The sequence below is a fragment of the Talpa occidentalis genome, unplaced genomic scaffold (genome assembly GCF_014898055.3).
Source record: "Talpa occidentalis isolate TD23 unplaced genomic scaffold, MPIMG_talOcc4v2.1 talOcc4.3, whole genome shotgun sequence".
NCBI classification, from domain to species: domain Eukaryota; kingdom Metazoa; phylum Chordata; class Mammalia; order Eulipotyphla; family Talpidae; genus Talpa; species Talpa occidentalis.
In genome coordinates this window covers 31839039-31908154 of record NW_023603184.1, presented here as the reverse complement: position 1 = coordinate 31908154, position 69116 = coordinate 31839039, and the positions used below count along the sequence as shown (strand labels likewise).

The following is a 69116-nucleotide window of genomic DNA, read 5'->3' as shown; positions in this document are numbered from 1 at the left end:
GCGTGCACATCACAGTCCCTGCAATTCTGTTTGAACAAGCATATTGATTGGGTCTGACCCTGTTACATTTTTTCCCTATTATTTGAAAAGGTGCATCTAAGTGTGGTGAATTGAACCAGCAGAGCTGAACTTTCCATGAAAACTTCTCGAGGTATTTCTTTAGTTCAAAGCTTTTGAATTTTAAAGGGCATTTTTAATATGAGTCTGTTGAGTATTCTGTGCCACAGCCCAACAAGAGATGTTAAATGCAGATGAGGCTGGAGGGAGGGCACACGTGGGGGTGGACAGGCCGGCAGAGTGGAGGAGCGAACCCGCCCAGGAAGGGCTGTGCTTTGGGGAGAGAGGCAGAGGCACACAGAGACCCTCAAGGGGACCCCTCTGAGCACAATGGGAGCATCTTAGGGGAAAAGGAAGAGGCTTCTCAGCTGAGCTTCTCAAAGACATAGTGAGCCGAAGGTACTTGCTAGGGCTTCCTTCTGCTGCATGAGGGTTGCCTCATGAACAAGGATCTCCTTACTGCTCAGCCACCTGCTTTCCCTCACACTCTGCTTTAGAACTGAGAAGAAATGAGAGACAGTCTCTTGGTTGAGGTTACAGAGTCAGGAAACTGCCAACGTCCTTAGCCCTGGGTTGACATCACAAATCAGTCCCAGATGCTGCCAGACCTTTTGAGGAGTAGGTGTGGAATTGGCACAGGGTCACTTCCTGCACATTCTTGACCAAGGCAAGACACAGGGCCAGCCAGATTTATAGAGTTGCAGCAGGATGCATGCACAGGAAGGCAAGAAATGGGCAGTGGACATCTTCAGAGATTATTTACCACAAGACTCCTTCCTCATTCTCATGAAGCAGCTAAGAGCCAGGGCATGTCTTCCAGCTTTCTCTTCCTCTGCAGCGGCCACCTGCAAGTCACGAATTTTGGATAGTGTAACCACAGGATGCAAGCTGACAGCCCTCAGTCTTTGCCGAGGAGAGGCCCCAAGACCATAGCTAATTACATGAGGGAATTACTTTGATGTATCCATCTCCTGTGATTTTAGCCTCAATTTTCTACTAGTATAACCTAACCTACCAGGTCATCACCATTCCCATGCTCTAGCTGTCAAAGTGAGGGCGTGATGGTTCCAAGACTAATAAGTGACTGAGTTGAAGTTTGAAGGTGTATCTGACTCCAGAAAGCTTTTAACCACTACATGGACTGCTGTAACTTTGGAAAGAGGAAACGGAGGGCTTAAACAGTCTTTGGGCCTGGATTCTGGGTCAGGTGAGATAGGATCACCTTTAGTGGGAACAGTGAGCTCACAGCCTGAAGGCAGACCCCCACACAGTACCCCTCCTCACAGTACCTAGTGAGGAGGAGGTGCTCAGGGATTGCAAGCTGATTTGATTTGCACACCTGAGCATCACTTGGACATCCCATGGACAGGTATTACTTGTATACTTGACCTTGTCATTGGCCTCTGGGCTTTGGAGGTCAGAAACAAGATTTATCAGCACCAACTGGTGTTGAGTTGGTCAGGTTACTGGTGTTCACTGACACACCCAGTTCTGCCCCAGGGGGGAGCCAAATCCTTCTTGGAAGGTTGTGCAGCAGCCTTTGGATCAAAGCAATCTTTGAGAGTCCTGGGGTCATTGAGTAGCATCCACTTGGGGTCCTATCTCAAAGACACTGCAGAGGACCCCAGCATCTACTTGGGGTTCTATCTTGAAGGCACAGACCTGGTGCCCAAGTTTCTAGACCTCTCTGGGGTCAGAATAAGATGGCACTGCCCTCTTCTGTGTGACCATGACTGGTCATCCCTTTTCAGTAGGTTGATACTGTGGGAAGGAGCTGGGCTACCTGGAATCAAATCCTGGTTGGATCATTCTGCAGGCCCTGTGACCTTAGTGGCGTTATTTACCTCTGGTGCCCTAGGGCTCATGGCCCTGTAGAAAGCACTGGGAAAAAATACACATGTAGCTTATCACGTACTTGCATCAAAGTTACAATCATTTAGCATGTCGCACACTAGGATTCCCTTATTTACTTGTTTATTGCCTGTCTCCCACACAAGACATAAACTTCATGAGAGCAAGCACATTGTCTTCTCTATATTATTCCTAGTGTTCAGAACAATGAGCCACAAATAAGATACTAAGAAATAATTTGTTGAATAAATGAAACAATGACTAGAAGAAATCAGGGACTGTTGGCCAGAGTCTTCTTCTTGTCAGATGACCCTGCCCATCTCTGTGCTGTTGAGTGTTTTGTACTCTGCCCCTCAGAGGTCACCCCTAGGTCCCTATTTTTAAGTTGCTTTAATAGTCAGGTAAGAACAGGATTGTGGAATTCAAATCTACCGCTGTTAACTCTGACTTTAGACAAACCTTTGAATCTCCAAAAGCTTTAGTTTCCTCCTCTGAAAAAAATGGGGACAAGGGCACTTGCCTTGCGTGGGTGATGGTGTGGCTGAAACAAGCTTCCTTAAGCAGAGCCCCTGACATGGGAGAGCCAATTAATGGTCGCCGCGTTGGTTTGCCCTCGTGTGTGATCCTTGTTTTGAGCAGTGGACCTCCGGGTGATGGTCTCACATTTAAATCCCATCTCTTTCCCCTGCTTTGGAAGGATAAATAGGTTTGGGGTCATTTGCCCTCACTGTCTGTGTGCTATTTTAGACAGTTGCCTGAAGCAAGTAAAGCAATGGTCCAGGGCTTTTGAAGCTGGGGTTCGAAGGCTGTGCCACTGCCTAGCTGTCTCCCTGAACTCTCCGGGGAATGAGGACAGGCCAATCCTCTGAGGCTTCCCCTGCAGCCCCGCGGCTGTCCACCCTGACATCAGATCAACCTGTGCACGCCCCTTTGATGTCAATTCCCAAACTGGAGTCTTGTGCCCTGCTTTGGGACCGGGGCTTTGAAGTTGGCCTATAAACTGAGCTTTCAGGAAGAAAGTTGTCTGTTGTGCCTCAGAGCACGGCTGGGCCTGTAAAGGCACGTGGAGCGCAGTGAACGCCTGATAAATAATTCTTTCTGGGCCCAAGAAAGATTCATTCCATTTAAAGAAGAGGAAAATTCCCTTGACCTTTTCACTGAAGTTGGAGCAGGGGGCCGGGATGTGGCTAGAGAGGGTTTTTGCATCTTTTCATGGAAATCACATGGGACAAGCAGGTGGTCTGAGAGCTGAACTCGTGACTGCTCCGAAAGGACTCCCTACCCTTGACTCCTAAGCCAGGGTCGCCTCAGCCAGCCCTGCTCCTTCTCACACTCACTGCCCCCCTGCCATGCATGTGGGAGAAGGTTGGGTCATCTCACAGGAAGAGACGCCTCAACCCCTTCCAGGCCAAGTACTGCTGGAAATGGCAGGGCCTCTGGGAAGAAGAGCCTGGTTGCCTTCCTTTCCTTCCAGTGCTGACATCCAGACAGGAATACGTCCCAGATTTCCCAATGAAAGGATCTGGAAAATGGATACTGGTTTATATACACCAGGTACTTAGCTCAGGCTGACCCCTCGGCTATACCTGCTTTGTGCATGACTTGATAATCGGATGTGGATTTGTGTGTAGTTTTGTCAAATATTTCTTTATGGCAAAATATAACATACATGGAAGGTTCACAAAGTAACGAATACAGCTCAGGAAACAAACCTGTGTGGTCCTTTAGATAAGAAATTTAAGTTTGCCAGGGTGCCAGGAGCCCTGTTGATGCCCCTTCCTACTTAGCAGCCCACCTCTCCCGTGAAGGCTAACCACCCTCCTGATTCTGTAGGAATGACTCACTTGCTTTGTCTTTATAGTTTTACTGTCTACACAGGCATTGCTGAAAACTATAGGTAGTTTTCTGCAGTGTGTATGGATGGAATAGGCAAGAATGCATTCCTTGGTGTCTGAATTTTTTCACTAAACATATGCACTCACTTTGTTATTGCATAGTATTCAGTGGGACTATTTGACATCAGTTTATCCATTCTACTGTTGAAAGACATTGGGTATTTCTAATCTGAAGCCACAAATTACAAATAATGCTGCCGTAAGTCTTTCTATACATGTTTCCTGGTGCACATGCACTTTTCTTTCTTTATGTACCGAGGTGTAGAGTTACTAGGTTAAAGGAACAGCATTCCTTCAACTTGGGTAGAAAATGCCAGTGTCTTCCAAAGCAGCACTATTAATTTTCACTACCACCGTCTGTATGGGAAGCGCTATCCATCCTCTCTGGTGGCAGCCTCTGAGCTGCTGGGAATGCTCTCCTGGTCACTCCCTCCTCTGGGTAGCCCCTCCCCCAGCATGGAGGTATTTGCATCCAATGTCTAGGATATGGCAGAACAGGGTATCATTTCCAAAATTACAGAGACTGAGTTCTTGAGCACATTCCCTGGCTTTCTCACTTGCCTGCTGTGAGGGAACCCCAGTTGTGAGCTAAGCTCAGGAGAGGCCCCCGCAGTGCAAGGAACTGGTATTTCTGACCAGTAGCCAGCGAGGACCTGAGAACTGCCTTATGAGCTTGGAAGTGGGCCTCCCAAGGCAGGCCTTGAGATGATTACAGCCCAGACTAACACTATGATTAAAACCTAGTGAGGTACCCTTGCCTGAAGCACCCACCTAAGTATAGGTTCCTATGAGATAAATGTGTGTTGTTTCAAGCTGGTGAATTTTGGGGTAATTTGTTAACAGCAGTAGATAATATACTCAATAAAACTTTTAATTTTAGCCATTTTGGAAGTATGAAGTAGGTTTGATAAGCATCTCCTCAATCATTAATGATACTGAATTCTTTCTAAAGGTTCATTAGCCATTTGGGTTTCCTTTTTTGGTGAAGTACCTGCCAGGTCTGTTGTCATTACCCTATTGGGTTGTGTATCTTCTTGATTTGTACAGATTCTGGATATAAATCTATTTTAGCCCGGATTACTTCTTGAAAACATGGCCTGAGGAAAGGGCTTGCTGGCAGTTTATTTGGGAAATGATCCTATGAATGGAAGTGCAAAGAAAGGAGGGAAAAACAGAAGAGCCCCTACAGGTTGGTCACCGTTTTGAGAAACTTGGGTTCAATCTCACTGGGACCTTAAGAGCCATGTGAAATGTACCTCAAAATTATCCACCTGAAGTAAGAAAGAGCATTCATTCTCTAGCTCAGAACCCCTGCTGACCAAGCCTTCTCTATCTGGTGTTAAGTTCCTCACATCTCTAGATCCCACACATGTGATACTCTTACGAATCCCACAGTGGGACAGCTAAGCAGCACTGGAGCATCAAATGACAGCTGTCGCTGAGATGCTGCAGTAGTAACAGTAAAATGGGAACCAAGATGTGCAGTGGAGCGCAGGAGTATCTGACAGCCTTTTTGGCTATGTGTACTACTACAGTGATCTCCCATTTCTTTCTTGGCATCTTTTGACAGGTATTACTAATTTTAAGGTAATTTGAGTTCATAAATCTTTCCCTTTGTAGTTTATGGTTTTCTGCATCTTTAAAAAGTCTTCCTGCATTTTAGCCATTAAAAATGTTCTCTAGAGTTTGATGTTTTGGGCTGATATCCTAAGCCTTGCAGGATGTTTAGCAACATCCATAGCCTCCATCCAATGGATACCAGTAGTGCCTCCAAGTCATGACAAAAATACCTGGAGACATTGTCAAATGAACCTGGGGGCCAAAATCTCCCTTGGTTGAGAATACTGATTTAAGGATAATACTCCAGACAACAAAGGCCCACCTGGTAAGTTTCATTTGGAACTTAGTTTATGAAAGCAAGTACTGCACCCACCCGGTTTAACTAGATACAGCTATGTTCTCCTTTGACTGTCTGCAAGCTCAAAACTAAATTTCATGTTTATTACATTAAATATGTCTCAATTTTCAAGACCCATCTTTTATTCTAACAGTCCTTCAGGAAATAGTTAAAAGTATTACCTTTCTTCCCTTTAATGGGAGAAAGTTTTCAGGGAGTTCAATTTAGAGACAACTATGTATGGATGTTCAGGGTTGGAATACTGTTGAACCCCTTCATGTACCAAGGACTGTGTATTCATTCAAAGACTAGTGGTTAACGACGCCAAGCAATAGTAACAGGTCATAAAGGAACAATTAACAGGTCATAAAGTTGAAAAATAACCTTCAGGATAATGAGAATCAATTCTGATGAAAGTTTTCCAGATAGTTGTGTCAACATCATGTGGAAACCATATTGGAGTGAACTGAAGAGCAGACGGTAGTTAGTAAATAGTAACATAAACAAGTTATTAAAGGTGGATGTAGGTGTAGAGACAGGATTATAGTTAAAATATATGGTCTCAAGGAACAAGTTTTTATAAGAGGAGAAGTATTTGGGAGCTTAGGAGACAAATGCTGACAGAAAAGGGTCAATAGACTGAGAACTTTAAGACTCAAAAGAAAAGCACTAGGTTCACAAGAAGATGCAAAGGATTAATAGTTGCTAGCATTTATTGAACACATTACCTATCAGTGTGCTAAATTCTACCTAATGCTCACAATAACCATACAAGGTGGTTGACATTGCTATCCTCTTTATAGACGAGGAAAAGAGGCCCAGAGAGATCTAGTTATGCCCATGGTCCCTTGGCTTATCATTAAGGTGATGGAGCTGGGATGTTACAGCAGTGGAACACTTCTTGGTTGTGGATTTAGGTGTCTCTTATATAAGCTAGAAGGCAAGGACATGTTAAGTCAAGTAGAAAAGTATGTCACGTTAAGAACTGAGGTTTTAAACAGTTAAGAATGGGAAAACTTGAGATCAAGCATGAAGGTAATTTAGTGTTGTCATCAGAAAACACTTTTAGTAACAGCTATGTATGCGGCGCTTGATGGTATCTCCAGAAATATTTTGTACAGGTTTGGCATATTCCAGGAAGGTTTGGCACTGGAGAGAGGTTTATTTGGAATACTGACAAAAGTGATATTGAAAAGACTGAAAACTTATTTCAATGTGTGTAAAGGAATGGAGCTGTTCTGGCCAGGTGATATTTCCAAACTAGTGATTTCAGGGGTACACTTGTTTTTGGATATTCAGTGTCCAGATGTGTTTACCATGGAGATGATGTAACTAAAACTGTTTAAGAAGTGATCAACCATGTAGTTGAAATTTCCTTAAAATTTACTCAAAAAATGTGTGACCTATCTTTCTGCTTTCAAACTATTGTCTAAAATCAAATCTCTTCACACTTCCCTTTGTACCACAAATTCTCCCAGGTTTAAAAAAGTTAGATTTAAGAGGACTTTTGTCTACCAATACAAGCAAAATTCGAATCTCTCCCTGAAAATATTTTTAGTAAAGACACATTAGATCATTGTTCTAGGTAAACACTTGGGATAAGTGTATTTCAAGTAAGAAATTATCAATTTCTTACCCAAAAGTTACCATTAAACTTTCCACTGAAGTGTTTCTGTGCACAAAAATTTTTAATTTTTCCAGATAGTACTTTCTATAGTAGGGATATCAAGATGACACGGCATCTCTCTTCCTTTAATCTCCCCAATCTGGTAAAAGAAAACACCCTTATGTTTATGCTTAAAAGACAGCCATAATGTTTAATGTGGCACTGGGACATTAGACCTCTTACAAGTCTATAATCTACCTGTCAGATCTAAATTTATTCCAGTCCTAAATTATGTGAATTTCCAATGTATGAATTTAAATGAGAATTTCTCTATTGGAAATAAAAAGGTCACCCAGTGCAATCATTTTATAAGGTATCTCTTCTGTTTATACGTAAGAAACCAAGATTCATGAACAACCCAAAATATTCGAACAACTGATGAAAATACGTATTAATACTGATCTTTTTCCTCTTCCATTCTTATAAGTCAGTGTTCACTTTCTACTTAAATTAGTAGTAAGAACGCTGCACACTAAATATTTGAAAAATCTTTGGCCAAACTGAAATTTGTTCAGGCCAAACTTGTTTGAACCAAGATTCTGTTAAATGTCATATATCGTGTCTACTATGCACTGACTCAATTTTTTTTTTACTGTAAGGATATTATAGAACAACATTAGATTTTTTTTTTTTAAATCTAGAAACAAAATTGGGCATCTGGTATGAAAATATTTCAGGATGCATTGCATAAACCAAAAATTACCTAGCTGCTACAGTCCTCTAACATATTCTAAATTTCAAAATGACACAAATAATTTTTAAAAATCCAACACATCAAACACATACTTATCTCTAGATGTATAATAGTTCAACAAACAAACAGGTTTGACTTCCAGCCTTTGAACACATTACTTAGAAACATTAAGATTTTGGACCCAAGTATTTGAAGATCATAGACTAGACTATAATGCAACTTGTGTTAATGTGCTGTATAAATCAACCAAAACATAACAGCAGTCAGAGAGATGATCTAATCTCACCCTAACAGAAGCAGCAATAAAATCAGAAAGCAAGACTATATTTTAGTAATCAGATAGCAAACAGAATGGGATAAAATGAAAAAATTGTTTTAGCTTCTTATTTTAATAAGCCTGTTCCTCATTTGTATAGAATGAGGATAAAGGTATCACAAGCAAATATGAGAAACTGCTTTTTCTTTATTTAGGCCTTAAAAAGAAAATTAACTTTGGTCACATAATACCTTTAAAAAAAAAATCCAGTTTTACATAGTTCTAAATAGATAGGACCAAATGACCAGAGAAATAATTTCTTCTGTAAAAATTGGCCAAATTTTATCAAAAATCTAACATACAATGTAATTCAAATTATATAAAGACTGCTTGGGAACATAATATTCCAAATATTTGACAATTGCAACTTCATCCCAACAGGTGTGAAAATATTTGCTCCTGCTGCTTTGGTCCAAAAGAGTAGAGCTGAATCAGTAAGAGTAAAGTACCTAATCTTTCGCCAACATTTAGACTGCTACTAGGAAGCAGAAATATCCATGATGATAGTTCTATAACAAAATAAAATGAATATTTTTCATGAACACATCACAGTATCAGATAAACTTTTTATAAGAGAAAAATATGAATGAACAAAAAAGATGAAACAGCTATCAAACAAAAAATGTCTCCCCCATAACTGTATTTGAAGGGGTAAAAAGGTGAGATTAGAGGTTTGATACTAATATGAAAGGAAATTGAGTACTGTATTTATTTCTTATTTTATACAACTCTTACTCTTTACAAAATTGGTTATAGTCATGCCCATAAAAGTGTAACCCATGGCATCTGAAAGCAAACACTCTTCGTAATTATTTAAAAGGGCCTTTTTAAAAATTATAATACAAAGGTCTGTGCTCTATAAGCAGTCCTCCACTGTGCATTATAACAATAAGGCTTACTTTTAATACAAAGACTAAGTGTTTGGGAGTTATGAACCACTGGATTTAACAAACATCATTTTATAATTGCTTTTTGCATCTTTTTTGTTTTTGGGATCCTCTACTTCATCAGGATGCTCAGTAGCTTGGAGTTCTTCAGCAGATTCTTCTTTCTCTGACTCTGAATCACTTTCAGAGTCATCTGGACTTTCAGGATCAGGTGAATCATCATCATCATCATCATCTCCAGCCACATCTCCTTCTCCATCATGATCTTCTACCTTAAAATACCAATCAACAGGCTCTTCTTAAAATTAATACTATCACCTAGCACAAACTGGAAAAGACCTTAACTTTTATAAGAGTATTAAAGTCTACTCCCTAGTCATTAAATCAAGTTTACAACTGTATGGTGATCAAAGGTCACCAAGTGAAGAACTAAGGATTCAGGCATTTCCATGTGTGGTTTTATTTTCAATTGAGGTAATATTGGTTTACAATACATGACTGAGAGGCATAGGATCGTACCTTAAAGATGCATGTTACCACACCACACCACACCTATACACTGAGAGTTGAGTAGGATTTTGTTTGAAAACCACTCACCTGTTCCCTCTCCCCCTAGTTTGAAAACTATCATCTTTTATCTTCTTGAAAGAAATATTTTAAAAAGTAGGTAAAGCAAGTTGACCACTGACCCATGTTAATGTAGAAAAGTTATCAATGTATTGGCATATTACATTACTTTGGAGTAATAATATGAAATGATTTAGGAAACAAATGAGAAAACCTCCCTAAACCAGTATTTACATAAAATACCACACTTGTATATTGTTCATGTCTACTAAAGATGTACTCTAATAGTTAAGCAGTATTTACATTAAGCTGGTATCAAAAAAAATTTATGAAATGCTCAAATACTCTGTTCATTATCTACAAAGGCCTAGTTGGGCATACTAGAATATATTAAGTAACTATATTAAGAATATATTAAGTAACTATATCATAGAAGTCCCGATTGCTAGAGTAATAGAACCAAAATTACACCAAACTGGAAACTGATTATCTTCCCATTTAATGAAAATATATTAATTACTACCTCACTGAAGCCAAGTCCACAATGTCGTCGGTATCTTCCTGATAATTTACTGTCCATACTTTGCTGATATTGAGATTCCAGTTCTTCATTAATTTTCTTGTCTTCTTCCCCTGCATGTCCAGTGTACTTTGGTTATGTTTCAGTCAAATTAATAAAAACATTTGATTACACAAAAAAACCCATAATACAGATGCGATTATATTCAGGGTTGATTTTTCTGTGACTAATTTTACAATGTATTTTGTGGATGGGTTTTATACCATAGGTGGTTACCTAATAATTACAGAATAATTAAAAGATATATTTGTGATAATTTCTTTAATAATCCTCTGATCTACAACAGTGTTTATAAAAGATGGAAAACATTTATGCCACATATTCTTGGTCAGTATAAAGTTAACTTATATAGGAATTTTATTAAATACTGTCTGTACTATACTACTAACATCCAAGATAAAGGTCTGTTTTAAATAGAAGATTTTACTTTTCAGCAGACCCAGTGAGCTAAAAAACAGTATACTGTGCCAACTGTATGAAAGCATGCTAATTTATAAAATTCTATACATATTGTAATTGCCAAAATGAGGCAAAAATTCTCACAATTAAAATATATTGTGAATCAGTAAAAATGAAGACAGTTATGGTCAGTTTCTTGGTTAGAATATCATTAATATATACTCTAAAATCTTTAAAAAAAATCAAAGTATAAACTATTTATATGATATATGTAAAATAGTTGCATATTCTACACACATTTCAATTATAATATTTCAACAATACAGTTACATATAGAAGTTAGACTACCCCCAATTAAGTACAAATATTTCATATTCCAAATTTAGCACTTCCACTTTTTTGTATTTTACTTTCTTACCTGTTCGGAAGTGAGATGTTGATTTGTGGTCTCCTATAACAAGACGACCAGTGTGTTCTTTCTATAGGGCAGAAAATACATCAGATTGAGACCACTAATTTAATATAACTGAGTGTCTGCTATGTGTCCAACACTATTCTAGGTTTTTAGGATGCAGTGAAGAAAAACGATCCCTGTATTTATGGAACTTACATTCTAGTAAGGCTAGGGATAGGGAGGGGAAACAATAAATATAGTGTGCTAGAAGGTATTAAGTGTCATTAAAACAAACCAGAGGCAGTAGAAATGATGTAGCAATCAGGCTGAGACTTTATAAATGGGATGGAAGGAAAACCAGAAAATCAAGATTAAAATGTATATTCTTTCCCTAGCAGGTCTATTGCATCAATTGCTTTAACTTCTCCCACTTTCTCTTTGATGCCTCCTGAGAATATCTCATGGAAAGAAAGTAAATGAGATTTAACTAGATAAAAATGAAATAACTTATAATGAACAAAATACCATATATATTATCTTTGAAATATTAAAAACAAAAACCATTACCGTTTCTATTTGACTACAATGACCACCCAATTTTAAACTGTTAAGAACAGAATTTAAAACAACTTTAAAACATAAAAATAAATCTAATTCACACTCATGAACTGATTAGGCGATACAATTACCCTCAATTTATCAGTTCCAATCTACTCTTAACATATAAGGATTTTAATGCTTTAATATGCTGCTTCTTTAGATTGCAGAAGGCACTCCATTTTAACAATGGTTAAGTATGATGGCATTAAATTATTCTAGGATAATGACAGTATTTTGTATTGATTTATTCATACTTTTTAGGTGGGTCTACATGTGACTAATGAAATACTCATGATAATTTGCTATGATTAGAAATATAATTTGTGGCTTTCAAATTATAGGGAAATATGGATTAGCAAATGCTTTATTTGTATAACTCTTAATTTTTTTTTCATGATCTCTTCTATATGGGTCTCCTCAAACCAATTTTTTTCTCTGTATACTCTCAAATAAGAATCCTAGAGTTGGCCCAGAAATTGTGTAAATTTTAAGTACTATCAGGTTGGCTATATTTCCCAAAGCCCACCAGGTAAATAGTATCCAAGTGTATTCGGTCCTCATTTAAAATACACAAAAAGGGTATTTTCATACAAAAAAAAAAAAAATGCATACTGTCTGATGCTTACCTTTCCTGCACCCATAAGTCTCAAGAACTTTTGTTTTCTTTCTTCATTACCTAAGTCTGCTGCCTCCCAATTGCTAGATCCAAGCTGGAAAAGAAAATAGCCAATTAATTTTGGGGGCATAAATTAAAAAATGTTAAGGCCTGCCAGTAACTCCCCAATTTTTCTCTGTCAATTTCAACTATAAACAGGTCTCATTCTTGCTTAGGATGGTAAGCATATGCACTATATTCAAATTAAAATATATTTCTTTTCTGTTTTCTCAACGTAGAACTCTTTCTTTTGTAGCCAGAATCTGGTTCTGAAGTCTGCATCGATCAAAACCACCTAGAGGCCTTGTTAAAACACTGAATGCTAGACTGCACCCCAAGAGTTTTAGATTTGATATGTCTGGGATGGGGGCGTGAGGATTTCATTTCTAATTTCCAATTGATACTGATGCTTTGATGTGGGGACCAGACTTTTAGGCCCACTGCCCTAGAGCCTTGCAAGGCCCTAACGCACCTAGTACTTTGAATCCAGAAGGCTGTCACAGCTGTTAGCTGAAGCTTTAGTGATATTCTAAAGGACAGAATAATCAGAATCTACTAGACCCTAAAATTTTGGTGTTTCCATTTCTGAGCAGTTCTACTTATCCAAAGAGAAATTTAGTATTTTTTTTAAAGTAAAGAATAAAATTCATTCTATCTTGTAATTATCAAATGGGTCTACTGATCCCTTTGAAAAATCTAAGAATTATGGCATCCTAGTGATCACATTTCTCCCTATATCTCGAAACAAATGTAAGAATTCTTTCATTATAATTCTTTTCTTTGGACTACCATTTCTCCGTGCTTGAGGAGATTGGAAGCAGCAGGCACCAAAGGCGTGATGCTTAGTGGGCCAGAGCCCTGTCCCCCGCCTCCACATCTTACGGGGACCAGAACCGTATGGCCTGTACCTGCCGTCAGTTAGTCCCAATTATGTTAAAGATGAATAAGAAAATAGAAAAATGGCAGAAGAGTTTTTCTCATCATGTTAGCCAAAGTATTGTATCATCTTTCAAGAGGACATCACCCCTCTGTTGTATGCTTCCAGCTTTCACTGATTCATAGCTTTTCATTTTCATTCTCACACAGTTGAGAATTCAGAATTTTTCATTTCTACACATAATAACTGGGTGAAAACCTGAAAACTGACAGAAAGCATTTCATAATTATTTGCAGAATAAGAAGGTGAATGAGTGCAAAACAATAGGTAGTGTATTCTAAACTAATGATGATGGCAAAATTAGCTGTATATGCAAAAACCTTAGACTATGGGTCTGGATAGTTCTGAAGTACTAGATGGCATTTTTCCGACCCAAGAATCAACAAGAGGCGCAAAAAAAAAAAATATATATTTTAAAAAGGAGAGAAAGGGATGAGAAACATCCCTTTGGTATGTATATAGTGTATTCTCACTTAAGAGTCATTTAACAGGAAGGTCTTCATTCAATATTTTACAATAAGTGCCTAGACCACCCTGTTTTCTAAAAATTTACTTGATATAGTTTGTAAGGGGACAAGTGGCAAAGGCAGGTGTGTATACAAAGGTGACTAGAAGGAATGCAGAAATGAAAACATTCATTGGATTGAGCATTGTAATCAAGTTTATAATCTAAAAGTAAAAATGTTTTGCAATTGTGGGATAAAAGAACCCCCTTTTCAAGTCAGAATGAGCAAAGATTTCAAAAAATGATTTTTTTTCTTCAACTATTATATTTTCATTATACAAATATAACAAGTAGAAATATATCTGATATCCGAAATTAAATATTCTAGTTTCACAAATGGCAAGTGATAAGCAGCTATTTTCAGATGCATATCCTGAAAATCAGGAAAATGTGGAATACATATTTGGGTTTGCTATGGTTAAACACATTAGAATTTTAATAAAATTTTTCACTTTATTTTACTTTTACTTCTGAAAATTCTTCATAAAAGACTAAGAATATAAAAGAAACAATGATGACCATTTCTCCTACGGAAATGAAGGTTAAATTATTTGTACCACACAGGACACCTATTTATTGTTCTTTTAAATAATGTTGGTGGGGAGCTTATATGCTCTCATGGTTTGGGTTATGTAAGTTCCCAACCTCTACTTCTTCTTTCCATGAGACAACTCATCTTGTAATATCTTTTTATAGACCAGTTAATTCTTAATTGGCTCAATATAGTTTTTTAAAAAAAGCACTAGTAAAGTGTAAGTTATGATTCTCAATCACTTGCTTTCTGTGAGCCTGAGCATGGAATTTAACTTCTTAGTTTTAATTCCTTATCTACAGAGCAAGGCTTCATTAAGACTGTCTTTTGAATAACACCAGCTAAGAATTGAATAGTCTTTTAAAGTTTACAAATCATTTTTCACTTACATTGTCTGAAAAGTCTCTAATAAATAAGGACAATGAGGCAAAGAGGTTAAGTGACTTGCTTTGATTCCTGGCCTTTAGTCCTCTGCTCCTTCCACATCATACTGTACATGATCAAATGAGATAGAATGTGTGACAGTAATTTATGAACTACAGTTATAAAAATGTACAGCATTAAGTTACAAACAAATCAAATGCCTAAAAGTCAAAGCTTCACTAAGCCCTCTATTGAAGGAGCAAATATCTTCAATGCCTTTATGTAAATAACCCTGTTGTTCATAACTTCTAATCCAGATTTTTTAAAATCATTAAGTCCTTTTGGTTCTTCCTTTCTAGAGACCTTACTATACAACGCCTAGTTCCTTGCCCAAGCAGTGCATTCTGAAAAGCACATACAAGGGTGACAGATTGTCTATCAGTTACTACGTAACTTTTCCAATTCTCTTACTCCCCTAAAAGATAGCTTTCACTTCTCCCCTCCAACCTAATTAGAGAAACCATTTTAAAATTGTCTTCATCCTCAGCACTTTATGATCTTTTAAAATGTTTTGTTACCCTCATTTAACATGAGGTCAGTGGGTAAATACTTTACAAGCAGTGGATGTTCATTAGAAACTTAACAACAGTCACCTATTGTTACCAACTCCATACTATAATTAGCTGATTTTCTGCAGCCACAATGTACATTTAAAAAATACATTTTAATTTTGAAAAGCAAGTACTCAAAGATAGCTTTCAACTGTGAGCAAAATTTTAAAAAAATTCCTATGAACAAAACGACTCAAAAAAAAAAAAATCATTATCAAGGCACAGGTGAGAATATAAAATTAGCAATATAATCATTTTTAGATGGTGTGTGAAGGTCAAGGCACTAATCCTGAATAGCAACTATAACCATCTCCTTCAAAGAGAAGCTTATAGGATTGGAAAAGGTCTTAAAGGTCATACAGTTTAAATTGATACCATCAGAAGCTGCAGAGAATCACTTAAAACCCTTTAACTTTCCGTTAAATTATCTAATATCACCAAGGGTTTTCTCTCAAACTAAAAGACTTCTCTTCATTCAAGCAATCAGGTCACCCTTAAATGCCAGCAGGAAAACAATGCATTTGCTTTGAAAACGGCACCCAGGTTATTCAAAATCCTAGATAAAACTCCTAACAAGTACTGGATCACCATAGTAACAAGAAAAAAAAAAGTAACAGTTAGTGAGCGGTAGGGAGAAACAGAGAGCATGAACAGATCTCACTTCATAACCATTCATCCCCAAATTTTTAGTGATCATTAATCTTTCTGCAGAACGATTAATTTCCTAAAATCAATTTCCCTGATGAGCCTGGCTATTCCGGTAAAAAAAATCCATCACCCACCCATACAGATGGCTCTTAACACCGTCTCATGTATTACAACTGATGGACTAGTGGTACTCAGTTGAGCCTTTTACGGTTCATAGAGTAAGACATGAAAACCACTGGACTGCACGATAAAGAGTACACACTCAAAAACTGATAGTGCTTAAAACGATAACGGAAAGAAAACTAGCTACTATCCTTCATCATCCTTAAAATAAAAGCTCTCCATGCCCCCCTCCCAAAACTACCCCACCAGCGCCCCCATGGCATTTATCCATTGTATGAAGGACGCAGTTTTAAGTTTACTGGTTACTGCAGTCTCCAGGACACTGCGCTAGGAGCTAGGACAAAAATACAAAATGGCCTAAGCACCCTAATTAATCATCTTTGAATGCCAAACAACTGGCAGGGCGATAAATACTTAACGAATTACTTTAAAGAAGAAATGGTCTGCTCTTCAAGCAAGCTTGGAGGGATGGGGGAGGAGAGTCAAGAAAGGTACTCGACATTTAAAACGAGCTTCTAGGTCTCAACGTCTTCAATCTCACCACCATGCGTCAGTAACAACTGACCCCCGGATGCAGTTTTTCGGTTCCATACCGTTCTTGGTTTAGTCTAACAGTACAGCTTAAAGTTAATTTAACTCTTAGCAGCAAATTGCAAAAATCAGGGCCTGCCGGAAATTTTGTTCGAATTCGCACGAACCTCTTGACATTGTCACAGGAGCAATTTAAACCTATAACAGGGAGGGTCTCGCCGACCCTATACTGACTGCAAAGGCCCCACAAAGCAGCTTCAACGGCCCGCAAACAGGCAGGAGGATCCTTTGACTAAGCTCTTCACTGCTCGCCCTGCCCTGGATTTCCTTCCTCGACCCCCCTCTCGCTACGCACGTCTCTGGCTCCTAGCGGGTGGGCATCACCAAACCATTCGCCCCTCACAGAAGAGAGGCAATTCCCTTACTTGTGGTTTCACCCCCTCGTCCCTGCCCCAAGCGGCCTCGGGCGCGCCCTCCGTCTTGATCCACCCTTCCCGGCCTACCCCAACATTCAGTAGGCCTCAACCCTCGCCCTCCCCGCCATTGTTATTTACATCGTCGTCTGGGGAGGCTGAACGCTTCACCCCGTGCGGGTGGGACTCCCTGGCAGCACTCATCGTCGCGGGGATCCCGACGGGAAATGCCGAACCCTCTCCCCGTTCTCCTCAGCCCCGGCGCCAGCAGCCTGCAATCTACCACCGGCCCAAGCAGCGCCACTCCAGAACGCAGAGCTCCTCCGGACCTTCTCCGCCACAGTCGTCACCGCCGCGGCCGCTCGTCACCTGAGAGCACTCTGGGGGTTGTAGTTTTCTGGCTCACTCTAGACAGGCCTGAAGAAGAGGTGGCTGTGTGGACTAAAACTACAACTCCCATGAAGCCTAGCGGCGCAACGCGCATTGTGTGGCGGGAGTGCCCTCTGAGACTCCGCCCTCCTCGGCGGGTGAAGCTTTTCTGCGGGTGGGTATGGCGTTGAGCGTTGGCATAAAGCATTGTCGCCACAGAAAGAGGCTTAGACTGGGTTTTCGCATTTCAGTGTGAGACGCGGCCCCATGGATATGTGCATCCGTCGTAGTTAAGCACCTAGGGTTGAGTGTAATGTTTGAGGCTTAGTGGACCCTCACACCCTCTTCCCAAGACAAAACCCTTTCAAAAATATGGCTTCTACTTTCCCAACCCTATTGGGTTTCCTATGGCTCGTAGGGAATTTCTGGATGGCCAGCGGCTCAGGTTTCTTGTAAGATTCTGATGAGTATTTTGCTGCTTTCTTAGACTCACGGAAATGAGTTCAATATGGTGTTAAGTGCCCGATAATTAGCTATGTTGAAACTAGGATCTACCTTAGAGAATTCAGTAAGCTTTTCACAAGGCTTTGTGTGAAATGGGAGTGACCCTCTCCCACCTCGTTGGTGGTGGAGGCATTGTACTTTGGAGGCCTTCACAAAATGAAGACTGTCTGCCAGAAAGCCCTTTATTTTTCCCGTTTTCTAAAGTATTTGTGGTGAAATTCACTTAACAATTAACTGTTAAAGTGGTGTCTAGTACATTCACTGTGTTCTGCAACTGTCACCTCTAGTTCTGAGATGTTTCCTCACTTTCTGATTGTGAAAAAAAATTTGATTTTCTTAAAGCAAACATTTGGTAAGTGGTATGACAGTAAACTAAAACAGCTTAATTAGCATCTGAACTCCCCAATTAATCTAATTTGACTACATGTGTAAAAATAGTATTGCTTTCCTAGAATTCAGAGAATCACTGAACCATTTACAGAACTAGTGAAAGACAATTCTTTAGTTTATGCAGTCGTATATTCAAATTGTCCTTTATTTTGGACAACAGAATAACTGTACTAATTAGTATAACTTGAGAAAGAAATCTCCGCTAGAATCATATTTCATAACCAACAAAGGGCACTTCGACCTATTAGTTACATGGTAAGAATAAATAATAAAAAAAGGGGAAGGGTAAAATCAGGATAAAAGTGGTTTTTTGGAAGTGGTTGCTTGCTTGTTACCATGAATTAAAATATTTGCTTAATACCTCTGTGATGGTATAAAAGTTCTATAAATACACGATCAATGGAAGTATAAGATAAGTAAGAGAATGTTTTAGGATGGACTACAGTTTACCTCCAAAAGGTTTCACAGACTATAATATCTTTAATTTAGAACTCTTAACTTTATTACCAATAAAAAATGGAATGGCTGAATAGGTAATTTAGACTGCAGGTTAGAAAGGACTATCAATGAGGTTATTAGTTACTAACTCATTCTAACTTCACTAATTGGTGAAAGTTCAGAAAAATTTAATGAGTGAACATGTCTTTTATTTCTCTACCAGGATTGTTGCAATCTGGAAGGCTAATTCTTCAAGTTAACGGAAAACATATGAGATGTTAGAGACCACATAATTTTATGAGATTTTATTCCGTTTCAGATACAGAAGATTATAGGTAAGGATTAAGTTATGTGGTGTGATAAAGGTGCATATATGACACAGAAATTTGGTAATGCTCTTACTTGTTTTATAAAAAAACAAGATATTCTACACCAGGTGGAACTCTGAAAAACCTTCTGCAGAATTAGGACTGTTCTATCTTCAGTTTTTATTTCAGCATTATCTAACAGAATGTTTATCACAAGTTAGTTATTTTTTTCTGAATTAATACAGAAAGTATGAAATTATGTAATATCACAGAGTGTTTTCTCTTGTAAGTCCATGAAATTCAAATGTCTGTCTTTCAACAGTGAAAGACAAGGAGAGAAGATTCTGACTAATAGAACTCAGAGATACTTTCTTGAGGTAGAGGCCCTGCCAGCCTCATTTTTTACATACCCAATGCTTAGCATTGAGTAGACATTCATAAGTTTCTTAAGTGCTTACATTAATGTTCCCTTAACCAAGGTTAGTCATAGCTGAGCATAGTTAAACATAAAGAAGAAATAAAACCTGATGAATTACACACACCTACATACATACACACGCACATACACACAATCTGCTTTTACCTGAGACTTGATACTTAAAAATAATTCCAGAAACCATAATTGCAACACTTTTTATTATCAATCAAGTATCATACACTTTGCTAAGTGCTTTTATAATTCTGAAATTATTTCAATAAAGTTGTTGATACGTATCTTTTAATCTGGTTATAAAGTTTATATATATATATGTATAGCAGTGATACTCTAGATATTGTCAGGGAACTTAGGAATTTAAATCAATGGATGATATCCGTTTTGGGGTGAGGGGATTTGAATGAGAAATATTTTAGTTTTTTCCTCCAAAATTGCTTTGTTTTCTTTTCAATTAGAAAAGTAATATGTCAGTATGGACTGGTTAAATAAATTATGATAAATCCATGCAATGAAATACCATTTGGCCATTAAAAAGAAACTATAGCTACTGATATGGGACGGATACATTGTTAAGTTAAAGAAGCAAGGTAGAGAACAGTGTATACATTAAACTATTTTTTAATTAAAAAGATGGAAAAGAATCAGTTTATGTATATAAAATATTTCTACAAACTTACCCCACAAATCAATAATATTTTGGTTCTGAAGTGGTTGCAGGAAAGCTGATGGTCTTCCTGAAAAGAAGGGAGATTTTTCACTATGTTTTTTGTATATTTTTAATTTTAAATTACCTTAATATATTAACTTATTTAAAAAATAGCCATAAATAAAAACAAAAATAAAATTGCATTAAAAAGAAGTCAGTCACAAAGATCAGCAGTTTCACACACAAAAAAGCAAACCCAATTAGGAAATGTAGAGAATAAAGTATAAAGAGGAAGTAAAAATCACTCATAATATCATAGTTATGCAGTAGTCCCAATTAACATCTAAGTTTAATTTCTTCGGTTTCTTTTTTCTAGTATTTTGGAGAATATCCACTTTGTTTTTAATGCTATTCATGGTTATATGTTAGTTTTTACTGTAATGAAGAGTAAAACATTATTTCAGTGTCTTTTGATGCCCCATATATTTGAAGACTTCAGCACTTTTACTTTTGCCCTGTTTTTCTCTCCCTCACTTTCAGGGTTTAGATACATATTATTATTGTTGTATCAATTTTTATATTATATTTTTCCTCAGTACTATCTGGACATATTATTGGTACCAAATTAGGGTTTTTAAATAATAGTTTTATTGAATATAATTCACATACCACATATTTAATCTTTTTAAAGTACATAATTGAATTTTTTGTATAGTCACAGAATTGACTATACGATTCTAAGCATTATAACCATTACCACAATAATTTTATAACATTCTTATCACCCCCAAAATTATTTATTCATTGGCAATCACTCTCTATTTCCTCTTACTTTACCCAACTGTAGGCAACCTACATTTTGATTTGAGTATCCTAACCATTTTATATAACCATTTTATATAAGTGTTTTATATAAGACATTATGTGGTCTTTCACTTAACAGTTTTTTTCAAGTTTCACTCATGCAGCATGTATTTGAACTTTATTCCTTTTTATGGCAGAATAAGATTCCATTGTATGGATATACCACATTTTGTTTATTCATCATTTGATAGGCATTTGGATTGTTTCTACATCTTGGCTATTATGAATAATGCGGTATGAGCATCTGTGTATAAATTTTTGTGTGAACATGATTTTAGTTCTTATGGGTGTATGGCAATGTATGGAATTTCTGGGTCAATGGTTACTTTATGATTAACTTTCTGGGGAACTGTGGACTCTTCCAAAATGACTATACCATTTTACATTCTTACCAACTGTGTATGAAGGCTCTAATTTCTCCAGATCACTTGTTATTCTCCATAACACTTCTCATCATCTATTTTATTATAATTATCCAAGTGGATGTGAAGTTACCAGATTTCAGTTTTGAAATCAAATATTTTTTCAGTAGTTTTGTGACTAAAGATGAGGTATGCAAAACACTGAGTATACTAATGTTTTTGTTTATGTGAATCTGAGATTAAGAAAGAAAATCTTACTAATTTGCGCAGATGGTTTTTAAACTTTAGTTTGCATTAGAATTGCCTGAAAGACTTTTTGTTAGAGTTTGTATTGTTGGTCCCTACCACAGAGATTCTGATTCATTAAGACTGTGATGGGTCAGAAAATTTACATTTGTGAAGTTTCCAGATATTGCTGCTAATCTGAGGACTAAATTTTTAGCACCACTAATTTGACAAACACATAGGTAATACTTACCCATACCCCGTTTCTATCTTCACTGTTTTGCACATATTAAGCTATATAATTTCTACCAGATATGTGCTGTTATTTGGAACTTTGAAGACTCAGCACTCTACTGCTTAAGGGGGTGCACAGAATTGGTGTTCAGGACAGAGGATGCACTATTGGAGAACAACAGGAGTTGGGATGCAGGGAGAGTACATGTCAAAAAATAAAAAGACAAAGAAAACTGCAAAAGCAAAACTGAAAAATAAAGTGGCAGTGAGCACTTATGTGTTATTAATGACTGAAATGTAAATGGTTTGAATTCACTAGTTAAATGGTTTGGAGTGGCTGAATAGATTTTAATACAGAGTCCAGTCTTCTGTTGTTTACTGGAGCCTTATCAATAAAGTTAAGCACAAGCTTAAAAACTGAAAGACAATTCTACAATCAAATGGCAAAAGGAAGTCAGGAAAAACTACTTATATCAGCTGAAAAAGACTTCTTATTAAAGAAAGGCAATAAGTGACAGATACGGCCACTACATTATGATTAATACAACAAGAAGACATAATACTAGTAACAGTCATAAATATATATGCACTAAATAGTGGAGCACCAAGATATATAAGAAAACTAATAATAGTACTAAAGAGAGATGTTAACAACAACACAATAATACTAAGGGATTTAAAAACTCAACTTGCAACTAGGAATAGATCGAAAAGATAGAAGGAAACAATAGCCTTAAAAGAGGAATAAAATCAAATAGACTTAATAGACATCTACAGAACATTCCTCCCCAAAATTGCTGCAAACACAACTTTTTTCAAGTGCAAATAGAATATTTTCAAGAATAGGCTATATGGTGGGACACAAGTTAATTGTCAATAAAACTGTGAATATTGAAATCATACCAAGTACTCTTTCTGACACATTGCCATGAAGTGAGAAATCAACTATAAAGAGAACAGAAACAGGAAAACCCATAGATACATGCAATAAACAATATGCTGCTTAATAGTTATCAGATAAAGAGGAAATTAAAACATCAAAATATACCTCAAGACTAATGAAAGTGATGATACAAGCTACAAGAATGTAGGGGATGCAGCAAAAGCAGTCTTAGGAGGGCAGATAATTGCAATAGAGGCCCACATTAAAAAGCAAGAAATATCTCAAACAACTTAACATTACACCTAAAGCAATTTGGAAAAGAGGAACAAATATAACTTAAAGTTAGTGGAAGCAGGGAAATAGTAAAAACAAGCAGAAGCAAATGAAATAGACATTAAAAAGATACAAGAGATCAACGAAACTAAGAGTTGGCTAAACTTTTTACCAAGACTACACCAGGAAAAAAGAGTTAAATGAACTGATCACAAGCATGAGAATTGAGACAGCAATAAAAAGTTTGCCCCAAAACAAAAGCTAGGAGGCCAGATAACTTTACAAGCAAATTCTATCAGACCTTTAAAGAAGAATGCATGCCCAGTACTCAAGTTATTTCTAAAAATCCACTAAGAGGGAACACTTCCCTAATATATTTTATGATGCCAACATTACCTTAACACTGAAACCAAGTAATAGAGCACAAGAAAAGAATATTACAGACCAATATCACAGATGAACACTCATGCAAAACTCTTCAACAAAATACTAACAAATTGAATTCAATAATACATCACAAGGATTATACATCATGATAAGTGGGATTTTATCCCAGGGATGCAACTCTGTTTTAATATATATATAAACCAATCAGTGTAATACATTACATCAACAAAAGTAAAGATAAATATCATATGATACTATCGAGAGATGCAGAGAAAGCATTTGATAAGATGTAGCATCTATGATAAAACCTGTTCTAAACAAGATGGGAATAGAAGGAATCAACTTCAACATAGTAAAGTGTATATGTCACAAACCTACAGCCAATATAATACATAATGGTGAAAAGCTGAAAGCTTTCCCTTTAAGATTAGGAAAACACAAGGATGACCACTGTTACCTTTTTTTATTTCATTTAGTATTTGAAATTTTAGTTAGAGCACTCAGAGAAAAGCAAAAGAATCCAGTTTGGAAAAGAAGTGAAATTATCACTATACACATGTAATACAATGTTATATATAGAAACCTTAAAGACTCCAAAAATCTATTAGAAATAATACATGAATACAGCAAAGTGTCAGTTTACAAAAATCAACATAAGAAAATCTGTTGCATTTTCATATACAAACACCAAATGAAAAAAGAAATTAAGAAAGTAATTCCATTCACCATTACTTAAAAATAATTAAATACCTCAAAATTAACCTAACCAATGAGGTGAAGGACCAATATAATGAGAACTATAATATGTTATTAAAGAATTTTGATTGTGACATAAGGAGATGAAATGGCATTCCTTATTCATAGATGGTGAGAATCAATATGATCAAAATGAATATTCTATCTAATGTCTTTTAAAATTTTTGAATATTTTTATTTTTATTTTTTACATCATTGTTCATTTTTGTATGATGTTTGATTTCTCCCTTCAGGTGTAATCCCCATAAAAATCTCAAAAAACAGATGACTGGATCAAGAAGATGTGGTATATGTACACAATGGAATACTACTCAACAATCAAAAAAGATAAACTCATGTAATTCACAGCAACATGGATGGAGATAGAAAAGATTATGCTCAGTGAAATAAATCAGAAGAAAAAGGAAAAATTTTGAATGGCTTCACTTATAGGAGGAATATGGGGGTCAGAAAAAAAAGACAAAAGTAATATATAAAGTTAACACAAACCTCATCAAATTACCAACAATATTCTTTAAAGAAATTGAAGAGAGGGCCTCCCCTGGTGGTGCAGCGGTTGAGCGCTGGGCTGTGAAGCTGCCCGCAGCCTCTGCAGCACTGGTTCAATCTCTGGCCACAGGGCGAGGGTCCCACATGGCGCGACAGACCCCTTCTGCCATGCCCACTGCTCCCCTCAGCACTGTATTTCATCAGTCTGTTCTGCTCCCCGCTCTGGCTCTGGTGAAATCTCTCAACCTCCCACGCTTCTGACTGTACCCAGTGCTTGTATAAATAAATAAATAAATAAATAAATAAATAAATAAATAAATAAATAAATAAATAAATCTTAAAAAAAAATTTGAAGAGAAAATATTGAAATTTGTATGGAACCATAAGAAAGCCTTGAAAACAAAAGAAAATCTTAGGGAAAGGAAGAGAAATGGAGGCATCACATTACCTGATTTTAAGCTATACTAAAATGCAGCAGTAATTAAAACAATATAGTATTGGAATAAAAAATAGATACACAAATCAATGAAACAGAATTGAAAGCCTGGCAATAAATCCACATAGATGTCAATACTTAATGTATGGCACAGCAGCCACAACCAAATGGGTAAAGGAGATTTTCTAGCAAATAGTGCTGGTAAATCTGGCAGGCCCCATATGTAAAAGAATGAAGTTTGATTGCTCTCTAATTTCATGCACAAAAGTAAATACCAAATGAATTAAAGATTTAGATATAACATCTACAATGTTAAAATAGGTATCAGAAAACATTGGATATATATTCCATGACATCAATGATAAAGATATTTTTGGAGACTCAACCACTATGTTTAAGAAAATAAAAACTAAAATAAACAATTGGGATGACCTCAAATTTAAAAGCTCTTATATAGCCAAGCAAAATATAAGTAGATTAAAAAAGACAATCTACTGAATGGATGGGAAGTGTGCAAAGGGGAAATAGAATATTTTAGTAAATAATAAAATTCAGTAAGAAAAAGACAGCAACCACAGAAGAAACCTCCAATGAATTGCTAATTTGTATCCCTGCACAAAACATCAGTATACTTTTGAAATAAACAAAAGTGTGAGGATGCTTCCCTCAACCCCCAAAAAAGATCTTCAGCAAGTGCTAGAGAGGATGCACAGAAAGAGGAGCTCTACTACCTTGTTGGTGGAAATGTAAACTTAAGCCATTTTGGAAAGTGACTTGGGTTTACCATAAAAAAAACCCCTAAAAATGGAAATACCACATAATCTAGGAAGCTCATTCTTGGGCGTCTATTCGAAGAACGTGAAACCAACTCAAAAAAACTATATACTGGGCCTCCCTGGTAGCGCAAGGGGTTAAGCTCCACACTATGAAGAAATCCACAGCCACTGCAGCACGAGTTCGATCCCCAGCCAGGGAGCAACCCACATGGTGCTGCATACCTCTCTTGTCTTGCCCTCTGCTCCCCTCAGCAGTGTATTTCACTCAGTCTGCCTATTCTGTTCCCCACTCTGTCCCTAGTGAATCCTCTCACCCCCTGCATCTCTGGCCTATACCCCAGCTCTTGTATGCATAAATAAATAAATCTTTTTTTAAAAAAAACTACTGTACGATGTTTGCTGCAGCACTATTTATAATAGCTAAGACATGGAGGCAACCTGAATGCTTATCTATAGAAAATTGCATCAAGAAGATGTGGTATATCTACACTTCAGCATACAATTCCACTATAAATAAAGATGAAATGTTGCCATGTTATTAAAGAATTTGCCATGTTATTAAAGAATTTAGATTGTGACATAAGGAGATGAAATGTCATTCCTTATTCATAGATGGTGAGAAGCAATATGATCAAAATGAATATTCTATCTAAAGTGATGTTTCAGATAGAATAAAATGAAAGGAGTTCAAGGGGAAATATGTGTAGTAAAGCAAGTCAGAATGACAAAGACAAGTGCTGATGTTTACACAGCATATACTTTGACAAAACTATTTATGAAAACTGTGAACATTAGTACATGAAGTGAGGTTTCTGTAGTTAAGAAGGGAGAGGAACGGATCAAAGGGGATAAAAAAATACTTTTATTAAGCAAGAATATATGTGAAGAGAGTAAAATATTAAAAAATATACTTTAGATTTTTTCTACATATATACAAGTATCAGTATCTATATGTATGTTTAAGAACTACCCATATGATGTGCTGAAAAGTAATAAAATAGTACTTATTTTAAAAATCAAATAGTATTTTCCTTTATCACAAAAATGCATGTACACTTAAGATAAAATACTTTATAAGCAAGAAAAAAATTTAAAGTGAAACATTTATAATATCACCATCCAGAAACAATAATCACTGGTAAGACCTTGGAATACCGTGATTTAGACTTATTTTTTTTATTTATATGTTTCTTTTCTAAGGTAGAATAATACTATATCCAATATTAGGTCTAATTTTTAAGGATTTAAGATACACAAATGATCACCATCTAGATGTGTATTTTTTGAAAATTGTATTCCAGCATTTTTAGAGAGAGGGAGCTAACAATGCTTCTTGACTATTTTAGCTCTAAAAACTTGCAGGTGGTAGGCCATTTTAAAAATGAAAGCATGTTAAATAGGCAAAGGAAATCACCAAATACAGAAGAAATTTTTGAAAAACTAATTTCAACTGAATATATTTTAAAGATCTTACTGGTTTTATTCAACTTTTACAGCATCCCATCTAGTGGACGGAAAGGAGCTCTGAGTAGCTGTACAAAATCATTTTTTAAAAAGACATTTATTTATGCATACAAGAGCTGGGGTACAAGCCAGAGATGCAGGGGGTGAGAGGACTCACCAGAGACAGAGTGGGGAACAGAACAGGCAGACTGAGTGAAATACTGCTGAGGGGAGAAGCGGGCAACAGCAGAGGTCTGCTGCGCCAGCCATGTGGGTTTCTCCCTGGCTGGTCAGGGATGGAACATGGTATTGCAGAGGCTGTGGATAGCTTCATAGTGCGGTGCTTAACTCCTTGCGCCACCAGGAAGGCCCTGTGCAAAATCATTTTTATAGACAAGTTATACTAAGAAAACTTGGAGTGGTGTGGTAAGGTCACTTTACTTTAGGGGATAGCAGGGATCCGTCAGGCATATTATTTCATCTGTCAGGCATATTATTTCATTAGTGCTGACCAAGTGATTCCTGATTGACTAATTTAAGATTCCATTTCTGAGAAAGGCCAAAACTATAATTAAGTCTTGTTTTAGTGACTTGGCACTTAGCATAAGTGACTCCATTTTGGGCCTTTTGCCTTGTTTTGAACATAATTAAAGCAAAAATTGTTTGAATTCTCTAAATTACAAGAGGTGGCTACTCTGTATTGAATCTTACAATTCTGCCTGTACAGACACTGTGATGAATGAAATACTTTTATTGTTGATGTTTGTTTTGTTTTGAAAAAGAAGCTGGCATGGAGGTTATTGGGGGATTGAGGGCGGGGAAGTACCCAAGACTACAAAGGAAATGAAGTCTGGAATTCAGTGTAGGAAAGCAGTCCTATCCTAGCTGTTAACATTTAAAAAGCCCTTTCAAGGACTAAAGAAATAAAGGCTACAAATGTCTAGAGCTTGAAATGGCTTTTATACTTTTGAACCTGTTATGAAAGCTTTTCTTAGAACTCCCTTCATCTTCCTCCCCCAAAACAAAATAGTTAAAAAAAAATTAAACAGGAAAAGATCAGACATAAAGGATGTTACCATAGCTTATTTTAAATTTCTGAGCCAGAAGAACAGCATCTTTGTCTTCTTTCTTTTCTTTTAATAGGACAAAGAGGAAGAATTGCCATATTTGAAAGTCTGAAGGATACAAATAGAATAAGTGGTTATACCCTTGAATCTTGTAAAATGCTAGTAGCTCAAATGTAGGTGCATTTCCAGGAGGAATTAATAACTTGAATTTGCTGTCCCTAAACTTGTTTACAAATAAGTTGCAAAAAGTAAAAGAGAAAGAGGTAATGTGCACTGAGACTACTGTTTTTAATATAGTATTGGTTCAACACAAAAATATTCTATATGCCTTCATAAAAATAATTTTTTAAAACATGTTTACACACTACAAGACATGGATTGCCAATTCTTATAAAGTATCTCACCAAGTATCCAGTTACGACTTTCTTCCCTTGTTTTACGATTTAGTCATTTATTGTAATAGAAATAGAATGATTCTATTCTATTCTAATAGAAATAGAATGATTGACTAACATTCAGTGACTTGTAGTTTTTATTGTTTAAGTATTATAAACTATTCATATTGTAGAGGCAACCAAGTTTCTCTAATGGAGTCTAACTGTAGCTAAAAACTTTAAAGGTCCTGCAATGTATTATGGAAATTGTGAATTTTCGTTTCATTTAACTGCTCTCAGAGTCAAGCTAGCTTATTCTGTTTCTTTCATCTCTAAATTTGTTCTCTGTTCTCTAATTTTGTGAATTTTAAGAAAGATAAAAGTAATGTTAAGGATAAAATCCTCTTTAAAAAATAAATAAATTTAACAAAATATTCCTAAATTCTAAATGATAATCTAATTAATAATATAAAACAAAATTTCAGTATAGCCACAGAATATTATTTTTAAATAAATATTTTCATTGAAATATAATAGATATGTAGAAAAATGCATGTTATAAATGTCATAAGTCATAGCTCAATTGTTATAAAATGGACATAGCTATGTAACCATTGCTCAGGTCAAGAAATAAAACAGCTTCAGTACCCCTTAACTCTACTTTCTCACCTCCTTAGTACCTTCTCTTGCTCCTCAAAGATATCTTGCTCCTCAAAGATATCTTGACTTCCAAAAACATAAATTAATTTTCCCTATTTTTGAGTTGTATTTAAATAGAGCATGCAGTATGTATTTAAATCTAGGTTCTTTTTTTTTATTTTTTTTTTATTTTTTTTTATTTATTTTTTTTTTTTATAGAGGCATGTTATTTATTTATTTTTTTGTTTGTTTGTTTTGTTTATACATGCACTGGGTACAGTCAGAAGCGCAGGAGGGTGAGAGAATTCACCAGAGCCAGAGCGGGGAGCAGAGCAGGCAGAAGGACTGAAGTACACTGCTGAGGGGAGCAGCGGGCGGCAGGAGAGGTCTGCGCGCCATGTGGGACCCTCCTCCAGTGGCCGGGGAGCAGCCGGGGATCGAACTGGCGCTGCAGAGGCCGGTTAGCTTCGCAACCCAGCGCTCAACCGCTGCGCCACCGGGGAGGCCCTAAATCTAGGTTCTTTTACACACGGTTATATTTGTGAGACTCATCACTATTGTTATGGGATAGTAGTTGGGTCATTTTATTTTTGTATAGTATGCCATTGTATGAATTTACATGATGATAGGTGTGTAAGTTCTTTCCAGTTTCTGCCTGTTATGAGTAAAGCTGCTTTAGTATTAAAAAAAATTTTTTTGATACATATGTGCATCTATCACTGTTGGGTGTATGTTTGGGAATAGTAAATAGGGCGAAAAGTTCTCCCAAAGTACATGTACCAATTTATAGTCCCACTTGCTCATGTCATAGAATTTGAACAGTTATTTTATGATTATTAGAAAAAATTACTGTCTAATATGAGTATTTGAACTTCCCCTGGAGAAAAAATATTATGAGCTTACTAATTAATAAATATTATAAGCTTACTGATTTTAAGCTTACTAATGCCTATTTTTTAAAATGTCATAGAACTTCTCATTGGTGACTAGGACTCTGGAATTTCTCATTATCTATCATTTGATACAGGAAAAAGCAATTGATTTTTTTGGCTGATTTTTTTCACTTTTTTTGTATTATTATTATTTTAATTTTAAAATTTTTAAATGTTTTTTATTTTTTACATAATTGTTCATTTTTAAACAAAACAATATTTGCTTCCCTCCACCCCCTCAGGTATAGCCCCCATAGAGTTTCTTTCATCAATGCACCCGTGCACCATCACCTCAGTCCCGAGTGCTCCTCTCTCCCTCCCTCTGATCCCTCTCCCTCCTCCTCCCCTGCAGTATGTCTCTGATTTATAATTGTCTGTTTTTGCTTTGTTGTGTTTTGTACTGATATATTTTGTTTACACTGATGTTTTATTGGGTTCCCCTATATGCCTGCTATAAGTGAAACCATCTAATATTTTTCTTTTTCCTTCTGGCTTTTTTCACTGAGCATAATTCCTTCTAGTTCTATCCATGTTGCTGCGAATGGCATGAGTTTATCTTTTTTGATTGCTGAATAATATTCCATTATGTATATATGCCACATCTTCTTGATTCAGTCATCTATTTTTGGGCATTGGGGTTGTTTCCAGGTTTTACCTACTGTGAATAGTGCTGCAATAAACATAGGGGTACAGGTGTTCTTTTGAATCAAAGTTTTTGTGTCCTTTGGTTAGGTTCCTAGTAGTGGACTTGCCGGGTCATATGGTAGCTCCATTTTTAGTAGACTGAGGAACCTCGAGACAGCTTTCCATAGTGGTTGGGCCAGTTTGCATTCCCACCAGCAACCATAAAATATATAGAAGAAAATATAGGTAAAACACCACAAGACACATCACAATAACGTCTTTAAAGACTCATCATCCAAAGCAAAGAAAGTCAAGGAAAAGATAAACACCTGGGATTACATTAAACTGAAAAGCTTCTGTACAGCAAAAGAGACATTAACCAAAACAGAGAGACACCCTCTGATTGGGAAAAAAATCTTTGCACTCCAGTCAACTGATAAGGGACTGATAAGATATACAAAGAACTCCCACAGCTCAACAAAAACAAAATAAACAATCCAGTCAAGAAAAGGGAAGAAGAACTTAAAAGATATTTCTGCAAAGAGGAAATGCAAATGGGCAATAGGCACATGAAAAAATGTTCAACATCCCCTATAATCAGGGAAATGCAAATTAAAACCACATTGAGATACCACCTTACACCAGTAAGAATGGCACATATCAAGAAAACAAGCAACAACAAATGTTGGCGAGGATGTGGTGTTTTTTTTTAAAGATTTATTTATTTATTCATACAAGAGCTAGGGTATAGGCCAGCGATGTGGCGGCCCCGGGGGTGTGGGTGGGGGGCAGTGAGAGGATTCACCAGAGACAGAGCAGGGAACAGAACAGGCAGACTGAGTGAAATACACTGCTGAGGAGAACAGTGGGTGAGACAGAAGAGGTCTGCTGCACCATGGGGTTGCTCCCTGGCTGGCTGGGGATTGAACTCTGTGCTGCAAAAGCTTCGGATTTCTTCATAGTGTGGTGCTTAATCCCTTGTGCCACCAGCGAGGCCCCTTTTTTTTTGCTGATTTTTGTGCCCTGAGAGAACTGAGAGTGATTGGAAAAAAGTAAAACTTCAAAATCATTGAACTGTTGTTTTCATTTTCTCTTTTACTCCCTGTACTATTCTAATAATAAAATCCTTTAGCTGTTGCAATATTCTTGAATGTAGTATTTTCTGTTTAGAGCAGAGAGGAGTTTAGTATATATTATCTGTTCCTATAATGTTTTCATCCCTCCTCTCCCCCCGCCTTTTTTTTTTTTTGGGCTAATTCTCATTGAAAGCATATATTTCACTGAAGAGCCTTGCTTCTATGGGCTATTTACTAAAACACATTAATCAAAAGCTATTTACTTGGGAGAAAACAAATACCCAAAAGTAACTTAACTATAGAAATCTGGATATCCTGAAAGGTTTTGTCTACTATCATATATCAGTACCCTGATATATGTATTTTTTTGTTTTTAATTCAATTCTGGAAAATACATTTCCCCCAAAGCATTATAAAAATGTAGGTAATCCTAGGTGATGCTGATTTGAGGTGCTATGGAGGGAGGTACTAAAGCAATATAGAAGGTCAAGAGAATCAAATTGTTACAGGGGTGTAACTTGGAAACCACGTTGGGCACCAAACTGTTACAGGGCAGCACCGATACAAAATGGGTTGCCTGACTAGAGATCCTTACCCACGTGCTTAAAAGGACTTATCAATACTCTATTGCAGGCACACATGAAAGGTTAATAAAAGGTTTATTTACAAGGGAAGGGCAAATGAGGAAATGTACAACCCAGGGAGAAAAGTGGGAGACAAAATTTTAAACGCGTCCTACCTGATCCACGGATCTGGAATCCCAAATGGCACTCTGAGAGCTGGCTGCAAGCCAGGAGCTGTGAAGCCAGGAGGCAAGTGAGAGAGCGAGAGCCCCCAAGGCCCACGTGTTTGGTTTTTATACCAAACCTGGCTGCTTAACTCCACCCTCAGATCTCAGCCACTTTCCCTTTGGTGGTGACGGGATTTGTCTTTCCCAATGTCTTGATGGCTTTGGTCTGGAGTGGGGGTGGAGTCCACAAAGCCTGCATAAAATTAGCTCAGGACATCCTATCCCCCTAACAAAATGAAGTCATATATTTGAAAATGCTTGGTAAAGTTTAAGAGATTACTATTACCTTCATGATCATCATCATCACCATGAGGAAAATTTAGTCTTTTGTGAGAGGAGGAATCTAGGCACAGCAGAACTCTATTACAGTGGTTCAGTGTACTATAGAAATACAGTGTGAGTCACACATATAATTTACAACTTCTTAGTAACACTAAAAAAAGGAAAATTAATTTTAATAATGTATTTTGTGTAACTTGATAGATCCCAAATAGTATCATTTCAACATGTAGTTTATATAAAAATTGAGATATTTTATATTATTTATACATTATGTTAAATATAACATGCAATATATATTTATAAGTATTCAAAAATTCTGTGTATATTTTATACTACAACACATCCCAATGAAGGCATTTCCAGTATCCAATAAGCCACAGGTTTATTGGACAGCACAGGTTTCAACTTTTCATGATAGAATGGGAGAGTGTTGCATGTTAGACATTATTTACTCATGCTTTTAGCAGTATTACACTGTAATGCATACTCATAGGGGATTGTTTATGTTTGAGATAGAAATTTTTGAGTTTCTAAAGTGAGTAAGAAGAATTCTGAACTGTATTATTGAAATTTACTTTTTGAAACTTTTCCAACAGGACTATTTTGCCAGATTCTAAATGACAACTTTAAAACCAGAGCCTTAAATCATCAGAAATCTAATACATTTGTATTTTCTAATGAGTGGCAGCAAGAACTACATCTGGTGAACTAAAAAGACCCAATGAAAAAACACAGCATTCAGAAAAACTGGTAGGTAAATAACAAAAGTATATATTATAATTATGGCATTTTTATGAGGGAAAAACAGAAAGCATGACTGAACTTCCAGAACAAAAAGAACTTAGCTATAAATATGTTTATGTACCCTCAAATTCATATTGAAATCTCATACTGAGGTGGGATCTTTGAGAGATGATTAAGTTACAGGGGTAGAGCCCTCATGAATGGGGTTAGTGCCCCTTTGGAAGAGGCCCTCAGCACTCTGTTGCCCCTTCCACCATGAGAAATCATAGCAAAAAGACAGTTGCCTATGAAATGGGAAGTGGGTTCTTTACGAACACATACTCTGTCACAGATCTTGGGTTTATATCCTAGGCTCCCAAGCTCTCTCTGTGTGTGTGTGAGTGTTGTGTGGAGGGGAGGGTGCAGGGGGATTATTGTTCAAGTCACTCAGTCTATGATATTTTTGTTTTAGCAACTCAAACAGATAAACTTTGAAGTTTATCATAGTGACTTTATAGGGAAGTTGGAAATCTATCAAACAAAAGTTCCATAGAAGCAATTTTTTTTAATAGAACAGTGCAGTAAACAATGTCTCACTCACTAGCATAGTCTACACAAACCTATTAGAACTATAACATAGCTGAAATATTTGTCATTTGCAGTAATAAATACTATTTTGATGCTAAAAGTAAAAAGTTACATTTTATTATTTCTAATGCTTTTGAGAAATTATGTATAGTTCTTTATAAGACAAGGAAGTGTATGGAAACATAGCTGTTTTTAAGGGTGAAATGTTTTATGATAGGTTATTTTTCTAGCTTTTTACTGGGGAAATGTAAAAACATGTACACAATTAGGTGAAGAGTGAGTGTAGACACATGAGCTTAATATTAAAGTAAAAAGTTGTTGGTCAAGAAAAATTGGGTAAAAGTTTCCTCCATCAGTTATCAGGTGATAGTAGCATCTTTTTTTTTTTTTAAAGATTTATTTATTTATGCATACAAGAGCTGGGGTACGGGCCAGAGATGCAGAGGGGTTTGGGAGTGAGAGGATTTACCAGAGACAGAGTGGGAAACAGAACAGGCAGATCAACGAAGTACACTGCTGAGGGGAGCAGCGGGCGAGACAGGAGAGGCCTGCTGCACCATGTGGGTTGCTCCCTAGCTGGCTGGGGATCAAGCTCGTGCTGCAGAGGCTGCGGATCATTCACAGTGCGGTGCTTAACCCCTTGCACCACTATCGGGGAGGCCTGATAGTAGCATCTTGAGATGGTTTTGTAGCTATCTGAATTGGGTTCTGGAGGAGTAGAAGAACTGGAGGCATATGCAGTTATGACAAATAGGCTGCACTGATTCATGAACTGAGTAACTAGACACATGGCTAAGTGCTTTGTAGGCCAGTGATGAGACTGTGGAAGTAGGCAGTATAGGCCTCCTTAGTTTGATTGTTTTTTTTTCTTTTGTCTGTACTTATTATTAATATAGATGTTTAACTTAGTTTCTTGTTCACTTTCAAAATTATGTGAATTTTATATTTTGTATGAATTTTAGAGACAGACTGGCTATTGGGAAATTTTAGGAAAAAATATAATTTCCCTCAGAAAACTTTATTCTAAATATATTATCCATATGAAAGAAAATTTTTGTTTCTATTGTGAAGTAAATTATTTAGGTAATATAGAAAACCACTTGTTCATATGTTCAGTTTTTCTTATAAAAACAAAAATAACTGTGAAAGATTTGACAACCAAATGCTTTGTGTACTATTATTGCAGTATTTTTTCATTTTTTGGGTGTTATCTGAGGCGATTGAGTGCTGGGCTGCGAAGCTGCGCACAGCCTCAGCAGCACCGGTTTGATCCCTGGCCGCTGGGCTAGGGTCCCACATGGCGCGCACTGTGCAGACTTCTCCTGCCGCCCGCTGCTCCCCTCAGCAGTGTACTTTGTCACTCTGCCTGTTCTGCTCTCTGCTCTGGCTCTGGTGTATTCTCTCACCCTCCCACACTTCTGACTGTACCCAGTGCTTATATGAATAAATAAATAAATCTTTAAAAATATAAATAAATAAATAATTTTTTTAAAAAAAAATTAAAAAATAAAAAAAAATTCTTTTCCTGATAGTTTTGGTTACTTATGGAAAATATAGGCATATTTTTAAGTGCTGTTAGCATAAGGCAATGTGGTATACAAGAAAAAAGCCTGGGTCAGAAGTCAGAAAGCCTGGGGTTATTGTGTTTCTGTTGCCTATTACTGTGTGTCATTGGGCAAAACACTTGTCTTTCTGTGTCTCAGTTTTTGCGTTTGTAAAGTGAGAAGTTTGGACTAGATGATTTCTAATGGTTCTTTAAGGTGGCAGCATTATATAATGGAAAGAACGTTGGTTTTGGAATCAGACACATTTGGTTTGTGTTCATTCAGAAAGCAATGAGAGCAATGTTGTGGCAGGCACTGTAATAACAATTAACAGTATAAATAAGCTAGCTTTGTGTAGTTTTAAGTTGTAGTTTTAAGTTCTAATTTAGTAGATATGAAAGCTGTAAGTACATAAGACAATTACAAAACATAATACATGCCATAGAGAAATAAGCAAGAGATTCTTAACAGTGTGGGTCAGGACACATTGTATCTCTTTGAGGTAGTGACTCAAAAATGAGGAACTATCTAGGTAACTAATGGGTTAGTGTTTTTGGTACAAGAAACAGCATTTGGAAAGTCTTGAAGCTGGAAAGAACTTAGGGTGTTCTGGATGCTGAAAGAAAACAACCATGAATTAGAGTGTAGTGAAAAGGGGCGAGAGTGGCATAAGATGAGATTGGAAAGATAGAGCTTTGTAGATCATGAAGCTTAGATTCTATCCTGAGTTAAATGTTAAGTTATTGTAGGGTTTTTAGTAGAAGAATGATTGATTTGATGTTTTAAGGTACTCACACTTACTAAAATATGGAGAATAAATTTGAGGAGGTTCAAAAATAGAAGTGAATCTGCTGAGAACCTGAGTTTAGATGGTGGTAGTGGAGATGGAGAGATGTGAAACAATTTAAGATATATTTTAGAAGTAGGAATGACAGGGCTTATTGCTGGGTTGGATATTGGGGAAAAGAAAAAGGGAGTAATAAAAGATGACTTTTAGGTGCCTGGGTTGAACAACTAGTGGACTGAATTTACTCAGATGGAGGGAGATAGATAGATTTAGGTGGTTAGGTATTATGATTTCCTTTTTGATTTCTTCTTTGGACACTTATAAACTGTCTTTGTGTCTTTGTGATGTCTAGGTGGTAATGTCAAGACACAGAATATACAGTTACATATTTGAACCAGAAGTTCATGTAAGTCAGGCCTAGACATATATGTTTGGGAGTCATCAGCAAAGAATACTATTTAAATTCATGCATGAAATAATCCAGGAAAAGAGGGCTCTGGTCTGAGTCTAAGGGACCCTAGTCAAGTAGAAAGTGAAATAAAAGCAATAGATCCAACAGTGGAGGAAAAGAGGTAATGATTTAGTGAGGATAGAATAAGCCAGGAGAGTATATGGTATTGGGAGGCTATTAGAAGTCAGTGTTTCAAGGAAGAGGGAGTTGTTGATTTGAATTGAATGCTGATTAGAAGTAAAACTAAGATTATCACAGAGAAATGATCACTGGATTTGGCAACATTTGATTTGAATTCTCACACTGCTACTTAGTTGAGTAACCTTGAACACTTCATTTCACATCATTGAGTCTTAGTTTTATCATCTTCAGAAACGGGACTAATAATACTTCTCTCATATGGTTATTATAAAGTTTAATGAACTAACATGTGATTAGGAATAGCAGCTGACAAATTTAGGATGCTAAATTTGGATTCAACTGATATTAATTCCTTTCTTCTCTGGGTTCATGATACCTTTTGAAACTTTGAAGAGGGTATATCTATTCCTCACTTAGAGATGTCACTTTGTTTTTGAAAATTTTGTTTAGTGAAAAGTTATAATTGAAAAATAGGAATTTTAAATCTTAAAAAAAGAGAAATAACTGATTCTCGGGGTGAGGGAGTCATTAAAAGAAAAAAAGTAGGAATTGATAATGGATGGTGGCTGGTGGAGGAGGAATGTGAGGTATTCATTCTTTGCAAATTATTTTCTTTCTGCCCCTTTATCCCCATCAATTTTTAACTTTTTAGGGTTTCGTGATTAGCTTGACTTCCCATAAACTTAAAATTGTAGCACAGAAAACCACTATGAAAGAGTTGTACAAGATACTACTTCTTCAATCTTTATGAGCAATGCAGAGCATTTTGGGTACACAATCCCAATTTTTCCAGATGACATTCTCTGACTACAAGTTGTTGAGTATATTGGTAAGATATTTTTTTGCCTAAAATTATATATCAAAATATGACATAATCTATTTCTTTAGTGTGTTTTGAGTAAAAAATTTATTCTTCTTGGAAGAAAAGATGTCATCTGGTTGAAGAGTAATAGAACTTTTCAGAATCATTTTACACTAATAAGTTGATATGTGGTGTAAGTCCTCATTTACTGATCCTCTGTCCATGCACAACTATGTTAGGCTCTGAGGATAACTAAAAATTTTGTAGTTTAGTGAGAAGGCAGAAGTTTTAGGTAATTTTTCATTTTAAAGAGAAAATAGTAAAAAGGCAAAAGACATTAATATTGGTATCTCTCTAATAATATGAAATACTGCAATTGAACAAAAGTTGAAAGCCTAACTTACATTACCTGGAATGAGAGAATCCCATTATGAAACAGAAGGTAGATTCCTTTTAGAAATGATTTTTTAAAAAATTACTTTTAGTTGGTACCTATACCCTTAAACTGGTAAATATTTGTGAAGTATCATAAAACCACTCTGGCAAGATGCACCAGAGAACCACTGTCCAGGCAGGTTGAATTTCCATTTTATGCTGAGCTAACACATGTAAGGAACATATATTTATTGGCAAAAATCTGAATTTCCTGCTGAAAGTCTTGGCATAGACAAGTATAAGATCAATGAGTTCTAAGATAGGGCTCTATACCTTAATTACCCATGAGTAACTTCCATTTGCATGATGCTTTAAAAGAAAACATATTTGGTAAGTTACTTATTTCCCTTCTCCAAACTGTAAAGCTGTTACATGGTAGTTTTAATAAACTAAGTTACAATTGTTACTATTGGTTACTGTTAAATATACCTTGGTCCCACAGTAATAGCATGTGCAGATTGAAAATTAATTGAAAGAACTTTCTTATGTGAATATTACAAATTAAAACTTAATTCTGTTTCTGTCTGATCATTTTCTTTTTGTATTGATAATAGATTTGATATCCAGTTTAACAGCTCATCCAATGATGGAGTTTGAAGGCATCCCTAAACCTGAAAAGATAGTTGAGGTGAACTCAGGGGCATTCTTTACTTTGCTGAAAGTAATTCTGTGTGGCTTATTTCAATTTATTTACTTTTTTTCTCCAGAATTACTGTAAAGGTTTTCTATTTCACTCATTACAGCACAGTGTTTTTCACATTTGAATAGACTGCATCAACATGAATTCTTTATAAGGACCTTAAAAACAAACTTTGCCAAGTCTCAGAATACAGAAGTGAATTCACATCCCAATACTCAGCTGCTTCATGAATAAAGGAGAGCTGTGTGCCTGACACTTTGAAGCTGTAGCTGTTAAACCATACAGAATATTTACCTCAATAAATCATTATAAGAAACTAAGGTACAATTATACCCACAGAGAAAAAGAATTCAAAACACTGATTTATGTGTTTCAGTGCCTATTCCCTTTCCCACTATGTTTTGAATTTTATGTGTGTTTGTCATCTTTGGCTGCTCCTAGGTATCTTTAAACTAATGGGTTCTGATTTTTTTTTAACATTCCTCATTAAGTGTGTTATTTTTCTTAGACACACAGTCATGATTTGCATAGTGTACAAAGTTTTACATTTAAAATTAACTATATCTCATTTCTTAAGGTTGAAACAAAAAATGGAAAAAGTGACTATTTTAAGTAAAACACTGAGTTTGCTTAATTTGTGAGCATTTAAGCTGAAATTCCACATTAAGGATTTCGTTTGGCATTTATTTTGGAGTACTGAGAAAGAGTAAAGAACTAGGTTATAAATAGGAGGTAGACTACTGCCTTTATCCACCACCTTTCACTGATCTATTTTTATTATTTAAAGTGATAATAGTATTATGAAAAAATATTTTTTTACCCATCTGTTTTATGTTTTTCTGAAAGCAGAAATACCCCAAAGCAAAAGTAAACCAGTAACATGAAGAAAGGAATGACAGTGAACTTGACAAAGAGTCAATGTATAGAGAGCAAAATTTTTTGCCTAGAATAATTTATTGTGGTCCAAGGTTAGTAGGAAAGAAAAAAGATTTTCTAGTGGTGTACTATGAATTGGAAGACTATTAAGTATTTAAAAATAGCTAAAGTATTTATCAACAAGGATAAACAAGTTTTACTTCAATGGCTTAATTTAAAAACTTAATTTTTATAATTTTAGAAATACCAAAGTACATACTATTCCTGGGCCTTATCCGTAGAAATCAGGGACAGAGGGCCTCCCCGGTGGCGCAGCGGTTGAGCACTGCGTTGCGAAGCTGCCCACAGCCTCTGTAGCACTGGTTCGATCCCCGGCTGCTCCTAGGCCACAGGAGGAGGGTCCCACATGGCGCGCAGACCTCTCCTGCCGCCCGCTGCTTCCCTCAGCAGTGTACTTCAGTCCTTCTGCCTGCTCTGCTCCCCACTCTGGCTCTGGTGAATTCTCTCACCCTCCCACGCTTCTGACTGTACCCAGTGCTTGTATAAATAAATAAATAAATAAATAAATAAATAAATAAATAAATAATCTTCAAAAAAAAAAAAAAGAAATCAGGGACAGAATGTAAGTTGATTGAAACTGTGTGATGATTTGGAACAACTCTTTTAGTTAAAAGAGTTGTACTTTTAATTAAATAATCTAATGTTATATAAAATGTTACCTCCTTTTTCAACCCATTTGAAGCTGTTGCTGAATTAGTGTACAGCTTCTAATGAATTCTTTATTACCCAAGCATTAGTACAGATCTCTTACTTTACCTTTTCCAAAGGAAGGAATATAACGATACATATAGATTGTGGGTTCCCTGGAATCCTGCAATCTTTCCTTCCCCTAATTCTCTAATATTTCAACCTGTTTATTTATTTTTCCAACCACAAATCATAGTCTACAGTTGTTTTAATTATTGTGTGCTTCATTTGTTGTTTGTCTTGCCAACAAGAATTTCATGCAGCAAGGCCTCATTTATCTTATTTAATATTGTATTTCCACTGCTTAGAGAGATGTTCCTGGTGCACAGAATGTGCTTAATAAATATCTATAGAATGAAGGAATGAAGGGTGCCAGTGTAGTGGTTCCCTTATTTATTTCAACATTCATTTACTGTAAGTAGAGGGTGGTTGAGTTTAGTAGGGTAAGAGCTTAAGGGAAATAAAGCCATAGAAAGAACCAACATAATACTAGAGACAATTCAAATGAAGAAAACCCAGTTATTAAGAGTACAGAAAATATTTAAGATTTGTTGATTTTTCATGTAGAAAGAAAATGATTCACAATAAAAAATATCACAGGGGATGATGAACAGGTTAAAAAGAAAAATCAAAAGAAGAAATTATAGTGAACGAACCTCATCCATTTATTGATTTTCAAGAATTTTTATCATGTATCTATGACTGCATAAAAGAGTTTGTGTTACTCATTAAAGTTGTTCTCAACATACTTAATCTTCAAGGAGCTTAAGTCTAGCAGAATGATAAAATGTGTACGTTAGTAACAAGGAAGACAAAATGAGAAGCATAAGAAAAGTATAAATGAAATTCTGACAGTTCAGTTATTCACTAAGGCCAACACATTGTATGATCTCATTTATGTGGAATGTCCAGAATAGGCAAACCTATAGAGACAGAATGTAGATCAGTGGTTATTCAGGGCATCCGGCAGGGAAGAAGGAAATGGGGAGTGATTGGTAATGGGTATGGGATTTCTTTTTGGGGTATGATAAAAAGCTGTCCTAAAACTGATTGTGGGGATAGTTGCACAACAGTGAATATATTAAACTCTGTTGAATTTAACACTCTTAGATGGGTGAATTTTATATATATATATATTTTTTTTTTTTCTGGGACCCTTGCTGGTGGCCGGGGAACGAACCAACGCTGCAGAGGCTGTGGGCAGCCTCACAGCCCAGCGTTCAACTGCTGCGCCACCAGGGGAGGCCCTGAATTATATTTTATGTGAATTCTACCTCAATAAAATTTTTTATAAATGCTTTCAAAGCATTATCTGGTAAGATATGGATAGAAGGAATGGGGGAACGGAATTACAGGAGATTTGGGGAATTAGGAAGATGTATTGAGATATCATGGGTTGTCAGGTGGCAGAAAAATGGGCCATTTTGGGGGTGGTTAAGCAAGGTTTTTCTTTCTTACTTCTGAACAGGAATTTTCTGGTAATGAGGGAGAGATTTTGTTAGGACTGGCAATAGAGGACACAAGGTACTTAGATGAAGAATAAAAAACTATAACTAAATTTCACATTACATATAGTCCTCTGTGTGGGTGAATGAAAGAAAGTGGCAAGAGGGTTAAAAAACAAAGAGTGAATAGAAGAAAACAAATGGATGTGTCAGAGTATGACTGCTTGAGGGAAAAAGGAAAACAAATATAAGAGAATTAACTGTATGAGAAGGGTGGGGTTTGAAGGGATAGGTGGAATGTGAGAAAAAGTAATGTTAATGACATATTTCTTTGTTTTCAGTTGTCCAGGAACTCACAGTATTTTTCCTGATTCTTTTTCTTTATTCAGCAATCTCTTTCTATCAGGTTTCCAGGTATTTTTTATTAGTTACTTTGAGGTACGATCAACTCATTTAATGGTTGAAGTTAATGGTATCACGCTATTTCTTCCTTCAAGATCATTTTTTTTATCTTTTATTTTTTTAAAAAAATATTTATTTATTTATACAAGAACTGGGGTTGAGGCCAGATGCGTGGGAGGGTGAGAGGATTCACCAGAGACAGAGTGGGGAACAGAACAGGCAGACTGACAAAATATTTCTAAAGAGAGTGATAAGTGAAAGGCAATGTTTAATATAAAGATATTAAAGATATTAATGATGGGCATCTGATTAGAAAGTTTTCCTTTTTTTCTCCGAAAGGTAGAAGGGAATGTTTTTTATCATACTATATAGGCAACTGCCTATTTCTTTATGAATATGAACAGAAAGGATGGAAAATGAGATAATCTCTAGTTTCTTTCAATTTGCTTCATGGCAGATTTTTTTTTTGCTGCTAAATAATGTTTTCATAAGTTGCCAAGAGAGTATTTGAATACCTTCCCCCAAAATGCCCTACAATTTTTTACCCCAATTTACTTGTCCAGAAGAATTGAGTCTTAAACTATGTTTCATAGACAATTTGGGAGAATCCAGTATGGATTTATTAGCCTATGAATTGTGATTTAGATGTCTTGTAGAAAACTCAAGGTAAATATACCCTCTCTTAGCTTCTTACCTGTGTAGTTAAGACACTTCACTAGGCTTTTTCATTTAACAAATTATTGAAAACGTGGAGTGTGCTAAGTCCCATGCTGAGTCTCAGTTTCCTCACATTAACATGAGCATAATCCTATTTTTCAAATAGTTTTTGTGGTCTATGTAAAATGTCTACCAAGTGCTTGATACAAAGATATTTCATAAATGGGTTTTTTTTTTAAAGCTTGTTACTGTTTGCTTCACTTGCTGTCATTTTACTCCCTATGTGGCCTTTTGCATTTTTTTGCCTTGTAATTAACAGACATGTACATGTGGGGTAGGGTTCATGCTTTATTATTACATACTTTGCAAATAGTCAGCTTCTATGAAAAGAAACTGTAATTCTTGAAACAAATTATATTCAAGTAATGAAGTGAAGTACATCATTTTAGCTGAATTGAATTCAGCATTTGTTTTTAGGTTCCCTGGCAATCCAGAATAAATGAAATATTGTTATTCAATAAAAATAAAATATACCAGGTTCTCAAATGATACAAACTTTTCTCTGGCATTTAAGTCTTAGAGGAATCTTTCTCACTGATTCTGAGTGGAGTTGACAAGTGCTGTTAACAGCAGATTAGATTTCTTGGTTTGACATAGGAACTTTTTGAAGATGAGAGGTTAAGGTGAAAGTTGTGTAATTGGTAGGAGAAGTTAGGGCACTTCACTGAACTTTATTAATTTATTCAAAAACTATTGAATACCTGCTGGTGGGGGAAAAATAGAAAAATTAAAGGTGTATCAAAGCTGTTTGTAAGGTGTATCACACAAGTGTATCACACTTCATGTATCACAAAGTGATCCTGTTGAAAGAAATACAAATTCCTCTGTGTTGCAACTCACAAGTGATGCTTCTTGGGTAAAAACATTAACTATCAGGTTTGTACAACTGTAAAAAATGTGAAATATACAAATAAGCACAAATAAATATTTTTTAAAGTTGGTTTTTCAAGGTGAGAGAAGTAAAAGCTCAAGGCATCTCAAGTTTTTTGATAGCTTTCAAGCTTCCATTGTAGTCCCCTTGACTTTCCTGCTTATGTTCCTAGTTTATATTATTATGAAACACTTGAGAAACTCAGAAGTGAAAAATATCTTTGTAATTTAAATAAGTCTTCATAAATGAAAATTTCTCTGGTCTGGAACTTGGCACAGAGGTCTCTGTGTTGAGTAATCTTTTCCATAAAAATTATTTACCAGCCATTTTTCAATCAAAAATTTAAAAAAATGTTTCTAGCAGTGGTGAGATATTTTACATTCATAAAAATAATAAAATATTTTCATTACCAAATGTTCTGAGAATCTTACATTAACCAGTTTACAAGTGTAATTTAATCATTTAGCAGAAGCACATAAAATATTTTGTAATACCTTCCTGGTCATTAATTCGTATTTGTTAATGGTATATTTTCCATGTTTTATCTCATACCAATCAGTGTGATTTGATCATGTGGTAAAACACACTCTATGCACACATTAAACTTATTAAGTATAAACCTATAAGTATATTTTTTGTGCTGCAGCAAAGTAAATTCAAGTTTTATCCTATCTGTGACCATACAATAATTGTCTTACTTATTTCTTATTTATTTACTAAATGTTCAAGGGAAACCATTCCTTAAAGAGATGTGTGGGCAAGAATTTTATATATATGTTTATTGCATAGGCAGTTTCTTTGACATGGACTATTTCAGCTGAGATGTAAAATACAATATTCAGGATTTTCTTTCCTTGTTCATAAAATATTACAGTACAACACAGGTTTTCTGAAGGTGTCTGGGACATCAAACACCTTCAGAAGATTGAGGACTCAGGAAAACAAGAAGGCTGGCCAGTGAGCTTGGAATGGGGAATCTTCTAACTTCTCCATGCCCGGAGGGAATGAAGGATACTAATGGAAAAAAGTGACTGAAGTTCAGTGCTAGCTAGCATATCTGGACAGGAAAAAGGTCTATAAAAGGAGAGAGTTCTAGTGTTGTAGAAGTGCCTTCCACTAGTTTGATTCAAGAAATCATATAGAGTACATTTAACAATTTATATAGTTACTGTGTTTTCTCCGAATAACATTTTCATTACTTGATAGTACACGGTCACATATCTTACTTCATAGCAGGATTAAAGTGATTCAGAGAAGTTTCCTCTTCTAATAAATACCAGAGTAGCATTTAAAAGTAATATAATGCAGGGTTTTCTTTAGAATATAAAGTCTTAGATGATAAGGATTTGGGAGTTTGTTTTGGATATGTATTATGGGTAGCACAATTGTAAGAACATTAGTGATATGAACATAATTGATATTTTATAATAAAAATTAGATTACAGAATCCATCAGATTTACCTTTTATTATTTTGAAAATATTTGTGAAGTTCCTCAAATTATTAACAAAACATTTCCTTCAAATTTCAAAGGCTTTATAAAATCATTAGTAAAATTCTTTAAATTTTTAAATTTAGACTAAATCCAGAAATTAGGTCATAGCTGTTATTTTAGAAAACTTTAAGTTACTGGCTTTCTTTTTGCCAAACATGCGTCTTTAGTCTTATTTCTGCTAGACCTGTGTGCTCATGTTATTGAATGTTAACACATTGTTTTGCTGAGCCAGATTTCCCAGCCTTCCATCGGCCAGAAGATCCTTGTAAAAATCAAAATACAGGGGCCTCCCCGGTGGCGCAGCGGTTGAGCGCTGGGTTGCGAAGCCTCTGCGGCCTCTGCGGCCTCTGCGGCGTCGGTTCGATCCCCGGCTGCTCCCCAGCCACCGCAGGAGGGTCCCACATGGCGTGCAGACCTCTCCTGCCGCCCGCTGCTCCCCTCAGCAGTGTACTCGGTCTTTCTGCCTGCTCTGCTCCCCGCTCTGGCTCTGGTGAATTCTCTCACCCTCCCGCGCTTCTGACTGTACCCAGTGCATGTATAAACAAACAAACAAATAAATAAATAAATAAAAATTCATGCCTCTTTAAAAAAAAAAATCAAAATAGAGTCAATAATAGGGAAAAAAATGTATATCATATTTGAGAAGTTTATTTGCTGTTTAGAAATTATAATGTAGGTAGTGATAATGCTGTCTGATATAGTTCAAAGTGCACTAGAATTGTGATAGGAGACCCGGCTTTTAGTCCTTGCTCTGCATTAGGGAAGTGACTCATTATGTCTTAGTTTTAGTTGCCTAGATTTTGAAGAAGGCAAAACTGAAGAATTCAACACTAAAGGCCACAGCATAATAAGTAATTAAAAGTCAATGATAATAGTATACAAATATTATAAAACATGTTTATTAAATAATCAGTGTATTTCAAAGAAAGCAAATATCTAAGTATGTACTATCTAATATGGTTGTCACCAGCCACACATGACTATTTAAATTTGGATTTAGCTTAAAATTATAATAAAGTAAAAATCAAAATCAAAAAGCAACTGTAAACCAGAGACACTATGGGGAGAGGGGAGGAAGGATTAGGGTCAAAATAAAGGGGGGTGGGAATTGTATGGGGAATATAACCAAGATGAAAATGCATACATTGTGCAAAAATAAAAAATGATGTAAAAATATACAAAATAAAATATATAAAATTAAAAATTTAGTTTTTCATCTCACTTAGCCACATTACTAATTCTCAACAATTATATGCGCCTATTTTAGAAATACAGAACATTTCCATCATGGCAGGAAGTTCTGTTGTGCTGTGCTGATCTAGGTGCTCTGTCAGATTCTTGGTTTCTATAGTGGTCAGAGGGGCATTATAGGAATGACCTATAATTCAGGTGTCCTATCATATATCACTCCATCATAGATGTGTGTGGATTGATACCTGTTTGGGTCAAATGGATTACTTTTGGACTTGGAGCTAATGCTACAGGCACAGAGGACTTTTAGTATTTATTAGTTTTGGGGAAATCCCTTGTATTCCCCTAGGCTAAGGAAAATTGAGAAATTCAGATCAAACTTGGCTTCCTTTTAGAAGTATATATATTACATATTTATGTGTATGATTTCATACATATGTATCTTATATAGTATACACATTTTATTTTTTCGTTAAGCTTCTTAATTTCTTAGTATCATAATGGAATGATGAAAATGCAAGAAAGAGTTTGCAAATCTTTGACAGTAATTAAGGACTTCAAGGCAATTGGAGTTTGAGAGGGGAAAAGTTTCCACAGATGTGCCAAAATAGTGTCAACATCACGTTTTTCCTTAGCCAAGGTGGGGTGGGGGATGAAATGGTGAAAAGGTGGCACTGTCATAAGCTGTCCTTGGCATTTCTGATTCATGACATACACACTTGATCTGCCTGGAGTACCCCTCAGGATTCCCCTGTCTTTGCTGGACACATATTTTTATGTTTTCCCCCACCTTGTTCTAACAATGATTTAGAGCAATTTCCTGGAAGATTTTTTCTGTTATTTTCTCCAAGTGGCTAGCTCAGGTCTATTCAACTTTATTAAGTATGAATGCACAGCTAGATTTAAAAAAAAAAATTCCCTGGAAAAATATTCAGATCTTTGAAGAAAAGTTCTTGCCATAGGTAGAGTTTTTAATATGAATATGAATGGGGAAAGGGTTTTTTTTTACATAAAAAGTTTAAAAATTCAAGATAATATGGGTTTTAATGTGTGATAAGTGGCATAGCACCATGTTTTATTATGCCAGTTCAATAGAGGGAGAGATCTATGAGCTTGAGTGGTTGAAGAAATTAAGGAGGAAAGGAATTTGAATGGAGATTGATATCTTAGAAAGAACTTTCCAGCTGGTGGGAGTCTATGAGCAGAAGGTCATATGTAGGAATCAGCAAGGTATGTTTAAACATTGTACTAATAGGGTAGACTATGTTATAATAACAAGTAGCATAAAGCATGAGCGTTCTGTTTGTTTTGCTTTCTTTTCTTTCCACAATATTTCATTCCTGTCTCTTCCTTACTCCTCTTAGATAATTAACCATTAGTATTTTATGGATTCTTCCTTTCTTGGGTATATGAATCATTATCTTTATTTCCAAAAATGCCCAAAGTCTCAAATACAATAGAACTTTGTTTCTCATGTAGTAGTCCAAGTTGTGGCCTGATTGGTCCTGGTTGTGGAGTGGTTTAGGAATCCAGGCTATTTTGTGACTCAACTATCCCTTATCAGGCAGAGGGGGACAGTGTGGAAGAATATATCTGATAATTAAAATTTTGTCCTAGAAATAGAATTTATAACTTCTGTTTACATTCTGTTGGCTAGTACTCAGTTGTATGGTTAGTTCCATATTCTGAAGAACAAAGGAGCCTGGGAAATGTGCTTCAGTTGTGCTCAATAGGGAAAAACTACTTGGTATTCACCTTGGTATTCACAGTAGTTTGGCTAATGTGGAAGGTTAGTTCGTCTGGGAGAGAAATGAGAAACAAGCCTGGAAATTTAAGCATGGGGGTCAAATTATGGCAGACTTTGCCAATTTAAGCACTGTGAACTTTATTTTGTAACCATTTAAGTGTTATTGAAAGGAAAGATGGTCAAAATGGGGTTTTATAAATATTAATCTAATACACAGAATGAATTAAAAGAGCAAAAGATTGTAAAGGGAAAAGTAACCCAATTTTGAGATGACCTGGTCTAGGACAAAAGGAATGGAAATGAAGACATTGACTTAAAACCCACTAGCCTCCCCTGGTGGCGCAGTGGTTGAGCGCTGGGCTGCGAAGCTGCCCACAGCCTCTGCAGTGCCAGTTCGATCCCCTGCCCCTGGCGAGGGTCCCACATGGCGTGCAGACCTCTCCTGCCACACCCGCTGCTCCCCTCAGCAGTGTATTTCGTCAGTCTGGCTGTTGTGTTCCCTGCTCTGGCTCTGGTGAATTCTCTCACCCTCCCGCGTTGCTGACTGTACCCAGTGCTTGTACAAATAAATAAATAAATCTTAAAAAAAAATAAAACCCACTAGAAAGAAATTATAAAATATGATTTTTGATTAGTGTGGGTCATATGGAAGAGGGGGGATTTAAAGAGGTGCAGAGAAGGGGGAGAATGTTTCTTTCTGCTCTAAAAATTCAAAGGAGTATATGTGTGTGTGGAATTTTCTAGAACCCTAACATTTCTTATTTACCTTGAATAAAGATCTCATAGGACATATATTAAAGGGGAGATCTCTGGTCTTCTTTCCAGAGATTCTGATTTAGAGATATGTCTTTTTTTTTTATAAGCATTCTCAATGATTATAGTACAGGTGGTCTGCAGACCATACTTTGGAAAACATTGACTTAAATATATTGATTCATAGAAAGCTGATGCTTTGCTTTTTTCTGAAACCACTATTTCTATATGCTGATAAAAGCTCCTTGAATTTAGGTTCTGAGTAGAATGATCAGAAACATTCTTGACAGTGTGTTTCCCTGTTGTCCCATTACTTTTAGGAATTTAGTTTTATTTTCTTTCCTTTCAGCTCCTTGAATTGTTGGTATTAAGTGTTGGTATCAGAAGTGTTTGCGTTCTGTCCTAAATTAGTCCAAGTGATTCTGCAGTCAGAGAAATAGAAATAACAATCTGCTCACACTATTTTCAAAATTATACTTTTTGTGACTTGCATCAATATTAGGGTGATGTCTGAATTTTGTGGCATTGCTGTGATACACACGCTCCTTTGAATAAATCAGAAAGGAGAGCTAACTCTTTGCCTTCTCATTCTGTGTTCTCCAAATACATTGTGTGTGCACATATATTTGTGTGTGTGTATGTGTATATATAATGTCTATAAGGATATATATCTAACTTTTACTAGCACTCAGAGAAGTAGAATTTAGAGGTAAAGAAAAAAGGAAACATTTACTTTTATGTTATAATTTATATTCTCCCACACTGTTTTTTTAAAACCATGAATATGTCAATTTTAAGAACTTATTTTCTTTTCATCCTAGATTAAATAGATGTAATAGAAACAGTAACTTTCTTTCTTTTTTTTTTTTTTTTTTAAAGATTTATTTATTTATTTATACAAGCACTGGGTACAGTCAGAAGCGCGGGAGGGTAAGAGAATTCACCAGAACCAGAGCGGGGAGCAGAGCAGGCAGAAGGACCGAAGTACACTGCTGAGGGGAGCAGCGGGCGGCAGGAGAGGTCTGTGCGCCATGTGGGACCCTCCTCCTGTGGCCGGGGAGCAGCCGCGATCGAACCAGCGCTGCAGAGGCTGCGGGCAGCTTCGCAACCCAGTGCTCAACCGCTGTGCCACCAGGGAGGCCCAGAAACAGTAACTTTCATTTATTAAGTGCCTTCTCTTTACCAGTTCCTTCACATTTTTTATGTAATGTTCACAAAAATCCTGCAAGATAAGTATCGACATTTCCAATTCACATAGGAAGCAGATTCAGGGAGATTATGAAGTATGCCTAAGGACATACCACTAATAAGTGGCAGAGTGAAGAACTAATCTCGGTCTCTCTAATCTGAGTCCATGTTGTTCTTGCCTACACTACTCTGACCTTGTTCACCCTAATTCCTCTGCATGGCAGGAAACCTGTTTGCATGAGTGGTAAGATTAAAGTCTTCCACTGAAAAAATCTTTCAGTAATTTAGAGGGCCGCTATTAAGAGTAAAGTAATCAGTGGAAATAGGCAAAAAGAAAATTCCACAGTGTCCTTTAACTGGAGTTAATTAGTCTGGTCATTTGGTTACCAAATGCTTATCAAGTGTCATTTTTGTAAACTAGGCCCTAGAGAATGAATAGCTCACTTGTTATGGTCCCAGCAGGAAACAGTTCCATTCAGAGAAAAAGGCTTTAATGACAGGACTACCTTCAGAAATGTGGGAAGAGCTTCAAAAAACCCAACAAACCCAACAAGAAATAGGAGGACACCCTAAGACCAGCAAGAGGAAGAAGTCATTACATCTCAGGCCTGAAGGGGCTAAAGGATGAAACTGTTATTGAAGCCCAGAGTCTTAGAGGATGGTCTTGCTGGGTCGGAGCCATTGTTTATCTATTCAGCCACTACTGGAACCAATGCAGGATGAATGTGGAGAAAAAATAATTTTCTTTCTTACTGCCAAACTCCTGCAGGTGTTGCCCACTGATCAAATACCATCTGACATCTAAGCCATCTAACAAGGAGCCCAGGTGATGCCCTTTGTGGTATTAGCCACCCTGGGCGCTAAGTAAAGAATGGGAGTCAGGGTGGAGTAGAGCAAATGGAGAATAACCAGTATAGCTCATCATTTGTTTCTAGGATAAAGACAAAATTCTTTACTTGATCTACAGTACCCTATACTGTTTGAGTCCTATAACTACTTCAGCATTTTTTCATTCTCTCTACTCCAGTTTTACTTGTTTATCAATCTTTTATTTTTACTGTACACCCATATGCTACATAGGTCTTGTCACATGCTGTACCCTTTCCTGGATACTTCTCTTTCCTTACCTTTCACATAATTAATACCTACATATTTTTCAGATATTAATTTAAAAATTGCTTCTTTAGGGAAGCTTGCCCTGACTTCTATAACCAGACCAAATATATTTTAATAAGTTCTTTAAGCCAAGAGTGTCTTTTCTTTGTATCATGCATTATAGCAGTAATTTACATTTCTGTATTTGTCTGATTATTTGGTTAATTGATTTCCCCAAGCTATCCCTAGCAAACTTCATGGAAGTTTTGATGAACTTCCTGAGACTTATTTTTGCTTACCAGTATAATCCTAGTGTCCCATGATGTTTGTTACTCAGTAGGTACTTAATAAATATTTGCCAGAATAACATATGAAAATAAAAGATAAATAGAAGTCTGCAAAGAATTCACACTGTTTGACAAAAAAATACATTCCTAAATAAAGGAAGTTAAAGCAAATACAAAGCAGCAATTGTAGCTGTTAAGGGAAGATCTCAAAGATTCCACAAATGTTCTGTGCTATATTTATATATATCTTATTGTCAAGTCTCTTGCTTGCAATCAGGCACAGCAATGTAACATAATACTCAGCATAGTGTAACTTGTACATAGTAGACATTTATTAACATTTAACTAATGAATATAGACAAATTATGAATATAGTAGACTTCAATGTGTTTAAGATTCACGTGGGCAAAATCACTTGTTAAAAATAGTCTTCACTCCAGAGATACTGATTTCACTAGAACTTGTTTAGAACCTGGAAATGTACATACTAAACAAGTAACCCAAATTATCCTGATGCAGGTGATTTGAGGATCACATTTAAAACTTTAAAACTGATTTTAATTAAATTTTTTATTTGAAGTAATATAGCTTTATAACATTATATAAGTTTTAGGTGTTCATCATTGAGAAGCAATCCATGTGTATATCCTACATTAAGTTCACAGCCAAGAATTCAGATCTATCCTTCACCATACCATTGTCCCTTTTTTCCTGACTTGCCCATTCCCTATCCCTCTTCTCTTTTGGTAACCACTAATTGGTCTTATAGTGCAAAAGTTTATTTTTGTTTTGTTTAGTTCATCTATTTTCCCTATATATCACTGAGTAAAATCATGCAGCCTTTGTCTTTTTCTGTCTGGCTTGTTTTGCTAAGCATAATTCCCTCCAGGTCCATCATTGTTTTTTCAAATGGGAGGATTTTGACTTTTTCTTCCTAGCTGAATAGTATTTCATTGTGATTATATGCATCTTCTTTATCCATTTGACAACTGATGGGCACTTTGGTTGTTCTAGTTCTTGGCTATTGTAAATAGTGCTGCAGTAAATATGGGGGTGCATTTATTTCTTCAAATTTAGTGTTTTTGTTCTTTTCAGGTAAATACCAGGAAGTGGTATAACTGGATTCATATGGCATTTCTAATTTTAATTTTTTTAGGAATGACCACACTACTTTTCATAATGACTGCACCAGTCTACAGTCCCACCAACAGTATACAAGTTATCCCTTCTCTCTTGTGCTCTCCAACACCTATTGTTTCTTGCCTTTTGGATAATAGCCAGGTGTGAGGTGACATCTTGTTTTTATTTGCATTTCTCTAATAATAAGTATGAACATCTTTTCATGTCCTTATTTGCCACTTTTATGTCTTTGGAGAAATGTCTATTCAAATCCTCTGTCCATTTTTCATTTTTTTTAAAATTATTGTTGAGTTTTATGACTCCTTTGTATATTTTGGATATTGGAGGACTACATTTTGAGAAATATTGGTCCATATGCTCCTTGGTGGCAGTATGATTATGTGGTTAAACATGGGTTTGAATCTTGGCTCTTATTATAACTAGCTGTAATTTAAACCTATAGTCTCAAAGTTTTTGGCTATAGACTATAGCAACATCTAATTCCTAAGACTGTTGTGGAAATTAAAATAAATGAAAAAATAGATGTCCATATTTACTATGGTGTCGGTCATATAAATCATTAGTAAACAGTAGAATTGTTTTTTGATTGTGAACATTTAGCCCAGTGCCTAGAATATAATTGATGCTCAGTAAATAATTGATAAATGAATGGAGTATAGTTAAAAGATTAGAAGGTCATTGGAATCATATATACATATAATCTTAGTTCTATATGTAATTCTAATAATGTCCTTTGCCCAGTTTTTCCATTAGTATTACTTTCAAAATAAGGATCCTAATCTTTTACCATATCTGCTAATAATATCTTTTCCCCAATTTGACTTTTATCTTCTAAGGATTTTTATCTACATAAACTTTAATGTAATCCATACAATCTCATCTATCTTTTTATATTTAATTAGTCCCTTAAGACCAGAGTCAACAAGCATTTCTTTATAACACTTACTTACATATAATTTTAAAAAGTCTTTATTATAAAATTGTACTGCTAAATGTAAATGTCATGGTTCACAATATTAAAGTGAAGGAGCAAATATAAATGGATCTGTAAACTTCCTCACCTTTAAGCATCAAATAAAATTTCTAAGTCCACATTCTGATAGTAGAGTTTGAGTATTATCTACATATTAAAAAGAAAAACACTAAACCATTCAACCATAGATACCTGGACATTTTCTTCCAACTCAAGTATTACTCAGTTCCTAGCTATAGTATCAATTTTAATATTTATTTTAGGACATTTTTTGTCCTAAAAAATAAGTTCATGTAACTTTCTATGAAAAAAAAGTAATTAATTCTCCTAGCTGAGCATTCAGTTTTATTTCTTCCCAAACCAAGAATCTGCCTTATTTTCAGCATGAGTAGATATGTGACTTCTACCTAATACAACATAAGTCACACCTAAAAAAACCCATCAATCTATCCCAAAAGGTCTCTTTCTGCAGTGTTATGAAACTGAAGAAATTAGGATTTAGTATTTAAGGTGATGATTTTTCTGCTTTAGGAAAACAATTCATTCCAATCCTCTGAAAGTAAGATAATTCCTAACCTCATAAAATACACAGAGACTATTTGCAACAAAATTCTAAATCTTTATATAATGGTATTATACATTTAAAATGTTAATAGTCTTACTATTTAAACCGCCTTATTTAATAAACAAGCAGTAAAAGAGAATAGCATGGATGAACCTAACAAATATAGCTCCTATTGTGGTTTACCTACTACGTTACTTTTACTTCTTCCTCAAAAGAAGCCAGTTCTCTGCCTGTAATTCACCAAAGGAACATAATATTTAAAATTATATTCTTTGATGAATGCATGTGGGGAATAAAAAGAAAACTTTAGGGGCCTCCCTGGTGGCACGAGGGGCTAAGACACTGCCTATGCAGCTATATCCACAGCCACTGAAGCATGAGTTCGATCCCCGGCCAGGGAGGAGACCCACATGGCGCAGCAGACCTCTCCTGACTCACCCGCTGCTCCCCTCGGCAGTGTATTTCAGTCAATCTGCCTGTTCTGCTCCCCACTCTGTCTGGTGAATCCTCTCACCTCCTGCATCTCTAGCCTACATCCCAGTTCCTGTATGCATAAATAAATCTTTAAAAAAAAGTGAAAAGACACCCTATTGAATGGGAGAAAACATTTGCACATCATCTAGCTGACAAGGGACTGATAGCCAAGATTTACAAAGAACTCATACAAATCAAACTCATACAAATCTATTAATGTGGTATTTAGAAATACATTTTTTTCCTTTGGAGTTTGCTATTTTTAGTTATTTATTTAGCCTTTTGTTTTTCTGATTGTGGGTTGTCTCTGTGCCAAGGATCAGTCTGAGGTATTGTGACCATAATGTCTTCTTAGTATTTTCTGAAACTTTCCCTTGGCATATGTTGCCACTTTCTAATTTTCACCATATAAGTTGTACCCAGTTGTATTTGGTTTCAAAAGGAGAAAATGTAGAAAGATTTTTAAAAGGGTACTAGCTACACTCTTCTAATTGACCACAGAGATATCTTTGGTGACTTGACTAACTGACAGGAAAGCAAAGGCAAAAAGAAACAAATGGGACTACATCAAACTAAAAATACTTTTGGATAGTGAAAGAAACCACCACAAAAATGAATGGAAGAAGATAATTGTACATTATATATTCTCCCTTGTTTCCTACAAGCTATGGTCAGGTTGCTGCAGGGCATGTGCACAGCTGCTTGCCGCATGGTTGGGAATAGGGATGATTGTTCCTACTGCACTAAGAGCTGAAATTAACTAAAAATTTAACCTCAATTTTATGTCCCAATCTTCCTTTGGAAGTTGCAGTCCTTCAACTCCAGAGTTCCAAAATAGTTACATTAGGCATATTCTGCCAGTGCAACTGTTGTCTGGGTGGGAAGAGGATTACAAGTTTTGTTTTGTTTTTTAATGTCCCTAAAATCCTCTAACTTGAGTTAATTTTTGTGCATTGTGTGGTTTAGAGGTCCAACCTCATTCTTTGCATGTGTATATCCATTTTCCCCCAGTATTATTTGTTGAAAACACTATTAGTTCCCCACTGAAGTATCTTTGCTTCCTTGTTGAGGAATCAGTTGAAGAAAAAAGACAAATCCGTTGACCATAAACATGAGTTTGATCATATACTGACCTCTCAAGTTTATTCCATTTATCTTGATTACTGTGGCTTTTCACGCTGCTTAGGAATTGGAAAATGTTCTATTCATTTTTTTTCAACCACCTTTTCTATTTATCAGATGGGATGATACTAATTAATTTATTTAAGTTCACTGAGTCTTTCCTGGGAAAAGACAATCAATAGAAATGAAAGTTAAATATCCAGATATTATAATTATTAAAGCTTTTAAAGTAGCTATTTTTTAATTTTTTATTTTTTTCTTTCTACAGATTTATTTTATTTTTTCACATTTTATTTAAATTTTATTTTTTATATTCCCAAAACATTTACAACCCCCTTATTTTGACCCCAAACCCTCCTTTCCCACCCCCCGCCCCCCATAGAGTGTCTCTGGTTCATATAAAGTAGCTATTTTTTAAATATCCCAAGAAGTAAGAATGAAAAGTGCTGAAGCTGGTGGGAAGAAGGCAAGATCTGCAAAAAAAAAAAAAGATATGAAAAAGATCCAAAGGGATTTTTTTTAAAGATTTATTTATTTATTTATACAAGCGTGGGAGGGTGAGAGAATTCACCAGAGCCAGAGCCAGAACCGAACAGGCAGACTGACAAAGAAATACACTGCTGAGGGGAGCAGCAGGCGCGGCAGGAGAGGTCTGTGCGGCATGCTGGACCCTCCACTGCAGAGGCTGCGGGCAACTTCGCAGCCCAGCGCTCAACAGCTGTGCCACCAGGGGAGTCCCCAAAGGGATATTTTAAAACAGAAAAATTACATTTACTTAAAATATTCACTGGATGGGTTTAATAGCTTATGCACACAAAGGAAATGATTAACAAAAATGAGAAAACAACTTACCAGATGGAAGAAAACATTTGCAAATCATATCTATGATAAGCTATATAGCTAATACAATATCAAAACTCTATAACAGAAGGGTTTCCTCAAAAGAATAAAAATAGAATTGCCATATGATTCAATTCTACTTCTGGGCATTTATCTGAAGAAATGAAAGAATAATTTGGAAAGTTATATTCATCCTCATTTCAATTATAACAGTATTTACAAAAATCCAGATATGGTAACAACCTAAATGCCATTGACAGATGAATGGATAAAGAAATGGATAAAGAAAATGTGGTATATACAGTCATATATTGCTTAACATTTTGGTCAAGAACACCTGTATATATGACAGTGGTGCCAACAGGCTGCACCATATAGGGTAGGGTATAGTGGGCTATACATCTACGCTTGTGTATTACACTCTGTGATGTTCACTAAAAGACAACATTGCCTAATAATATAGTACTAAGAATGTATCCCTGTCGTTAAGCAACATATGACTGTATATATATATATATATATATATATATATATATTATACACAATGGAGTATTATTCAGTTATAAAAAGAATCTTGCCATTTGTGACACAATGGATGAACCCTTGAGGGCTTTATACTAAGTGAAGTAAGTCAGAGGAAGACAAATATCGTATGTCCTAATTTATGTGTGGAATATAAAAATCAAAATAAACACAAAAAAAGCAGGCTCATGAATATAGAAAACAGCATGGTGGTTTTCAGAAATAGGGTTAGGTAAAGGCACAAACTTCCAGTTATGAAATAAGTCATGGGGGTATAAATGTATACCACAGAGATTACAGTTAATAATACTATAGCACATATTTGAAAATCACTGAGAGTAGATTTTAAAAATTCTCATCAAAAGATAAAATTCTGAAACTGTGTGTGGTAATGAATGTTAACTAGGTTTACTGTGGTCACCATTTTGCAAAACATATACATATCAAAATCACTATTTTGTATATCTGAAATGAATATAATGTTCCATGCCAATTACCCCTCCAGGGAAAAAAGAGACTCCTATAGATGCAAAATCCCAACCATCCAAAATGCAAACTATCTACAAGGCATATATACCATACAATTTTGGTGTTTTGTTTTGTAAGTTCAATCCCACTTAAAAAAATAAAAACAAAAAATTTCCACAAAAAAATAAAACTGCTTAAGACAAAAATATTCAAAGAAAAAAAAAAACAAACGTGAACATTTTGAAGACCAACAACAATGTGTGGAGAAATTTTTTTCCATATATAAAAAAATCACAAAATGATCACAATTAAAATTGTGAATATTGGCAGGGATAAAAGAGAACTATATATTTATATAAAGATGACTTTATTGGCAGTATAGCCATACAATGGACTGAATGAATTAGTGATAGATGTGTGCAAAAAGGTAAATTTCAGAAATGTAATATTTAAATGAAAAAGCAAGTTACAAAAATGTTTATAGAGCATAGTACTTTTATTTACAATTATATATAATTTACAATTGTATATGTTGTTTTTAGATAAATATATGCAGTAAAAGTATAAAAATAATGAATTGGAAGAATGAACTTGTATTAATCAATAAAGCTTATAATAAAGACCCTAATAATTTAGTTGCTTAAACAAGGTAGCAATTTGTTCTCTTTCAGGTATTAGAGCAGAGTGATCAGTTCAAGGCAAGTAGTGCACCTCTTTTTCCTCTTCAGTGGTTTCCATTTCTGGGTTCAGAATACCCACTCTTTGGGTAGAGTAAAAAAAGGAGCCAGGAAGATATCATTTCTGGACTTTACCCTTAAAAAGAATGGAAATGGTGGCCATATGATTCATGGGATGTGAGTGGGGATATGGCTACAAGGAAGTGTGGGAAATACAGACTTTAGTTGGATGTCTTCTAGGCACTAAACTTGATCACTTTATTTTGTTTTAGATGAGGTAGTGCTGTATATGATTCAAACCCTTCAGAGTGTTACCATAGTGTACACCTACCACCAAGGCACTGTAGTTCTCCACCACAGTCAGTTGGGTAACATTCACACTTTGCTTTCTACCCTCTCCCTGCCCCTCTGATAGTCTCAACTCTATGATCAGATTTCTAGGATTTATTATTGGTTTGGTTTTGTTTCTCTGTATTCCACATATGAGTGAAATCATCTGATACTTGTCTTTTTCCTTCTGACTTATTTTGCTTAGCATTATCTAATCCCTCCAGTTCCATCCATGTTATCACAAATGACAAATAGCATTTTTTAAAAATAGATGAGTAATAGTCCACTGTGTGTATAAACCACAATCTCTTAATCTATCCTTCGACACTTAGGTTTTTTTCCAGAACTTGGCCATTGTAAATAGTGCTACCATGAACATAGGCATGCATATCTCCCTGGGAAATAGTTTTTTTTTTTAATTCTTCAGGTAGATATTTAGGAGTGGAATTACTGGATCATATGGCTAATCTATTTCCAATATTTTCATAAACCTCCATACTCTTTTCCACGGTGACTATGGACTAACAGTATATGAGAATTCCTTTTTCTCCATATCCTTGCCAACACTTGTTTCTGGTCTTTTGATGTGGGCAATTCACACAAATCCTTTTATCAGGGGAAGAAAACTTTCTCAGGATCACCCAGAAAGTAGAATAAAATTAAGGAGAAAATAAAGAAAAAACAAGCATTTTAGAGAATTATTTTAGAAGTTCCAACTTACAGGGATTTCAGAAAGGAGAGTAGAACGTGAAGTAGTGTAGAAAAAAATGATTTAAGAAAAGTGCCCAGAACAAAGGGCATGAATTTTTAGATTGAAGTAGCATCTGCATGTCCAGAATAATATAAAAAGCAAAATCTACACCAAGGTTCACTCTTGTAAAATTTTAAAACAATAGAGATAAATATAGGAACTTGAAAGCATCCAGAAAGAAAAGAAAAGGTAAGTCATGTAGGATCAGCAAACAGACATCTTAATGTCAATTTCTTTAACAAGTGCCTAACAACTACAGTTCAAAGTGCATTATGGTTTGAAGGGATGATTCACCACTAAGACATCAACTCTACATATGGATCCCTCTAGCTTATGGAAAGATACTTCCTCTGTTGAACATAAAGTACTTTAACTCCACTTTATTTCTCCTTGGAGCCAAATTTCTCTTTATGTCTTCATATAAATGAAAACAGATAAACTTAAAATGAATCCTTTTTGTATATATAGTCATAAACCCAAAGTCAGACCAATTTTTTTTAACATTTAAGGTAGATTTTATGATTTTTATTTTCTCCACCACCATCCCTATATACTTCTGCACACCTCCCACTTTTAACTCCAGAAACCTCAATTCAGTTATTAATATCTGCTAGTTTATAATTAGTTTGTTTTGTCAGTTCACCTGCTTTGCTGTCTTATATAACTCATATGTATATGAATAATACAATTAGAATTGTCTATTATTTGTCTTTCTAACTTAATTCCCTTTGCGTTTCTTCCATTTCATCTTTCCTTATGGCTGGATAGTAGTCCATTGTATATACCTCATCATCTTTATCCAGTCCTCTATCAGTAGGAGCTAAGTTTGCGTCCCAATCCTAGCTATTGTAAGTAATGTGCAGTAAACATTGCGGAGCACATAATTTTTCATGTTGATGTTGTTTCTTCAGATAGGTACCCAAAAGTGGAATTGCTGGCTCACATGGTACTTCCATTATTAGTTTCTTTAAATTAAGTCAGACTGCTGTCCAAAATGGCGGCATCAATTTGCATTCCCATCAACAATTAATTAGGGCTCTTTTTTCTCCATATCCTCTCCAGCACTTACTGGAGGTCTTTTTGTTGTGTGCCATTTTCTGAGGTGTGAGATGACATATCATTGTGGATTTGACTTGCATTACCCTTGTTTAAAATGATGAACATGTTGTCATATCTCTGAAATATTTGACAGTTTGGGAAATAATACTGTCAAAAATATGTGGAAAAGTTGTTATAGGCTTGTTAAAAGTAAGTAAATTAAAATAAAAAGGACTACTAATAAGGATAAAGTTTTAATGGAAATCACATGTCTTTCTATTATACTGCTTGACTCAGACTGAACAAAATTTACTTTCTGTGATAATGTGAACATTGACTTGATTTAGTCAAGAGTCATTACATAATTATAATGGGTAGATGGGAGAGATGATCTGTAAGAATTAAATATTTACTGATAAAACAAAAGTATAATATGTGACTAAATATTTAAAATTAAAAAGCAGCTTACATAAAAAACTTAAAATATTTTTATAATCCTATTAATTACAAATGTGGTATTAAATATGGCATCAATTAGAAATGTGTTGATCACATGGAAAGTCATTGCCTTTGAATGAGGGTGGGAAATGATTTGGCAGAGATCCATTGTTTTAAAATTTAAGTATTTTAGTAAAACTTTATTTTTCACTTTTTGCAAGAATTGCTTTAATAAAATAAAATTAGAAAATAAAAAGAAAAGTATGTACAAGGTGATCTGGTAATACTCCTTTCAGTGTTTTTAATAAATAAGTGAAAGTAGTTATATTTAGACCTTAAAAGAAATCTGGTTCTGGTTCTTGATATTTCTAAAAGAAATATCAAACTTTCTCTCTTTAAGATATAAATTCATGAGAGTCTATGTATAGGCATTTTAAGGAAACCTACTACAAAGAGATGCTTTTATTTTCTCAATAGTAAATACACATGTAGTACTTGGGAAGTAGAAATAACTTAGAATGTAGGATTATTAATATGTGTGCTAAAGGGCACTATAAACTTGGTAACAAAAATAAATCTCTCCAGTTGAATGTTTATATAGATTATTTTAAAAACTGGTTTATTAGACTACATGATGGTTTTTTGTATTGAGTAATGTCCGTCTTTACTTGACAACAAGAACAAAACACTATCACTAAGATAATCTGATATTCGAGGTAATCTTTATGTATTGTACAACACCCTAATCTCTGGAAAACTGAGATGCTATTCTCATTATTTCTGGTTCACATTAGCTCTTTGAGACATTTGAATGGACTTGTATTTCAATGCATCTTTTGGAATGACTTTATGGTGATTGTGAACTGTACCGTATGCTCAGGGAATTCAGATACCACTATTCCTTTTCTTACCATTCTTAGATCTTAGCACACACACCTTGTATATTTGGGTATAACACAGATAAATTGCTTCCCGTTCTTTCATTTTAGTTTACCTTCAAACACCACTTTTAACTTTACCTAAGGACTGCACAGAATAGTTGTAGTAGTTTATTTGTTGTTTAACTGCAAAGTAGAAGGATGTCAGCCTTAGTACATCTTTGTGAAATACTAACCACAAACAGATCAAAAAACAAGTTAATTGCTGGGCATAGCTCATTTAAGTTTCAATATGAAATATTGGGCATTTTGGTAGAAAAAAATTGGATTGCATACCCTTCCAAATATAGGCACACAGATGAAGGCAGAATGAGAAAGTTCACATTTCAGGGTGCTCAGATTTGCCAAATGATAAAAGAAAATAGTATTTAAAAGTAACTACAGAAGTAATTTGTGAAATAGTGGGAAATATATTAAAAATAAGAACAAGTCCACAAAACGTGATAATGGTGACCAAATTGGCTCAAATAAAGTTATGAACATCATCATCAAAAAAGGTTATGTATTAAAAAAAAAAAAGAAAAAGGAGCAGGCCCTCTACATATTCTCTTAGATCAAACCAATATGACCCTATTCCAGGAAAGGTGGATTGGTACTTTCTTTTTTTATTCCTACGTAGGTCAAAGTTTAAAAGGTAAGAACTATCATATCTGACTATTTCTCTCTTACACATACCTTTAGTTTGTTTTTCTAAGAAAATATTTATTTATTTATGCATACAAGAGCTGGGGCGTAGGCCAGAGGTGTGTGGGAGCTGGAGAGTGGGGTGTAAGAGGATTCACCAGAGAGGGGAGCAGAACAGGCGGATTGATTGAAATACACTGCTGAGAGGAGCACCTGGTGAGACAGGAGAGGTCTGCTGCTCCTTGTGGGTCAGCAACCTGACTGAGGATTGAACTTGTGTTGCAGATAGCTTCATAGCGCTGAGACTTAACCCCTTGAGTCAGGGAGGCCCACATACATTTAGTTTTATTGATATTAAATGTAGTTACTTAATTTTGGTGAAAACCTTGAGTATGCCTTGCCCTGAAAGGTTTTTCCACTGCTGATGAATATAGTGTATTCTACTTCCTGCCACCCAGGAAGTCCTTGCAATTTTTTTCCATCATCATGTTCATACAGATAACGTATGACCATAAAAAAATCAGTGATAAAATTAATTTTTGAATTGACTTTGCAAAATTATTGCCTAAACATTAATGGATAAAATATTATTCTAAAAAATCCTATTTAAGAGAATGGAAGCAAAATAATTGGAATCTCACTCACAAAACTTAAAACATATAGAGATTTTGCATTAATATTGGTTTTGAAAACTGAAGCTGGTATATGGATTTCTTTCTGTTGTATAGTATACCAGACCTGAATTGTAAGGCTAGGGTAATAGAAGTCTATTCGTAATTTTAATAATCTTTTTTACTAAAATAATAATACCAAGGAGCAAATGATGCTGGTTCAAGACAGTTTCTTTCTTCCTTGTATTTGAATATCATGCAGCTATATAAATTTTAATGCTCATGTAAATAACCAGCTTACATTTAAAAAACTTTTTAATTGAATGATATCAAATACTTGTTATAATCTGTGAGATAATTGAAACTTCACAATAAAATTCATTCAATACCAATAATAGCATTCATATAAATACATGCCTATGGTTTATTGACAATTTAGTACAATTCTAAGGACAGATAGTTATCTTCTGTTGTAGTTTTCATATTAAACAAATTTCAATTCAAAACAGTAACTATTTTAATATATTTGGAAATTTTCCCCAATTATATATTTTTCTTCAGTTTGAACAAATCCAGGTACTATCACGTTATTATACCTATTCCAATATTATTGTACCTCTCACTGTTTCAAAATAAATTTTCCATTTTGACTAATAGAAAAAAATCAGGAGTAAATTTAGAAAATAACTCGTCTGGACAGCAGAACACCATATTTCTGTTATTTATTACAGCATATTCTCTGCTGAATAAGAACAAGAAACAACATGGATAATAAATAAATAATTAGGATTCATCTTGTATCTGTAGTGGATACCAAATGCACAGTTACTGTGATGAAGGCAGGAGATAAATGGTTTATGAAGAAGATTCATTATTGAGTTATATCTTCAGAAAATAAACATACCAGAGTAATTTTAAAAAAGTTAAAATTTTAAAGTACCTTGTGTGGTGTTTAGTTCAAGAAATAATACTATCAAAACAATTAGAATTTAAACATCGGTTATATTTAGTGTATTTTTTTGTGATGCAGGGATATGATTATAATATACAACTTTTAAAATATTCATTTAACGTTTTCCGAAATAATACTAGATAGAAACTGCAAGATAATACTGTTATTACTATGCAGGGTCACATGATTTTCCATTTTATCATTGTATTTTCTCACAATGGTAATGTAGTAGTTAATGTGGTTGGTGTTCATTGTATAGACAACTAACACCTGGCTTACTCAGGCTAACACTCTCCCACCAATAAGTAAAACTTGGTAGGATAGATTGTCTAATGCACAGATCTTTTGCTGTAGTTACAGTGTTAAGAAGTCCTTATTATTATGAATGTGCATTATGAGTATATTGTACACAGTCCTGGTATGCAAATGTGTAGCATTCAGAGAAGTGAAATAATTCTGTGTTATTATTATCTTTGTAAATTACATCTTAAGAGTTTTTGAGGACTTTATGATGGCAGTTTTCTATAGTCACAGTCATACAGTATGTGCAGCACAAAGTGTTTTCTTTCACTATTAACAATAACTGAGCCAATGAAAATACTCTTTAAATATATACTCGGCAAGCAGTTATCTGGCTCTTCCTTCTTACTATCCACAAACCATCTTTTATTATCGTCTTTTAAGACAGCATACGAAACAGCTTTGTAAACATCTGTTTTACATTGTTAATTGTCAGGAAAACTGGGGATTTAAATGCTTCTTTGGAATCCTCTTAATCCTATCAAGAAGAACACGTTGTATATGTTTGTCATTTCTTCTTAAGATTGTTCCTTTATCATTAAAGAAATAGAAATTGTCTTTATTTTCTAAAAATGACTTCTAGGATTCTAACATTTTTACAGATATTTCAAGATATTGCTTTGTTGCAGTTAATTGAAATGATTAGCAACTCAGGCTATATTATGCCTTAAAAAGATGCGTGATTAATTTGGACTAGAATATATATAATGTGCCTTTTCAAGTAATTTCCAGAATTTCCTTGGGTGTAGTCCATGTCAAATATGCAATAGTTGAAAATCAATAAGAAAAGATATTTGTTAGTCAAATAACAGATTAAATTAGAGCTCCAAATCTCTTGTCATATTTATTCTTTAGGAATATAAGCTTTATTTTCATGGACTTTTTCTGTTCCATAATCGAACCATTAATGTCATATGGAATATTTCTGACACTGATGTACTAAAAAGGCTTTTGCTATCATCCATTGTATCTTCTTCCTAAATGAGAAGGATCTGTTGTGATAATTATTTAAAAAATATTAAAATTTTGCTCAAGTTGTTTTGAATTTATAATTTAAAATGTAAAAGCAAATGCACCTATCTCTTGAGAACAGAGAGCGCATCCATAATTTAATAATTAAGTAATGTGTAATAACCAATAATCTTTTAAACCTATAAATAAATCTAAGTAAGAAGAGTATGGGATTTTAAGATAAGTAGTTGATTGTTAATGAAAACTTTCAGAACATAGTCATTTTAAAATATTTTATAATCTTTATTTAAGTTGCTTTACTTTTGTGAGATTAGAATTCATAGTGTATTTTTCTTTTTAAAAGACTTGTACTTTATTATTTTCTAAACTGGTATAAATTGGAAATCACTATTCGCTATTTATATCTACTTTTCAGTCTGCTTTTCAAACTTGTATTGAAGTGATATGGAACTAGGCCTTATCACTGCATATAAAATTAATTGAAATGACATATTGTTGCAGTTTCTATGGCAACCATATCATGATGCTGATGTTCTTAAAAATTTATAAACTATAATCTGAGATATGCTAATTCTAGTGAACATAGTTAACACATATTTGCTTAATATTCAGTTTAGTACTAAACTTCATCAACTTTGAAAGTAGGTTGATAACATATTGTATACAATTAAAAGAGGTTTTTGTATTAAGCTCTTGAATTTAAATATTCTTTGTAGAAGCCTACTATTCTAGAACTTTATGTGACTAAGTGAAGGTTTTAATTTATTATTGTCTTAAAAAGACATGAATTAACATGACCATAATCGTTGTTGGAGATACTCACTATTGTTGTCTCCTCCCACCTCCCTTTAAAAGAAATATTCAAACCTAGTGCAAAACATCTTGATGAAAACTTAAGAGTTCGATAAAATTCAGTGGCTTATTTAAATAACAACAAATGTCCATTCTTGGAACATTGACTTATTTTTTCAGCTTTCTTTGTTTGTTTGACTTTAGCTGGATAACATCTTTATCTTATTTGTATGATTATGATACATGTTAGGTATAAAACTTAGCAAGTTATAGAGTAATTTTGCATAGCAATTAAAGACTGATTTGAAAGTATGGTTGAAATTTCTTTTGTAACTGATTTAAAACTAAACTATGTAAAATATGTTATTTGGAATGGGTTTATAACATATATTCTGTTTTTAAATAAAGTTTTTTAGATATAGCTTTTAGTAAGATAAAAACTTTTAGAAATGTATTACTTGTTGCCTAATAAAATATCTGAGTTAATTTAAATAGTATATGCTAAATAAAGTGAATTAACATCATATATAATTATTAAATATACTTATGTTAAACAGTATACATATGCTGGAATATTTGGTAAAAATTAATTTTCAACAGATATGCAATAGGCATTTAAATGATATTTATTAATCATAAAAGCATAAAAGAGATCCAGTTAGTTAGCACACTTTCAATTTGCTATGCACATACCAGGCACTCAATAAATACTGAACTTTGAACAAAAATATGGAAAACAAGCAAAAGTCTTCAATGTAATATTGTCATTTAAAAGCACACATACACAAAAGATATCCTCCACTTAGTATTTTTAAAATCAGGAACCTGAGATTTGGAAGAAAGATTTTTAAGTAACACATTTTATAATTAGAGAATTCAGTCAGTTTCAATTTTTAAAAACACAATGTTAGCATATAATAATACATAAATAATAAAATTTCTAAGGTAACTTATCAAACTTTGAAGACTAGTAATATTGGTACATTATTGGTTTATTGTTTGATATTTATCAGAAATAGTTTGAAAGAATTATTTTTGTGTCACTTGCTTGTCTTTCATTAGGCTCTGGAATGAATTTATATGATTTATCAAATGTTTCTAGTGTAGCTAAAATGTATAATGAGTGGAATAGTAGTCATCTCAATGAATTGTGAATCTTAGATTTGGAAGTGTTTCTTCAATAGAGAGAGGCACAGATGGAGATGCATATACTTTAGCAGAGTTACTTGATGATGAAAAGGTAACATGGTATCTCAGCAGGGCGTTGTCATAAGGCATACTTTGATTTTAGTGAATAAAATTTATTTGTTTGAATTGTTATATAACCATCATATTTTTTTCCTTTCTGTGTTTTTATGATATTCATGTTTACCCATGTAATTATTTAGATGACTTTTAGTTAGAAAAATCTACATATCCTTGTTAGATAAACATTTGGATGACTGATAAAAATTTCACTTTTCATCTGGATTTTATAGTGGCATCAATTTTGGCATCCTTAAACTATAAAATAACCGCTACTTTAACAAGTAATTTTCTTTTAGATTGTATTTCAAAAATACTAGGTCTGGCATTTAAAAATATTAGATCTAATATGTATTTTTTTTTGAGTTAGAAGTTTGTAATTTTATGGTTTCTACCACATTTCTTATAGTTTTATTTCATTATATTTTGCTATTGATACTCTATTTATAGCAAGGTGAAGCTTATATACTAGATAGTGACAACGTTTCCCACATTGTTAGGATTTTGATTTAGAGATCATGGATTTGGTGTTTGACTTCATTATGAGCCATGTGTTCTGTTTCCATAATCATTGGCCTTTCATTTGATTTTTCATTAAATGAGGTTTCTAACCAGGATTAGTTTTTGTCAGTTACAATAGGTTTCATGTGTATATCCCTCCCATTTAAGGGAAGATGAACTGCCAGGATTTTGTATGGTAAAACCAAGGGCCCTCTGAGATAAGGCTCTGGGGGCATTGTGCAAATCTAATGTTCTTCCATGAAGTTGGCCCACCCCACTGCGACTAAGAAATGAGATGATTTGAAGGCTATTACATACTTAAGGTTTTCATAGTGGATTAGAGTAGCATTACTTAGCACAGGTGTTTCTATAATTGGGATTCCCTGGGAAAATTCAGCACTATATTCTATAACACTCAGCTTTCCACATGAGTGGAGGAGTGATCCAATGTTAATTTGCTAGGCTGTGGCATGAAACAGGGGAATGGGGTTTGGCTTGGGGGCCTGTTGCTTCTCCTCTTGGAAAAAACATTTCCTGTTGTCCATTATTAACCTTCTAGTGCTCTTTTAAAAATTTAACTTGTTATTTTTATTATTATTTTGCTGACCAAACTATTGGAAGGCCCCAGCTCCAGTCAATAAGGGGTGACTTACGGTCTCATATCCCACAGGGTAGCTTCTGAATGTCCTTTTTCTTGAGATAAGTAGAATTAATTGTTCTCGCCTTGTGTAAAGCATTACGTTAAAACAATGTCTATGCACCCCAGCAGCAGGAAAATAACCGAGACACTCCGGT

General features: G+C 35.1%; 1 protein-coding gene and 1 long non-coding RNA gene across 3 annotated transcripts; one reads left to right on the top strand and one right to left on the bottom strand.

Annotated features, from left to right (window-relative positions):
• Window positions 1–8371: 8371 nt before the first annotated feature.
• Window positions 8372–17478, bottom strand: CUNH11orf58 (chromosome unknown C11orf58 homolog). Its single transcript, XM_037522711.2, has 5 exons — window positions 17263–17478; window positions 12430–12513; window positions 11228–11288; window positions 10354–10463; window positions 8372–9535 (listed from the first exon to the last, which is right to left on the bottom strand). Exons 1-5 carry the CDS (start codon window positions 17323–17325, stop codon window positions 9305–9307), a joined length of 549 nt encoding a protein of 182 aa, XP_037378608.1. The 5' UTR covers window positions 17326–17478; the 3' UTR covers window positions 8372–9304.
• LOC119255501 (uncharacterized) lies at window positions 17465–58855 on the top strand. 2 transcript variants are annotated; one of them, XR_005127485.2, is made up of 4 exons: window positions 17465–17665; window positions 19046–19157; window positions 33721–33874; window positions 58824–58855. It is a non-coding gene; the product is annotated as an uncharacterized LOC119255501 (long non-coding RNA). The 2 variants fall into 2 exon arrangements; XR_008553486.1 differs by lacking the exons at window positions 33721–33874; window positions 58824–58855 and adding an exon at window positions 24430–24724.
• Window positions 58856–69116: the final 10261 nt, after the last annotated feature.

Coding starts and splice junctions, on each gene's coding strand:
- CUNH11orf58 (XM_037522711.2), bottom strand. CDS start 17,325: ATGAGTGCTGCCAGGGAGTCCCACCCGCACGGGGTGAAGCGTTCAGCC. Junction 10,464..11,227: donor AACATCTCACTTCCGAACAG/GTAAGAAAGTAA, acceptor CTGGACATGCAG/GGGAAGAAGACAAGAAAATT. Junction 9,536..10,353: donor GTGGACTTGGCTTCAGTGAG/GTAGTAATTAAT, acceptor TGGTATTTTAAG/GTAGAAGATCATGATGGAGA.